Genomic DNA, 72,089 nt, shown 5'->3' on the forward strand with positions numbered 1-72,089 from the left:
ACCTTTATCCTCCAAGATCTATGGGGAAAGAGGGATGCTCTTCCTCTTAATGGGCTAGTTTTGAAAAAAAACATTTCTCTTAAAGATACCTATCCTTATGTAAATATGTAAATAATCACATGTATATATCGGTGTTTTCAATCCTACTAGTTATGTTGGTAATACACCTTTGTCTTCACATTTGAGGTCTCTCATCATCTACATGAAATTTAAATGATTAGAGAAGAGATATTAGAAAGACTCATTACAACTTTGAATTTTAGTTTTACATTTAACTCTGAAATCTTTATATCCTTTAAATTGTGAATGTTCCATAACTTGAAAACTTTATAAAGTTTGGTTATCCCATGATTGGCATTGAAAAGGTTTTCTTCAAAAATTAAAGGCTATTATGATGTTTTAGCATCTTTTGACTTCAATTGCCATCCCTTACTCTTAAGGAGTGAACATGCTTCCTCATCCACTAATTTAAAAAAAATTCAGAGTGTAATTCAAAAACATAAATATTCAAAGATAAGAGGTCTCATCATGAGCCGTTACCATGATCATGGGAAACTAATGATACTAACATTATCAACACTAGCCCCCAAACCAAGATATTGGCTTATGGTTATTTAACCATAAGACAAGAGGTCTCATCACCAGCCAACTTGTTCAAAATCATTTTAACATGTGAATGGCATTGTCATCATCTGGTTAGCAAGCCAGGACAATGGCTTTCAGAAAAACTTTAAAGTGGATGGTATACTGGTATATATTTGGTTAAATGGTAACCCTGTCGAGGCTACAGACACATGCTGGCAATAATGGCTCTACCAGTGATAAATAATTCTATCTCAAAAAGCTAAACTTCTTTAGTTCTTAACTTTATCTTCATAATTGATTAAATGACCAACATGGGTAATAAGGATTTTCATCATTAAAAAAGTTATGAGATAATTCACAAGATAAAGAGTTCTTTTATTCAAAGAAATTTTCATCAATTAAAACTTCAAGATTTCTACTTTTCTAAGTCTTATTGTTTAGTTGTTTAAAGCTTCATTTATTTTAAGAGAGATAATTGTTTCTCCCAGTGTGTCGAAAATTATTTTACTACTCAACAAACCCCCCATAAGGTTAATACTATAACTAACAAAATATGGGGGACCCTTTTTAATTTAGGATAAAATATTTTAAGCTTCAATAAAAAAGATAACATTAGTCTCATCCATCCAAAAGCTTGACTAAAATGATAAAATCCTCCTTATCAGAACCTTAAGTCTCCTTTATCGGAGCTTAAGTCCATAATACATATTCACAAACATCAAACTGTGTTTAAAATTCCACATTGGCATAACTTTATTGGAGTATTTTGAACATAGAAACATTTCCTTTTAAGAAATATTGTGATTAAAACATCCTTTGATTGAGTTTTCAAAGGGTTTAAGCCTATAAATGATAAACATGCTCCATTGCAAAATAATAAAAACCAACGCCATAGAATTTCCACAGACAAGGATTCAAAACCTCGATTACCGATCTCTAACATGCTATTCACTCCAATATCATAAGTCATGGGCCCATTTAACAATGGTTGTAGTTTATCGGGAGGTTTAATAAAACAAATGACGAAGTCTAAACCATATCAAAATTGAAATTATTAAATGGTTTGAAATTAGTAAAACCCAAAACCCGATCATAATATAATATAACTGATGGGAGGTCCCACTTCCATGTCATTACTTTTGCTCCCAGGTATCGACGATTAGAGGTTTTCAATGGTGACACATCTTTGAAACTCTGATATTCATATCCCACCAATATTCCGATATGAAACTTTGCTAATATGCCCATACATCATACCCGTCGTATTTCCGATCTCTGATAAGCTCCAGCCTTCGATTTATGGACCCGATATAATTATAGATTTGAATTAATACAAAATCACATCTACTTATCAGAACTTTTGTAATGGCACACACATAAAAATATATGATCGCTGATCTCTGCCTATGTCATTTCCTTCAGACCAACACAATTATAGAATTGAATTTAATATAAAATCACATCCCTTTATCGAAACATTCATTATGTTCCACCATTTGAAATCGCCGATAAATGGATGTGATATTGATATTAAATTGAGGTTATTATGGTTTTGCGCTCGTCATAACGCAAGTTTGCGTACGTCACGTTGCAACTATTTTAAATCACCGATTGTCAATTTGATTATGGATTTGATACACTATTTAAAATGAATTCATTAGGTTATCACATTCGCTCCATTGAAAATTTTCATTTGTGCCCATTGTTAAAACTATTGATATTCATTTCTCCGATACCATACGATTTTTGCCACTTGTCATGTCCAGGGGGCTGCTGTTGTAATAAATGAAAAGTATGTTTTCATTGGTTTTGTGGGGATTTTATCATCTTAAGTTTCAATTCATTTTGCGTATGTGTTTAATAAAAGCTCTATTTTACTGTAACAAGGATGAACTCAGGGTCGGTAAGGAGAAAGTAACAGTTTGATCCATGATTTTCGAAGACTTTCTATCGTGCGCCACAACGCAGTTCTAAATTGAAGGGATTGTTGTAATAGAGATTGAAAAACACCAACATGTTGGTAACAAATCAATCCTTCGGCTAAAGAAATCATCAGATTATTTCTAGATGTAAAAAATTGGTAATAGAAGTATGGCAAGAATCACTTGGAATGCCATTGGCAATTCCCAATTAAAATTCATAATCAATCGTTGATTATGAAACGTATCTCCAACATAATCACTCATTTACTTTCACACACTGAACAATGCATTATCCACTGCATAGAGGCGTGCACGACTCCATCATCCACCTAAATTAAAGCCAATGACAAATATATGCGAGAGTGGGGAAATTAGTCGAGAGTCAAGTTGTTGCAACTGCAAGTGACTATTGTATTTTAATTTAATTTTAGTATGGTTTGTTAAAACCACTTCAACATTCTATGGTACTTTTATAGATTTATGTTTAGATTACAAAATATACATCCCCTTCATTGTTATGGAGGAAGGGTTCGAAATTTTTGCGAGAAAGCTTTTAGTTTGCACTCTTGTATCTTGAATAAGTCTTAATAGAAAGAGGAACCATTGCTATTTCACTTATGAGAAGAGTTAACATTGTCGGGTACTATTATCTAAATTTCAACACTCTGTTTATCATTTGAATGGTTACTGTAGTTGTGTTGTCCACATACATTTATGCAAACGATTAAGCTTTATTACTGTCTATGTGCTTAATTTGAAAACTCTTAAGTATATGAATGAACAAAAATATATGATATATGTGATGTGTTTCAACAACTAATCAAGGTAACTATTTATTCAAATTAGCCATCTTTATCTGTTTTAACCTCACAAAATATTTGATAATCTATATTGTCATGTTTAATGTGAGATCTTTATAAGTCACATATCCAGAAAAAGCTTTCCCGAGATAGATATTTTTAATCTTTATATTTATGTTTCTTAGTTTTAATCACATAATCAGCCCCGCATTTATATATATCACATCCACTTTTATATCTTTTATTAAGGGAAACTAGTCCCATAATCCTAGTCGGAGCCACCATTCTAAACAGAAAAGGATCTACCCTAATTTCCCGACCGGGTAGTTTTCTCTGATGTTGAGGCAGAGATTTTCAAGCCTTCAATATGTATTTTGGTCAGTAGATGGATCCTACAATGATTTACTGTGAGAGTTGTATCAAACTCTTTGAGAATCCAGTTTTTCATGATCGGTCCAAGCATATTGACATCTGATATCACCATCTACGAGATTGTGTGCATAAGAGAATCATGTTGCTGGAGAACATTCGTACAAAGGAGAAGGATGCATATATTTTGAGAAAGGCATTGTCAAGATGCAAATTCTATTTTCACAGAAGCGGGATCAGGGTAGCAGATAATCCCTTTCTTGTTGCGAGGGAGTGTTAAAAATAGCAACAAGAAAATCCTAATTTAATTTGTCCTTGAATTAAATTAGGAATTAAATTATAATTATATTCTCATAGAAACTTGTAACAGTTAACTAAGTTAATTTTACTTAGTTAGCTTAGTAAATTTGAGTTGGAATTATATCTAGAGTCATGTAGAGTGATCCCTAAATTTTAGGGGCCCAGGTTGAGTTCTTTTGAGTTGTAATTATTTAATTCAATTTAACTGAGTTAAATTTAGTTAAAGTAGTTCTAACTGTGTGAGGAACTAGTGAGAGTTCAATTGAATTACATTTGATTTAATTCACATGCCGTGATCAATCAGATAACTAATAATTCACTCATAAATAACTCATGCACGTCATTTATGAGAAATACCCAGTTGAGATTAGAGTTCAGCGAATGTACTATTAGATGTAAAATTATCTAAATTAAACTGATGATGCATGAAATTAGAGGAAGGCCTATTGATGGATTCGTAGATATGAGCGAGGAATTTCCAAATTAAATATGGGATAATTCCGTAGAAAACTACGCAAGAAAGTAGGAGCTTGGGAGAAGGTAGATTTGGCTAAGTATTGGCTTGAGCTAGTTTGTGAAGTAGTGAGATAGATTGTACTTGTCAACAGATTATTTAGGTTGAATAAGCATTGTATTTTCTTCTCAGATCTTCTAGTTAATGCAATATACAAATAGTAGGGGTTTTTAGCTGTGAATTTCCCCATAAAATTATTGTGTTATGTGTGATTGAAATTCTTCCTTTTATGCTTCATGATTTTATCAGTCAATTTTTGTTTCCGCTGATGAGTAGAGTAGATTCAAGTCAATTTTTTTAACATATCACAATATATAGTTTGAATCTACAAGAAAGTTATACACCTCCCATCTATTGTTGCTACAACTGCAACCACTGCAACTAAGAAGCATCCAAAATAATGAATCAACTGTGTTCAGTATGATGCATCTATCTCCTGAGTGTCTGACTGCTACTAGATATTGCATTGTCTACTGAAGAATTTGAGTTACTGCTGACTCTGCCACTGTGACACTCAATGCTGCTGCCAACAATGCATTGCGCTCCTCTATACCTGACTTCTACTTGTCAGCAACTATCACTCTATAATTTGACTGCATCACTGACACTTATTCATCTTGCTACTAAATAATGTGGGTCCCTGTATCTAGGTAATGATCCATGAGGTGGGCTCCTCAATGGACCCTGCCCATATTTGCAAATCTCTGGGGCTACAACTCCATGTCACCCCACCTCTCTCCTGGAGGTATAGCTACAAACATAGAAAATATGATCTACTCATACTGTTGCTGCTACTTCTCTGCTAATGCTTCCACACTATTGTTACAACTCTTGCCATAATGAGTATGACCTCCCCAGATCTTGAAGCGCTAGATTCCATAAGGTTACTCCCTCTAAAGCTACACTCCCTCTGAGTCTCTATTTCGATATGGGAAATCTCTCTGCTCCCTCTAGGAAACTCACACTATCCTCCTACATTGGAAATTGGACTACGAAGGTTTGCGCTAGGAATCTTTTGGCTAGAACTACACCTGCATACTGAACTAGGAAATTCAGAATGCTTGTGTCACTGCAACTGTCTCTTAAGTACTGGATTGAACTAGTTATGAAATTGTCATTTGAATGACTAGTTGTGTCTACTGACACTAAATATGCTACTATGATTCTTTGAGCCCCTGTAGAAAAGGTGATGGTCCCACTGCAATAATCCAGAATTGATCTAACTGATCTCCTTGTTGCAACTGCACTGGACCTTGCCCATTTGACATGATGGAGTTTCATACTCCTCCTCCTCCTAGATCTTGTGCCTTACTATATCCTTTTGAGCCTAGTTCCTATTTGGGACCCTTCTTCAATTTTTCAAATCACACTAGAAAACTCATACTTCCTCCACACCTGCCTGTGGTAACTAGAAATCGATCTACTGCTTAGATCTACATTCTAGCTAGCTCACATGGCCTCTTTTGGAAACCTCGTATGACCATCTCTAGAAAGCTACAAAAAATTGTGAAACTCAAATAAAATGAGAACTAAACAAGAATATCCTCCCTTTCATACTCGACTACTAGCTTTGAAACTTGCACTCCCTCCTGGAATGCACATAATTGCTACTGTCTGCCTAGCTCTCCCTTCAACTGCTCTCTGAGAATACTCACTTAGCCTTTCAAAATGTCCTTCTTTATAATCTGACGCACGAACTACAATCATAAAAAATTGAACTAGCTTCTTTGGAAAACCTACACTACCTGTTGCAATTGGAAATATAGGACATCCTCCAGAAAACTAGATTTGGAAACCCTGTAAGAAATATGGAAATTCCTCTCCCTGTGTGTGCTTTTCTCTTCCACCTGTAGAAATTCCCACTATAGATCACTTGATAATGCAATATCCTAAAGCAAAATACTTGATCTACTTCTACAAATAGCTATGTGGAAGCTTAATCGAATATAAGAAAGATCAATAGAACACATATAATTGATAAGGAGAAATCAATCACACATAACACAGAAGAAATAACCCGGGGAAAGCCTCAGCCTAAAACCCCAACTCTTTATCATCGTACAAGCATAAATATGTTCAAGTTACAAAAAGAATTAGCTCTCAAGCTATCCTACTCTCTTTGTAATCAAACAATACAACTCACAAATTGAATAGACACAGTATATGTCCTCCTCAAGCCCTCCAAGCCTCCTATTTCCTTGCAATGTTTTTCTTAGCGTCCAGTGAAGCCACATGTGTGAATTGACCTCATCACACTCACTAAACAGGAAGAAGTAACTGTGAAATCCTCAAGGAAAGAATTCCTTTTGCATGCAAGGAATATTCACAATGGAATATTCTAGCAACTGATAGTACACTGTCCCTCCATCTGATCTCAACTAGGTCTCTGTCTGAACTGACATGCATGAGTTATTTATGAGAGAATATTCAGTTATCTGAAGTGCAGCAGTTATATGCAAGAATGCATTAACTGTTGGAAATAATACTGAGAGGGGGGGTGAATCAGTATTATCAAGTGAAATATTCCTTTTTCAAAATCAAATGATATACGCTACTTCAGTTAATTAAACCCGCGTATATACGCAACTATGCAGAAGGAAACCCGCGTATATAATGCAAACATTTTAATTTACTTTATCTTTCTGATGTTGATTGTTAATCTGTGTTTCAGAAGCAAATAAACAGTAACCAAAAATAGTAAAACAGAGCAGAAAGATAATCACTCACAAGAACACAAGATATAAGGTGGAAACCCAATGTGGGTGAAAACCACCTGCTGCAATTCGTCTCTATCTTCTCTTTAATTAGAAACTTCTTTTTACAATTGTACTGGTGCAGTCCTTTACCAGTACGCAGGCTGCAACCTGCAGAGAGCTACAACCCTCTCTCGTTTTCCAGCTTCTCCTGGAAGGGAGCTACAACCCCCTTAGCTCTTGCACTAGCCAAGATACTAGTACGTAGGTGCTGGCCTGCAGAAGGCTACAACCTTCTCTTTCTTTCAGGGACCACGTTTCATAAATTTTCACACTGGATCCACAAATAACATCAACCAAACATCAAGAATTTCTGTATCAACCAATCACCTTTTCACAAATCAAAACTGAATCAACATAAACACTTCCCTGACGACTGTACCCAGATCACAGTAACAGTAACCACACACCAAATCTGAACCCTGAAAATAGAGGCAGCTAGATCACAACTCAAAAGATATACGCTTCTTTAATAACCTGAAACCTGCGTGCATACGCTTCTGCGTATGGAACAAACTGTGTATACGCTTCTTCGCTTCACTGAACCAGCATGTATACGCGCCTTTGCTTCACTGAATCTGCGTAAAGATCTATAAAGGATAATTCGCTCTTTCAGATACTCAAACACTAATTAACCCAGATTATCAGACTTATAGATCAAGCAAGCGCCACATATAGCAAATCAAAATCATACAAAGATACTATCATTCAAGATTAAAGATTATGACCCATCAATAGAACTTATCCTTCTCTTTGTGCTAAGGTTCCTCCTTCATTCAGATCCAGATCTGCACCAGAACCCAATTACCAGTGTTCCAGATCTAGCACTTTATCAGATATTCAATAATAATTCAGATGATCTTTGCCACATGATCTCCTTCCTCTTTTATAGTTTTAGGCCTTCCACAATACCACGGTCCAAAACCATAATAAACCAATACCACAGACCCAATACTTGAGATCAACACTTCTGACGAGGTACCATGGTCCAAAACCATAGGTTCAAATACCAAGGACTAACTACCACGGACCAAGGGTAAGTTCTCCAACATATACGTGCTTTTCCTTGCATGAATGTGCGTGTATAGCATATGCGCCTTTGAAATGTCTAACCAGCGTGTATACGCGACTTCGTCTAGATGAAGCTGCGTATATGTATTTTCCTTCATTCTGAAAGCCTGAACTGAGATTTGTTACCAAAGAGAGTTGCCATCAAGGACAACACCTGTGCCATAGCTCCAAACCTGTGTCATAATGCCAACAATCTCCCCCTTTAGACTTGATGGCAACCCAAAATCCTCAAAGTCATTCTCCCCCTTTGTCATCAAGGGCAAAGGGTTGTGCTCCCCTGAGAGCATGCTGAAATTTCTGCCCTGCTGTGCTGACCATGCTCCCCCTGACTGTAGGCAAGATCTGCAAAAGATGTTCTTTAAGAAGAACCATGAATTATACATTATAAAGACCTTCCTATCACCAAAAGACTCAATACATACATCCATCACCCAACCAAGTGGGGATACATCAGAAATTTACATATGACAACCAAGTTCATTACATGTTCATCCCAGGCATAGTGGGGAAACCAAAATAGGCCGTTACATGACCTTGACACGATAAAAGAGATACCACTATAAGAGATACATGACATAGAGACGAATTATCTAGAACAAGACTTATGAAAGTCACAAATAACTGATAGCAGCAACATCTGTCCATCATTATTCAGCAACCAAGATTTTCTTCTGCTCTCCCTCTGCCTCTGTTCCACCTAAAACCAACAACAGCTGTGAACTAGAACCAAAAGCTTCTAAGATAATGCCAAAAATGCATTATTAGAAGATTATCTACTCCCCTGAACCTGTGCCAGATGGTCTCTGTCAGACCCATATTAGACTCTCTTCAACCAGAGTCTGTCCTTGTTGATTTTCTTCAGAACTCCATATACGCGACTACACCTACATAAATCGGCGTATGTACGCAGATCTTCCTCATTCAACTTGCGTACACCCATTTTTCTCTGAAAAAGACAAGTTTTAACAGCAAGATGATGCATCAACTACTCCCATCTTCTGCCTGAGGTATTCAAATGTCTCTCTGGGCAGTGGTTTGGTGAGAATATCAGCAACTTGTTCCTTAGAAGGAACATACTCCAATTTGACCTTTTGTTCCAACAATTGTTCCCGGAGAAAGTGATACTTGATCGGTATGTGCTTGGTCTTTGAATGCATGACTAGGTTCTTTGAAATGCTGATTGCACTTGTATTATCACATAAGATGGAGATAGGTGGTGTACAAGTGATTTGAAAGTCCTGCAAGGTTTGCATCATCCAAAAAAGTTGAGTGCAACAAGATGCAGCAGCCACATATTCCGCTTCAGCTGTAGATAAAGCAATCGAACTCTGTTTCTTGCTGAACCAAGATACTAATCTGGAACCCATAAAGAATGCACCACCACTTGTGCTCTTCCTGTCATCCACACTTCCAGCCTAATCTGCATCTGTATAAGCATAAAGAGTGAGATCTGTATCTCTAGGATACCATAAGCCATAGTTTTGAGTTCCTTGAAGATACTTGAAAATTCTCTTCACTGCCTAAAGATGAGTTTCCTTTGGATTTGCCTGAAATCTTCCAACTATTCCCACTGCATGCATGATGTTTGGTCGGGTACCTGTCAAATAAAGTAGACTTCCAATCATAGATCTATAGGTTGGTTGATGTACTGCTGCTGATTCATCATTTGCACTGAGACTGCATCCTGTAACCATAGGGGTACATACTGGTTTTGAATCTTCCATGCCATACTTCTTCAAATCTGCTTGAGGTACTTGGTTTGAGACAAGAAGATATCGCCTTCATTTTGTTGGATTTGCAATCCAAGAAAGTATGTCAATTCTCCAAGCAAGGACATTTCGAATTCTTTCTGCATCACCAAGGCAAAGATTTGACTCATAGCTTCTTCATTGCTTCCAAAGATAATATCATCTACATACACAACAAGTATTAGCAATTTGTCATTTTCAATTTTTATATAGAGATTGCTATCTGCTGATCCTTTTTAAAAACCTTGTTGATGAAGGTATTTGTCCAAACGGTAGTACCAAGCCCTTGGAGCCTGTTTAAGACCATAAAGAGCCTTTTTTAGTCTGCATACAAGATTTGGATCATTCCCAAGAATGAAACCATCTGGTTGCTCAATGTACACTTCTTCTTCTAAGTCTCCATTCAGAAAGGCTGATTTCACGTCCATTTGAAATACTTTGAACTTTTGAAAGCTTGAGAGAGCAAGGAACATTCAGATGACCTCAAGTCTAGCAACGAGAGCAAAAGTTTCTTCAAAGTCTATTCCTTCTTGTTGAGCATACCCTTTACACACAAGTCTGGCCTTGTTTCTGATTACTTCTCCATTTTCATTCAACTTATTTTTAAAGATCCATTTTGTCCCTATGACATTCTTATCTTTTGGTCTAGGAACCAACTCCCAAGTGTTGTTCTTTTCGATCTGCTCAAGTTCTTCATCCATTGCCTTGATCCAGCATTCATCTTTGCATGCCTCTTTTACATTTTGTGGCTCAGTGGAGGAGAGAAATGCCAAATAGCTTGAGGCTTCTGCAATTGTTCTTCTTGTTTCTACACCTGCCTCTTTCTGGCCCAAAATCTGAGATTCTGGATGATTCTTCTGAACGTACCTGGATGGAGTCTTCTCTTCTATCCGTATCTGTTCCTCTGATGCCTCTTGAGGTTCTTCTTCATCATCAGTCTGATTTGGAGAGTAGTCTTCATCCTCTTCGATGTTTTCATAATTAACTTGTCTAGGAATGTATCCTTTTTCATCAATCACTACATCAATGTTGTCAACAATTCTTCCAAGTCTTTTATTGTAACACTTATATGCCTTGTTGTGGGGAGAATAACCAAGGAGAATGCCTTCATCTGCTCTAGGTTCAAGTTTGCCAAGCTGTTCATCATTGTTCTTAATATAGCCTTTGCTTCCAAAAATTTTGAAATGCTTTACTGAAGGAGTCTCACCATACCAGAGCTCATGAGAAGTTTGAGTGATGTTCACTCGGACATTTGTTTTGTTGAGAATAACAACCGCAGCAAATGCAGCTTCACCCCAGAATGTTGCGGGAGTTCCAGATTCATCAAGCATAGCACGAGCCATTTGTTGGACCATTTTTTTCATCCTTTCCACCACTCCATTTTGCTGAGGAGTCCTAGCTGTAGAGAATTCCCTTCTTATTCCATGTTCTTCACAAAAATCGAAAAATTCATTTGAGGTAAACTCCCCACCTCTGTCGGACCTGAGGCACTTAATTTTGTGATCTGATTCGTTTTCAGCCAAGGCTTGGAAGGATTTGAATTTTTTGAATGCTTCATCTTTGTGCTTCATACGTCCTAACCAAACCATCCTGGAGAAGTCGTCAATGAATAATATAAAATATTCTTCTCCTCGAGGTGACCTTGTCCTAAATGGACCACATACATCTGTATGGACTAGCTCAAGAGGCCTGCTAGCTGATCCTTCCTTCTCAGGGAAGTTAGTTCTGGTTTACTTACCAAACTGACATGATTTGCATATTGTGTTGTTTGGAATTTTAATATCTGGAAGACCACGAACTGCTTGGTATTTGCATGCTTTCCTTATTTGTGAAAAGCTTAGATGTCCCAACCTTCGGTGCCATAACCAGTGTTCATCATCCTTGCTCAAATAGCATTGTTGTTGTCCTTCTTCAAATATGTATAAGTTATTTGGAGTTCTTCTACCTTTGATCATTGTTTTCCTGTATCAAGATCACGAACACTACATCCATTTGATCGAACTATTACCTGGGTTCCTTGATCGCACATCTGACTGACACTCAGTAGATTCTGCTTCAAGCCGTCAACATACAAAACATTTCCAGCTTTGACCTTTTCTTTCAACTGAGCAGTGCCTTTTCCTTTTATAGCCACAGGGGTATCATTTCCAAAAGAAACTTTCTTTCCCTTTTCTAAAGCAGTATATGATTCAAGTTTTTCTTTATCACCTGTCATATGCTTCGAACATCCACTGTCAATGTACCATAGATTTTCCTGTCATTCTGCATAAAAATCTATCCCACATCTTTCTGGTTGTGGTTCCTTTATTCTCCATGTTCTGGTGCTTGAGGCTTGTTTCTTTGTCTGCCGAAACCTGCTCCTGCATTCAGAATCTTCATGACCGAAGTTATTACAAATAGAACATTCAATTTAATTTTCAAGGGCCGAAAAGTTGTTATAGGTCCTTTTCATAATCCAGTCATACTTCTTTGTTTTTGAGCTTCTCTAGTCATGATTGTCTTATAGGCAACACATTGAGCTGCTTTGTGACCAAAGTTATGGCAAGAGAAACATTGGCCATTGAAGAAACTTCTGCGATTATCAAATCTACCAGCCAAATGATTGTAATTTCTATTGTCATCCATTCTTGAAGCAAATTGAGAAGTTTTTACCTGTGGCTGGTTGTAGCTTTTGTTCACCCTTAAGATGGATTGCCCCTAGTTTACCTGGTAGTCTTTGTTTTTTCTTGATGTAATTCGTCCCTGCTTTACCTGGTGATCTCTATTGGGCTTTTGCTCATTCCTCCTTGCTGCATCAAGATAACTCTTTGAGGTGGATGCTTGAGATGTTTCTCCATTATAACCCAAACCTGTCTTGATTAGTGGAGAATGCTGTACATTGATAATCTCATCTAGAGTTTCAGATCCTTTAACAAATTTAGGATTAAGACCCTTTTTTTCCTCAATTTCTTTTCTAAGGCCAACAATTTCACATTCTAACTTCTCAAGAAATTTTTCTTTTTCATCAAGTTGAAATTGCAGAGTATCAATGATCACATTCTTTTCTTCTAAACATGTCTTGAGTCTAGAAATCTCTTCATAAAAGATGTCCACATCTATAGCATCCATGTAATCATCATCTTCAAAAGCCATTAAAAGTTTATAGTCATTACCTCGTTCATCTTCATCACTATTTGATAGTCCATCACTGTCTCCATGAGTGTAATAGATTTTCTTATTTGCATTCTGTTTCTTGTTCCATCTAACAGGTTCCTTTCCCTTGTCAATCTTATCCTTATGAGGACATTTGGCAGAATAGTGACCTACTCTTCCGCAAGCAAAGCATTTGAAAGGTAACTTACCTCTGAATCTTCTAGTACCCCGTTGAAGATTTCTGACAAAATTTGATTCTTCTTCTTCTTCTGACATGTGTCCTGACTCATAGTACTCTCCTTTTCCTGAAGCCTTGAAGGCAGCTTCTCTCCTGTCTGATGGACCTCCTTTCCTCATTTCATAAGCAGTTAAAATTCCGTGTAGCTGTGACATTTTAAGGTTTTGTAGATTCTCTTTTTCTTCTATTGTAGAAACTTTAGATTCAAACCTAGGGGACAAAGATCTTAGAACTTTTTCAACCACAACAGCCTCTTTTATTTCTTCACCCAAATTTTTCATACAATTAACAATCTCATCTACACGAAGAAAATAGTTAGCCACACTTTCATCATTATACATCTTGAGATTTTCATACTGAATTCTGAGGGTTTGAAGTTTTGCTCGTTTTACCTGATCATCTCCTTCATAGCTCAGAACAATCTTGTCCCATATCTCTTTTGCGGATTTAAACTGCATTACCTTAACAAATTTTGATTGAGATATGCATCCTAATAGAGTATTGACCGCCTTTGCATTTGTTTCATATTTCTTCTTCTCAGTTGGATCTGTAGGAGTTTGTTGTGGGGAAAAATGCCTATGCAGGACGATCCTATCCACCTAAGGTGTGACAGTGCCTTAGCAACAAACAGAGACAGCTATTCTAATATTCTTCCTTTATGAATTAAGAATGAAGAGAGATGGATGGACTAACTGGTGTCTTCCGTTTGTCCCTCGATCTGGTTTCTCTTCTCTTTGAGAGTTCCCAGCTACTTGCTTTCTCGCTCGCCCAGCTTCAAGAGGTTTCTGCAAGATCACAAGAAGAGAACACTACAAAAGACATGGATTCATATTCATAACTAGTTCAGGATTAGAAATAAACTAAACATACTAATGCAATCATACATCAAAGATACACCAATATATAGGAGAAACCAAGATAGCTTTATTGATGAATAACAAGGTTCAGGAAGAGATACAACCCAGAGGGCTCCAATCCAACATCTCCTTCCGAGCAAATGGAATTCCTATCTTCACCCCCTTCAAAGCATTAAGCACCCAATGATTCCAATCTCAAACCAACAGCAATTCTTTGTAATAACAAAATTCCAGCCTCCTAGATCTCATGGAGGAGAGATCCATATATAGATGTTTGGAGAGAGGATGAGTCAGCTTGAGATCTGACTAGTGTCCTCTCCCTCTGTCAGTTCTTGATTCCACTTGGAGGTTCTTGCTTCCACTTAGAGATTAGGAACCTCTTACTCATCACCAGTCGAATTCACTTAGGCAAGTGTCATTGAGGAAGATTCTGGAAGCTTCCTGGGTCTTGACACCTCTTGGAATGAACTTGCCATTTGTCAACTCTCGCTCAGCGCACCCTGGTAGTGCTTCTACCTGCGTTGCAGTGCAGGTAGCCAGTGTTGGCTTTGACATTCAGCGCAGACAGCTAGTGGAGCCACTGAATTGATCCTGAATTGACTTGTTTTTGAGCAGTTTCTGGTGGAGAACTTCTGTGAATTGCTGTGGTTTGTTAGCCTTGTTCCTCTAGGGGTAGGAACAACATGTTTAGGGACTTTGGATCCCTTAGATTATGGACATTTCATGCTCAATGCTGTAAGGCACAAAAATGTCTATAACAGTTGCCCCCTAAAGTATGAGGCCGTTTATTGGGTGAAATGCTTTATCAGGAGGATCCGAAGTTCATCCAATGCTGGGAGGAGACCTGTAATAAGATACAATACAATACATTATTTTTCATACTGCTTTCATGATCTAGCTGAGGCGGGCATTCCCATGCTTAGCTTTATAAATTCATTTTCCGTACATAGAACAGACAATCGTCTGGTGGTAGACTGATAATTTTGGATGAAATTATCATCCTTTGGGTAGGATGATTATCTGCTGCAATGATGTACATGTCAATGTCTTTATCTTTCCTGAATATATATTGCAGCCCGGATGGATGAAACTAGATCCGGGGTCTTCAAACTCGTTCGATCTTCACTCTAAGTACAAGTCGATCCATGTGAGAAATGTTCTGAAGTCGAACATGGACGGACATCGCTTGATTACCGGTCAATGAGGTAAACCGTTAACAAGCGCGAGAGGAATCACCGATAATGATAATGACCCTCAAGGTACTGCAGTACAATTCATGTGGTGTGAATAAAGGACTTGGCATCGAACACCACGCAAGATCTTTCGGTCGAAGGTCATTGATGTATACCTGTCGCCGGAAGTGAGAAACTTGCCATTGAGGCATGCAAGCTTCAAAGTACTGAAGGGGTTGTTCCTAGATCAACTTCTTGGATAATGAGCTGATGTCGACAAGAAGTGATCCGTCAAAGGAGGGCCTTAATGAATCCCACATCAATGACACGGAACAGAGCTAATGATTTTGATGGAGGTGAAAACGTTCTGTGACATATGATTCAGGGTGGCGGTCATGAAAGGATGAAGGATAATGTATGGCAGTGGATGGGACACGGTTGACTTTTCTGAACGACTTCTCTTGAACATATGGCGACACTGATGCGATGGATCGGTAGCATTACCCCAAATATGGATGGTATGGTGAGACCATGGATGTGACCGGTGAATGAAACAACCCAACCCGATTGTGGTACAGAGGAAAAGTGTCATGTTCAAGAGCGACTTGCTACCATCAAAGTTTTATTTAGTTTCTCCCAATTTTTCCCCAGTCATTGCTGACCAGTACCTCTTTATTTTTGTCAAGCTTGAGGAGGATAACATATGCTTGTTCTATAACCTGCCCTTCGGGCAAGCCCATCGCTATGTTTTAACGAGCCTAGCGATAGTGAAACTCGTTCTCGTCTAAAGACAAGTTTGTCGCTATTTAATGATTTTAACGAGTCTAACGACAAAGATAACTCGGTCCTTTTCATTTTTAGAGAGTCTGAAAAGGTACATAAAGTTAACTCTAAAAGTCCTTTTTCGTCATTGAATCCCTTAGGTCTGAAAAAGTATAAAACAATACAGAAGGGATGAGTTTTCGATAGTTTTAACGAGCCGAATCAAACAAGCGCTCGATATTTTTGTGCAATAATCCCTTAGGTCCAAAAATATTAAAATCTAGAGGAGGGATAGCACTTCCTGTCCCTTTAACGAGCTGGAAGGCCAAGGACTCGGCTATCTTTTCATATTTTACGAGTCAGATGAAAAGAGCTTAAAGAAGACTCGTCTTTTAGGAACGAGTGATGAAACAGGTTAGCAGCTGATTCCAGGTACAGGTTGGAATTTTCCAATCACGGCAGTGTCACAAGGATGGCTAGTGAAATCACTCTTCGCAGCTGTTCCTCAAAATGGGTAAACAAACATATGGAGGTGAACGATCGGCCAATGGAAAAGTGGAGGTGACGGTGCAAACACGACCAAGGCTTTAATGGCTGATAATGTTACATTCACAATGGTTATTTACCAGAATAGTTCATTTTTTTAACGAGCTTAAACGCGGGTGGAAACATTTGCTCGATCTTATGTTTATTTTTTAACGAGCATGAACTATGCGCTAAAACTGCTCGGATCTTGCGTTTATTTTTTAACGAGCATGAACTATGTGCTAAAACTGCTTGATAACCCAGTCATATGATAAGAATGTCTCATTGAAGATGCTATTTTTTATGGAGCTTAGATCTTACAAAGCTTTGCTCCGGATCCTTTCGTTATGCAAGTTCGGAAACGACTAATCCTACGAGTTTAAAGGGTTAGACCTACAGGTTTAAAGGGAGGACCTAAAAATTTAAAAAATAAATAGCCGCCCCTTGCTTGCACTCCAAAAGGTTTGCATGCCCCCAGGCATAAAGTACGATTTCAAGGTTACCCCTTCTTAGTCCAATAAAACATTTGTTTTACCGGGAGAGGCCTACCTCTTTCAGGTTACCCAAAGATTGTTCTATTAATCTTTCAAACAAAACACTTCTTCGGCGATGTCTACCAAGATAGACAAAGGTGAGAGACTCCGTCTGTCAACTCACATAACTTTGACAAAAGAATCTTATTCTAGAATAACCCTCTTCCAGCATGGGCGGGGTACAGACTAGTCATATTCTCCCGCGGAAACCTACCCTATACCCAAAGTTTTCCTGCCGAAGCAGACCAGGATGCATGCCCCCTGGGTTCCAGTCATATCCTTCCGAATCACTCGCGCTCATCGGGAGGACGGACCGTGGGTTGAGACATTTCTTGCGTGAAGAGACCATTTAGGGATGGTATATGACTATTTGCAATGCGTGATCCGGGAAATGAAAGCTGGTCCACGAGCTTGACCACTCTTCCTTCGTGCGGAAAACACATTACTCTAAAGAGTGAGGAGACGATGGCTCCCATGCAATATATATAGTCTCGTCCAAGGAGTAGGTTATAATCCAAGGGTCCTTGAATGACCATCACGTTCATTTGAACGGTCTTCCCTTTCAATGTTATGGGCACATTGGGGAGGATCCCTAAAGGTCGACTGGTTCCTTTATCAAAGCCTGATAGATTTCTCATTTCAGGCAAAAGCGCTGGCGAACCAAGCGCTTTCCAAGCAATAGAGGAAAGGATACTCACAGATGCCCCCTCATCAATGATAGTGCCAGCCATTACCATTCTGTATATTTTAATGATAATTCTGAATGGTATGCTTGCTGGCAAACGGGGTCTGCCTAGTTGGTTCCAGTCGAACGAGACAACTAGGTTGCTTGGTGGTGGGACCGAGTAGACGGCCGGGTATGACTCTGACGAAGTTCCTTCCTGCGATAAAGGAATGGGCAAATTGCCCCCTTGTTCTTCGGAGCCTGTGTTGATGAAGAGAATTTGGACGGTGTTGTCTTTATTCTCCTCTGTGATGATATCATTCGAAGATAGAGCCTCTGAAGGCAAAACCGGGTCAACTGCCGCCTCAACCTTTTGACTTTCGTCAGGTATGGATCCATACGGTTCATCTTCAATGATAGGTGCTTCGGCTGACCATCTGAGCGGGCCAGCCGGGTTCTCAACTAGTGAAGGACTTGGCAGGAGTTTTTGATATCCAGGAGGAAGTTGCGCTCGTAAAATCGGGCGATCTTCCAAAACTCTTTTAGCCTCGTCTAAGAAGGGACAACGGTGGATGGCATGTTCGCCTTCACATAGTTTGCAGGGAAATCTAGCTTTCCCTCTCTGTCCTGTGACTTCACTTTCACTAGTTGACGGTGCGCTGTCAACATGGCTATCAGAGGTTGACGCCACCGAATTGTGCAAACGGGGAGACCAGTCCCTTAGTATCCGAGGGATGCAGGGACAATCTTTGTGGAAGTGGTCTCCCTTGCATATGACACATGGCGATTTAGGCCTAGTCAGTGCTGTGTGTGGATTTTTGTCAGATGACACTTGTTTGCCCCCAGTCGCTTTTGGCTCCTTCTTCTTCTTCTCTTTCTTCTTCTTTTCCTTCTTCTCCTTAGGAACTTGGTTTTTTGTTTTACCAGTTCCGTCAAGTGAAGAGGAAGGGGGAGAGGGAGAATTAGATGAAGTAGAAGGCTGGTGGGTAACTCTGGTCTGGTCTGACTGTTGATTCGACTGTTCAGGAATAGTGGTGTTCTGAACGACATTGGTTGAGAAGAGCCAGACCGGCAAGCCAATTGTCAGTCCTGGAAGCGACAATGTGGCCATATGAGGCGCACCAACATCTCCCCAAGAGGAGAAGGGACTAGGATTTCCACCAAGGGGAATTCCTTGGTTGGTGTGCTCCATTTTCTCAACCTAAAGATAAACGCAGGAATAGGGGTGATTGTTCCGTTTAAAATAAATTTTAACGACGCTTTAGACACAACTTGCTTTTTCACTTTTAAAGAGTCGAGAAAAAGCTAAAGATGACTCTAGTCTCCTTCAATGTTTTAACGAGCCCGAACTGACAAATGCTCGGATGGACTTTTTCTGTTATAGAGTCTGAAAAAGGCCAAAAGGAACTGCTCTGGAGTTCTAGGTAGAGGGTGTGCCAAACTTTTCGCAAAACCGCAGAATACTTTTTAGGGTACGGGCGGTCGATCTTCCTGAATACTGTGTTCAGTGCATTGCGATCAGTAGGGCGGCCGACACGGCTTCCTATGGATAAAGGTTTTATGCCTATAGGGGTCTCCCAATATATACGCGACGGTACGTGGGAGCACAATCCGTACTGGCGCTATCGTCCCTCAGGAGGAATCACCCACCATCAACGAGATCGACAGTCACCAGGCTTTACGACGCCGGAACACGTCTCTAGCCTAGACCTCTATGTTGTGCGTTATGTTGCAAAGCGTTGTTAAGTTCATTCAATTTATTTTAGGTTGATCTTTTTAGAAGTTTGCCTTTTGAGGTTCACCACGAGATGTATGATACAATTCCTAAATGCAGTCTAAAGATGATAAGTAAGCTTTATACCTTTTCAACTTATGAAAATCCTAGCTACTAAGGGAAAAGAAAGACACCATCTTTTCTCAAAGAGCAATCAGCACACTCTAATGCACTTTTCCTAAATCAAACATGCAAACTATCAAGATGCAAATGCACAATGCAGGTGTTTGTTTTCCGCTTTCTTAGTATTGATGCCTACAAAGAAAGCTTTTTGTACAACTTTGAATTTGCTTTTAAATGACAAATACAAACAAGTTTACTTTTTCGAAATCAGAGAGGGTAGAAGAGATTACAACACTTAACGATTTTCGAAATGAATACTTGTTTCGAAACTTAAAAGAGACAAACTCAAACCAAAAGCAAAAGTAAATGTATAATCAACTGTAAACAGCCAATGAACTCTCTCCTAAGATCACAATCAACAGAACTGAATCAAGGGCTACAGGATGACTATTTCACTCTTGCAAAGGAAAACTGTAAATGACGCCACAAACACATTAAAACACTCACAGTATTTTTGTACAAAAGGAGGCGGAATTTAAGCAAAGAAAAGGAGTTATCAGACTGGTACTTATGCTTATTACAGGCTGCAAAAATCAGAGATCAAAACAAGGCAAAACAGAGCAGAGAACCCCAGCTGCACAAGGCCTAACTGGATCAGCGCAACCTCAACACAGGGGTTTTGACATTCAGCGCAGGTAGCCTTCACGGGACCTGCGTTGAAATGCAGAACCCCTTCACAGGGTCTGCGCTGAAGGAGAAATGAGAGTTTCTCACTGGGTTCTGGGTCACAGATTGCTGATTAATCTACTGTTTCAGGCCAAATAAAAGCAACAATCAAGGTGCAATCAAAGGGATGCTTTGAGGGAGTACTAAGATCTATCACAAAGGATCATCAAATCATTTGTGAGTCCATTGTTCAGATCATAGACAAATCCAGTGATTGGATCAAAGCAGCAACTGTCTACTTTGCATCTGAGAATAGTAGATGCAGTTCGATTGTTGCTGTTGAGTCTATGAAACCAACAGTGATGGAAACACAAATAAAATGACTAAACAGATTTCCCCAGTGGAGTCACCAATTTGTTGTGGGGAAAAATGCCTATGCAGGACGATCCTATCCACCTAAGGTGTGACAGTGCCTTAGCAACAAACAGAGACAGCTATTCTAATATTCTTCCTTTATGAATTAAGAATGAAGAGAGATGGATGGACTAACCGGTGTCTTCCGTTTGTCCCTCGATCCGGTTTCTCTTCCCTTTAAGAGTTCCCAGCTACTTGCTTTCTCGCTCGCCCAGCTTCAAGAGGTTTCTGCAAGATCACAAGAAGAGAACACTACAAAAGACATGGATTCATATTCATAACTAGTTCAGGATTAGAAATAAACTAAACATACTAATGCAATCATACATCAAAGATACACCAATATATAGGAGAAACCAAGATAGCTTTATTGATGAATAACAAGGTTCAGGAAGAGATACAACCCAGAGGGCTCCAATCCAGCATCTCCTTCCCAGCAAATGGAACTCCTATCTTCACCCCCTTCAAAGCATTAAGCACCCAATGATTCCAATCTCAAACCAACAGCAATTCTTTGCAATAACAAAATTCTAGCCTCCTAGATCTCATGGAGGAGAGATCCATATATAGATGTTTGGAGAGAGGATGAGTCAGCTTGAGATCTGACTAGTGTCCTCTCCCTCTGTCAGTTCTTGATTCCACTTGGAGGTTCTTGCTTCCACTTGGAGATTAGGAACCTCTTACTCATCACCAGTCGAATTCACTGAGGCAAGTGTCATTAAGGAAGATTCTGGAAGCTTCCTGGGTCTTGACACCTCTTGGAATGAACTTGCCATTTGTCAACTCTCGCTCAGCGCACCCTGGTAGTGCTTCTACCTGCGTTGCAGTGCAGGTAGCCAGTGTTGTCTTTGACATTCAGTGCAGACAGCTAGTGGAGCCACTGAATTGATCCTGAATTGACTTGTTTTTGAGCAGTTTCTGGTGGAGAACTTCTGTGAATTGTTGTGGTTTGTTAGCCTTGTTCCTCTAGGGGTAGGAACAACATGTTTAGGGACTTTGGATCCCTTAGATTATGGACATTTCATGCTCAATGTTGTAAGGCACAAAAATGTCTATAACAGAGTTGCTGATGGAAAAGTATACCCTGTATTTATGATATCCCAGTTTCTGTACCAAGAGATTGAAGATAGGCAATAACTCTTACCTTCCAATAAACGAAGTTTGTCCCATCAAAAATCGGTGACCTGATTGATGCTTCCCTCTCGTAGTTGCTCATGATGAAAGATCTTTCTTCAAGCGATCAAGCTTCTTCTGAAGAACCTGCTTTGATACCAATTGTTGGAAATAATACTGAGAGGGGGGGTGAATCAGTATTATCAAGTGAAATATTCCTTTTTCAAAATCAAATGATATACGCTACTTCAGTTAATTAAACCCGCGTATATATGCAACTATGCAGAAGGAAACCCGCGTATATAATGCAAAATTTTTAATTTACTTTATCTTTCTGATGTTAATTGTTAATATGTGTTTCAGAAGAAAATAACCAGTAACCAGAAACAGTAAAATAGAGCAGAAATACAATCGCACACAAGAACACAAGATATAAGGTGGAAACCCAATGTGAGTGAAAACCACCTACTGCAATTCGTCTCTATCTTCTCTTTAATTAGAAACTTCTTTTTAAAATTGTACTGGTGCAATCCTTTACCAGTACGCAGGCTGCAACCTGCAGAGAGCTACAACCCTCTCTCGTTTTCCAGCTTCTCCTGGAAGGGAGCTACAACCCCCTTAGCTCTTGCACTAGCCAAGATACTAGTACGTAGGTGCTAGCCTACAGAAGGCTACAACCTTCTCTTTCTTTCAACGACCACGTTTCATAAATTTTCACACTGGATCCACAAATAACATCAATCAAACATCAAGAATTTCTGTATCAACCAATCACCTTTTCACAAATCAAAACTGAATCAACATAAACACTTCTCTGACGACTGTACCAAGATCACAGTAACAGTAACCACACACCATATCTGAACCCTGAAAATAGAGGCAGCTAGATCACAACTCAAAAGATATACGCTTCTCTAATAACCTGAAACCTGTGTGCATACGCTTCTGCGTATGGAAAAAACTGCGTATACGTTTCTTCGCTTCACTAAACCAGCGTGTATACGCGCCTTCGCTTCACTGAACCTGCATAAAGATCTATAAAGGATAATTCGCTCTTTCAGATACTCAAACACTAATTAACCCAGATTATCAGACTTATAGATCAAGCAAGCGCCACATATAGCAGATCAACATCATATAAATATACTATCATTCAAGCTTAAAGATTATGACCCATCAATAGAACTTATCCTTCTCTTTGCGCTAAGGTTCCTCCTTCATTCAGATCCAGATCTGCACCAGAACCCAATTACCAGTATTCCATATCTAGCACTTTATCAGATATTCAATAATAATTCAGATGATCTTTGCCACATGATCTCCTTCCTCTTTTATAGTTTTAGGCCTTCCACAATACCACAGTCCAAAACCATAATAAACCAATACCAGGGACCCAATACTTGAGATCAACACTTCTGACGGGGTACCATGGTCCAAAACCGTAGGTTCAAATACCAAGGACTAACTACCACGGACCAAGGGTAAGTTCTCCAACATATACGTGCTTTTCCTTGCATGAAAGTGCTTGTATACGTATACGTGCCTTTGAAACGTCTAACCAGCGTGTATACGCGACTTTGTCTAGATGAACCTGCATATATGTCTTTTCCTTCATTCTGAAAGCCTGAACTGAGATTTGTTACCAAAGAGAGTTGCCATCAAGGACAACACCTGTGCCATAGCTCCAAACCTGTGTCATAATGCCAACATTAACTAACTAAACTCACAATTAACTCAACAAACTGCTTGAATTAATCTAACTGGACTTGACTCAGTTAACTGAGCTAACTAATTACAACTCATCCTTATCTCTTTAACTGATGGATAAATTCCTCAATCAATGGAGAATCTATTGCATGTCCTCACATAGACTTCATGTTTGATTTTTCACAACTAACTAACTAATGGTGAATTAGTTAATTATTTTTCAAACAGTTGGTAAGATAAAATTCAAATTTTTACTTCTCTATTTTAGTTCAGGGACTAACTAAAATAGGAAGGTATCCCGAAATGCTATTTATAGAATGCTATTTTTAGGACTTCCATTTTTCATTCCTTGTTTCTATGTTCAACACTGGCTGAACTGCTATTTATAGTAGTGCTATTTTTAGCATTTCTTGTTGCTATTTTCAACACTCCCTCTCAACAAGAAAGGGATTATCAGTAACCCCAATCCTCTCTCTATGGAACTTGAACTTGCATTTTGAAAATGCCTTCATCAAAATATCTGCATCCTGTTCCTCGGTTGAAACATACATCAACAACATGATCCTCTTGACCACACAATCTCGAAGATGAATATACCGAATATCAATGTGTTTGGACATGTCATGAAAAACTAGATTCTCAGAGAGTTTGATGCAACTCTGATTATCACAATAGATCATTGTAGGATCCATCCTCTGACCAAACAATCCTGCTAGAATCTTCCGCATCCAAATGGCCTCCCATGCAGCCTGACTAGCAACCATGTATTCATCCTCTGCTGAGCTAAGTGCAACTGATCTTTGTTTCCTGCTGTACCAGGAAACTACAGCTAAACCAATGTTGAAGATTCCTCCAGAAGTGCTCCTGAAGCTTCACTCCCTTTGTCCATCTGTACCACAATCCAAACTGAGATGTGCCACGAAGGTATCTTAGCACATGCTTCGCTGCCTTCCAAAACGACTTGGTAGGCTGAACCATAACTTGACTCAACTGGTTCATGGAAAATCATAAGTCGGGTCATGTGTTCACCAGATACATAAGTGAACCCACCAGCTGCCGATAAACAATAGCAGCTACAGATACATAAGTGAACCCACCAGCTGCTGATAAGCAATAGCAGCTACTACCTCACCTGAAGTAGCATCCTCCTTCCTCCAGTTCCCAACTAGAGGAGTCTACATGGGTTTGCACTTCTCCATATGGAACCGCCCGAGGATCTCATTGGCATACTTTCCTTGAGACACAAAAACTTCTCCATCTCTCTACCACACCTCCATGCCTAGAAAGTAGTGCATAAGACCCATGTCTTTCATTTCGAACTCTCTTGCAAGGTCCTCCTTGCAAGACTGTATCAGCTGATCATCACCTATAAAAATCAAATAATTGACATAAAGAACAATGATCAATGGATTACCTTCTACCATGATGTGGTAAAGGTTCGCATCTGCTTCACTCTTGGTGAAGCCCAACCCGGTGAAATAGTTGTCGATCTTGGTGTACCAAGCACGGGGTGCTTGCTTCAGCCCATACAGAGCCCTCTTGAGTCTGCACACATGCAACTTGCGATTGAAGGTTTTGAAACCTTTTGGATACTCAATGTACACCTCCTCCTCAATCTTCCCATTGAAGAATGTTGTCTTCACATCCATCTGGTGGATCTTCCACCCCATCTGAGTTGATAGTGCCAACACCGATCTAATCGATGAGTACCTTGCTATGGGAGAAAAAGTCTCATCGTAGTCGATCCCCTCAACCTGTGAGAAACCTCGAGCAACAAACCTTGCCCTGTGTTTATCAATAGTTCCATCAGCTGCCTGCTTTACCTTGTAAAGCCATCTAGAGCTCACCATTGACTTGTCCTGAGGTCTTGAGACAACATCCCAAACATAGTTCCACATGATGGGCTCGTACTCCTCCACCATTGCATCAACCCAGACAGGTTGTGCACTGCCTCCTCAAACGAAGAAGGCTCGGAATCTACACACTCCCCAACCAGGGCCATGTAACCAGTGTACGGTCAGGTGACCTCCTCTATTTTTGTTGAGAAGATGACTGTCCCACATTCTCCCATGCATCCATCATCAACCTGTCAGCTTCCCTTGAGCGTTTCCGCCCATCTTTGGAAGTATCAACATGAGTGGATGTCTCCACTCTTGGATCCTCTGCATGTAGCTACTCCGCATCAATCTAAGGCTCCTCCTCCTTAGGAATTGAAAGTTCCTCCTCTGCATGCAACTTGAGCTTCCACTCAAGTGACACTTGCATGGTTTTCTGCTCGTCAAACTTCTAATCCCTGCGTACCACAGTGATCTGAGTGGAAGGCAGGTACACCCGATAGTTGTGGGGTGTATCCGTGCAACCCACAAGTATTCCCAACTCAGTTGTTGGGTCTAGCTTCTTCCTAGCATCTTTGGTCACATGACAATAAAATGATGATCCAAAGATTCAGAAGTGACTTACATCAGGTCGCTTTCCAGAATAGGCCTCCACAGGTGTCTTCATCCCCATTATATGGTGTGGGTTTCTATTCGGCAAGTATACTGCTATATTTCATGCCTCAGCACACAAATGCAGTGGTAGGCTTTAGTCATGCAACATCACTTGAGCTTCTCCCACAATCAATCTGTTCTTCCTTTCGGCCACCCCATTCTACTATGGGTTATGGGGTGTTGTCAACTCCCGCTTAATTCCTTCTACTGTGCAAAAGTCCCTAAACTGCTGGGAGACATACTCTCCACCATTGTCACTATGCAAGGCTTTTATTTTCTTTCCAGATTCTTTCTCTGCCAAGGCTTTAAACTCACAAAACCTCAAGAAGGTATGATCCTTCTTTTGCACAAAGTAGATCCAACATCTATGAGAAAAATCATCAATGAAAATAACATAGTACCTTTGTTTAGCGGTGGAGGCTGTAGAGAATGGTCCACAAACATCTGAGTGAACTCACTCTAGGATTGCTCCAGCTCTACTGTCTCGATCCGGAAAGGAAGATTTCGCATACTTACCCAAGATACAACCTTTGCATGTATTCGTCTGCTCAAGTTTTCCCTTGGGTAATCCGGTAGAAATCTACTACATGATCTTCAAGGCTCCATGGTGCAAGTGGCCCAATCTTCTATCCCATAGCTCCCAACATCTTGGCTCTGCACCATCTCAACTTTGGAACTCAAAGCAGCACAATCATCTACCTCCAGCTTGTAGAGATTCTTAACTCAAATCCCTATTCGCTTTGTCTGTCTAGTGCCGATATGCCTCAGGAATACCGTTCCTTTGCTAAAGACTACATCATATCCTTTATCTTCTAGCATAGCAATGGACATAAGATTCTTCTTAAGAACTAGTACATACTTTACATCAGTCAGGGTGAGGGGAGCTCCATGCTCCCTCTGAAACACAAGCGTACCTTCACCTGAGACATGGTACTTTCCATCATCGCCCATCTCGATCCGCATATGGAGATCCTTCTCCTCCAGGGTACGGAAAAGATTTTTGTCACCTGACATGTGGAATGAGGCTCCACTATCTAGGTACCAAACACATCCCACCATGGATGAAAGCATGCATGCGATAAGAGAGAAATCTAGCTCAGACTGTGAGGCGAGTGCCTCACCATTAGATCCCTTTGAGGAAACATTTTTGGATTTCTTCTATGGACAATTCGTAGCATAATGGGCCACTTCATACAATGAACACATCACACTTTCGATTTGTCAAACTTCTTCCCACCATGGGAAGAACTGGATTTGGATTGAGATGCCTCCCCTTCCCCCTTCCTCACCTTACTTGCTAAGGCTAGATTTTCCTCATCATCTTGCTTTGATGAGGATCCATCTTTGGTGCTTCTTCTTATCTCCTCCTGCATCAAATCCGACCAAAGTCATTCCAATTTGGCAGTTTTTCTCTTCCATTAACTGAGTCTTTGTAGTTATGCCAGCTCTTAGGAAGACTGAGGAGTGCAAGACTCACCATGTCATCATCGGTTGTCGTGATCCATATGCTTCCAAGATCATCCTTGAAGGTGGTGAGCTTGTTCAGATATGTAGAGATCGTGTCGCCCCAGCTTCCTCTGATTGCTGCTATTCTGATATAGATCTTTCAATGTTTTCCACATCGAAAATAGTGTCTCCTTCCCATGGAGACTCAAGACTATGTGGTCTCGAACTCCCTCCAGAAGGATTCTCCTTGCTCTAGCCACACATTTCTTCTATTCCGCCAATTTAGTAGCATCAATCAGCTTGGGGACTTCTTGATCAATGAATTCCTTTAGACCGTTATCCTCTAATAATGCTTCCATGCGGTCCTTCTAGGCTATATAATTCGAACTTCCATCAAGGGAATATTCGAGTCTTAAACCGTTGAACACCATAGGTGAAATAGAGATGTGATAAGAAATTGATTTCTATATTCAGGAATCACAAACTTCTTCCTTCTTCCTTCTTGTATACTGTTCTTCCCTGATCACCTTTGCTTTGATACCATGTAGAAATTCCCACTGTAGATCACCTGATAATGTAATATACTAAAGCAAAATACTTGATCTACTTCTACAAACAATTATGCGGAATATTAAGCGAATATGACCAAGATCAATATAACACATATCACTGATAAGGAGAAATCAATCACACATAACACAGAAGAAATAACCCAGGGAAAGCCTCAGCCTAAAATCCCAACTTTGTACTATCATACAAGTGGAAATATGTTCAAGTTACAAAAAGAATAAGCTCTCAAGCTATCCTACTCTCTCTACAATCAAATAATACAGCTCACAGACTGAATAGGCACAATATATGTCCTCCTCAAGCCCTCCAAGCCTCCTATTTCCTTGCGCAGTTTTTCTTAGGGTCTAGTGAAGCCACATGTGTGAATTGGCCTCATCACACTCACTAAACAGGAAGAAGTAACTGCGTAATCCTCAAGGAAAGAATTCCTTCTGCATGCAAGGAATATTCTAGCAATTGATAGTACACTGTCCCTCCATCTGATCTCAACTGGGTCTTTATCTCAACTAACAGGAATGAGTTATTTATGAGAGAATATTTAGTTATCTGAAGTGCAACAATTATATGCAAGCATGCATTAACTAACTGAACTCACAATTAATTCAACAAACTGTTTGAATTAATCTAACTGGACTTAACTCAGTTAACTGAGCCAACTAATTACAACTCAATATTACAACTCATCCTTATCTCTTTAACTGATGGATAAATTCCTCAATCAATGAAGAAACTGTTGCATGTCCTCACATAGACTTCATGTTTGATTTTTCACAACTAATTACCTCATGGTGAATTAATTCATTATTTTCAAATAGTTGGTAAGATCAAATTCGAATTTTTACTTCTTTATTTTAGTTCAGGGACTAACTAAAATAGGAAGGTATCCCAAAATGATATTTATAGAATTCTATTTTTAGCACTTCCATTTTTCATTCCTTCTTGCTATGTTCAACACTGGCTAAACTGCTATTTATAGAAGTGCTATTTATAGCCGTGCTATTTTTAGCATTTCTAGTTTTAGCATTTCTTGTTTCTATTTTCAACACCACCCGACGTTGATTTTTCCGTTGTAAAATCCTCGTGTCCAACCGGAAATCTTCTCAGCGAAAATATGAGCTACTACTGCTCCCTTTGATTGTTGGAATCACAATCCTGGGAAAATCAAAAAATTTTGCCAACCTGCACTGAAATATTGAACTCATGCCCCAACAATTCGAACTACCAATTTGGGTATCGCACAACCTCTAAGAATTTCAGCTTGCTGCTCCCTCTAAATAACAAAATTCTCTCCTCCACTCCTGAGCTTCACGATCGATCACTCACACTTTGATACCATCTGAAAATTTCATCTATCACAACAACGGGAAATTATTTTTCTAATTGTTAATTTATTTACCAATTTATCTGGTGTCTCTTATGGAAACACCAAATAATTCACATTGTGATTTTCACAAGTAAACTGCAGAAGAAAATAACGTTGGAAACTAAGAAAATATAGCACACACATACATAAATTTTACATAGTTATTTTTAGACAAATGTCCCCAGAAAAACCCAACTTGGGAAAACCGGTGGAATAGTGAGGGTTTATATTATTATGTAATAGTGAAATTCTGAGTACAATTTGGATGTTGAAAACTCACAATCCACAGCAAGAAAATCTGGCAAAGATATTCCTTAAGAAACCCCAACACTCATGTTGCCTACACTCATGCTGCACTCGCATTCCTGCACTCCCACATTCCTACACTCGTGTGTTCTTGCACTCACGTTCCCACGCTCATGTATTCCTGCACTTGCGTGTTCATGCACTCATGCATTCAAGCACTTGCGCGTTCTTGCACTCACATTCCTACACTCCCATTCCTGAACCTTGGGCATTCCTCCACTCACGTGTTCTTGCATTCACATTCGTACACTAGGAATAACTCAACATCTTGCTGCTGCCTCTCTAGATTTGGAGATTTTCCTCCGGGTCACTGTCCTTACCCCTCAATGACATTACATCCCTCTCTGACTCGAACTTTATTGCTGCTAGCTCGATCTGCATAAGTAAATTGTACTCCAATGTCACTTCTCCATCACCACACCAATCCCTTATTATATCTTCCCGTTGGGACTCCAACAACCAATTGTTAAATCTTAATCAATGGATTAGATCATTTTTGGATCGATCTGTGTGAGTTTCTATAGAATTCTCACCTTGAGTTAATTATTTATGATTAATTAATCTATTTTTTAAGTTTAGACTTAGGAAACATTAAAAAATAGGTTAATAATCTAACTAAGCCATCTCCAGGTGGAATTTCCATAAACGATTTATGGGTTATGGATATCTCATGTATTCTAGCCTCTCCACCAAGTTTCCTGACTAGAACACATCAGATGCTACAAAAACTAACACATCTCCTTGGCTGTGTTTTGCCATGATATATGTGAGACTATATGATCTCAGAATTCATCCAAGATAATTTTATTTGCCTTCGTTGTTTCTCTTCTATACTCCTTTGGCTGATCAAGATCTTGGGGTACTACTACTACAATATCTATATATGCTTTCAGGTCATGCTCGTCTAGAAGGAAGGACATATTGGCCTTCTAGATGACATAGTTGGAGGCTCCCTCCAACCCATTTTGATCTCTAAGCCCAATTGCATCCATGTCAACAAAATTGCCGAAAAATCCCTCTTTCCCTCTCCTTGGCTCCTGGAACTGTTATTTGCACCCCCTGTTGGAGTGAGAAAATATAGTCACAGTTATTGCCAATTTTCAACTGGAAAATCATACCTCTGAAATCAAAGTCCCCTGAGAGAAATTTTCCCTTTGTTGTGTGCGATATTCTCTTTACACCTAACACAGAGTCTGCTACTACAACTAATGCAAAACCCTCTGTGTCCAACTAAGGAATCTGCTAAGCAAAATACTGATTTTCCTCACCAAAACTACTTTCTCGTTTTTCTATTGCCTGTTGGAACTGCTTCTAGGCTTTGTGAATTATTCTTGCCACCTGCATTAGAAAAAATTGAACCCTCTACCAATCAGTTTGAAATGCAAGCTAGCTTCTGTGCATATCCCAGAAACTTGTCTTGCTGCTTCCTTTGAACAACGAAGTTCTACCTCCACTTATGAGCTTCTCGGTTGATCACTCATGCTTTGATACCATATGAGAATTCAAAAACTGAAATCCTTTTGTAGAAATTGGAAATTATTTTTCTAATTGTTAATTAATTTAACAATTTATCTGCTACAAAAAATACGAAATAATTCACACTGCAACCTTCACAAAAAAGATGTGGAAGAAAATAGTGTTCGAAATTGAGAAAATACTAGCACACACATAAAAATTAAGACAATTATTTTTGGACAAATGTCCTTGCAGAAACCCAATGCTGGAGAATCGGTGCAAAAAACTGAGGGTTTTTAATATTATGTAGCAGTGAGAAATTCTGAGTACAATTGGATGTCAAATCTAACTATCCACTTGTTATAGCGACTACAACCACCCTCTAAAATTTTTCCTTAGCTTCGTTTTGGAGCCCCCCTTCCAAAATTCACAGCAGCCTGTCTTGCTTCGTCAAGTAAACAACTTTCAATGTTTTTCTTGCACAAAGGCAGCCTATCGATCACAGCTCGATGCATTCCCCTCATAGGCTGATCACCCGAACTTGGTCCAGCTACAGGCTGAGTAGTTCCCCTAAGAAATTGCACAATTCTGGAGGGAAACCAGCCTTCCCTCCAGAAATTGCACAATCCTGACTGGCAGCCTGCTGGGCTCTAGAATTGCACAATTCTGGCAGTCAACACTCACAGTGAAAATTGCGCAATTTTCCCCAGCAGGGCTGCTAAGCCAAAAATTTGTGCAAATCTGGGGATCAGTCAGGTGCTCTGCCCAAAAATTGCACAAATCTCTTGGGAAGCTAGCCCATCTTCTAACCAGAAATGCACATTTTTCTCCCAGTACTTGAGCAGTCTCCTGTATGTGCAACTAAGTTGACTGATTCCCTTTCGGAGTGAGAACAAATGACTTGCATGCATGGGATGCTTCTCCCAAGGCAACATGCAAAGGCATCCCTTGTTTCAGGGATCTATTTTAGCAGTTGGGAGTTATATGCAAGGATCATTTCAGAAGCCTCCCACCAAGTGTCTATTTCCCTAGATTTGTGGCATGCACGTCACAACCTAGATATTATCATAAATAATCAACCGGATGTCGCAGAGCTCATTCCTCATATCAACCTTATAGCTATGACATCCCACATCACATCTAGGAGTTGTCGACGCATTCAACTTAGCTATTTTGGGGTAAGCCTACTTTCCATGCCTTGTGTTGCATTTCTAGCGTTTTTTGTGTTTCACTTCATATGAATGTTGTCTGCTTTATTGCAGTGAACACTTGCTATGGTTTACATGTATACTAGCTTGTCCTAGCACTGTTTCAGTTTTCGTTGCTATCTTACTGCTCTCACATGCATGAAACTGTTTTTCATGAGCACTCACCGATTCAACGACTCGTTTCACCCACATGCATGTTGTTTAATTTTATGAATTTGTCATTTGTTGTTTGCATGCATGATCATTCACTTATGCTTACACTCAGTATCACCATGCATTCGCACTCACATTCGTGTTTAGCTACCGTCGGCAAGTTTGGGTAGCCTTGGCCCGTAATTTGCCTCACCAAGACAACATTGCGCAATCCTGAGAGGGAAGGCTTTGTCTTCCTCTCTGGAAATGCACTTTTTTTCCAGTGACTATCCTCCAGGATTGTTTTGCACATTTCTGAAGGACAGTGACTGCTGACCCAGAAAATTGCGCAATGCAGTCACTAAGCCTGCAGCCATTGCTAGCTGAGATTTCACATTGCGCAATTATAGCAGTCAACAACCAGACAAGACTGTGCATTGTGTAGTTCCAGTAGTCAGTCAGTCTCCCAGCTACCCAGACTGTGCCTTGCGTAGTCTTGGCAGTCAATCTCCCGACCTCCTGGCCGAAATTGTGCAACCTTCATGATCAATCACACAGGTATGTTACAAGTCAATTCTCAAGTTCATTTTGGTTTTCGACTGATAGATTACTTTCCATGAGTGTTTCCATGTCTCTAGGTATTGCATGCATTCATCTGCCTCTTAGCAATGTAGGTACAATGGTTTCCAAGAGAGTAGAGTCGAAGACACCATTCAGAGCACACCTGGAGATGTAGTCGATCAAATGTCTATGAGTTTGCCTTCTCACGAAGATATCAAGTTGTTCGTAGACAAGGACATCAGATATGACAGCATCAGCATCACAAGAAGCAACATCATGAACAATAGCTGAAGGTAGCATACCATATCCAACGAACGCAACGAATGCAACAAATGCAACAAATGTAATGTATGCAAGAGGAAGGTTTTTGACAACACAGAGGTGGAACAAAGTTGCAAGCTCAAGCAGATCCACTGATGATGAAAGAAAGTTTGGAGACTCAGGCTATGAGGTGATGGTGCGACATGAATATTTCGTGAAGACAGAGAATGGAACAAAGACTAAGTTTCATGTGCTTAAGCAGCAACTCAAGGAAGAACATGAAGCTGCACAGACGAACAAATGACTTGCAGCAGGAACAGGAACAACAGTGGGAAAAAAATGCACTCACGGATGAAACTGCACTCGTACAAGTTATAGATCTATCCTAGCAGCTGGCATGGAGCAAACATGGTGATCATTGTTGTTTATTTCATGCAAGGGATTCATTTAATTGTGATCATGCATGTGATCCAACCCATTCAACACACTCATCAAGGCGAAGACAAGAAGCAAGTCCCACTGGAGCTAAACATGTACTTCGACAAGTTGATGCACATGACCACTAGCACACACTTGAAGATCAGCACGGACACTATGCATCAATGTGTTTCTAATTCATCTGAAACCAAGAAGACCATGCGCATGTTAGCAGACGAGTTAGATGAAGGAGCCGAACCAATGCACCGGTTGCAACGGAGGTAAGAGTTTGCTTCAGCAAGATGTCACCATGGGGTGCATGCACACCATCACGGACGACCAAGCTTGGCATCATCTCACCACCTTCACCATCACAAGCATGTCAAAGAGATGGTCTCACCATAACAGACTGAGTGTTAGTGATGTCTTGAATGGCTTGCTCAAGCCATTGAGCACATATGCATTGTAATGTAACGTCGTGTCAAGTGGAAGTTCAAGTGTCAATAGTTGGATGTAGCAGTCGTAGAGTAGAAGAAGAGTCATGAGGGTAGATGAACTGTCACAAAGTGGAATGTCAAGGGTCACCCCACCCTTTTCTATAAATAGAACCTCATAACTCATTGTATGGGCTTTTGTTCAGCCAAGCTTCTGATAATACTATCTTGGTGAGAGCTTTGACAGTATTGTAACACGCCTTGGCTTCTCCACTGCACGAAGCTAGTTCATCTCTTTGGAGGAGCAGGCAAATGTGGTTGTAAAGTTCCACTGTTGGGGCTAGCGGGTTTACATGGATGTATTGTATGACTGGAACTTACACTTCTTTATATAATAAGAGCCAACATGTTTCATGCATATGTTGTATTGTATTCCATTTGTCTTGTTTACTCTAAATGGCATATGTATTTGCTTTCTTATGCACACATGTATGGACTGTTCTGTATAAGAATGTATGAATCTTTCTAAAATGTGTTGATTGGTTTAACCATCAATTTGGATTGCCATCTGACCTGCTTTCTAGCTTGTGATGCATCTTCCCTCATGTGTTCCCTTTCATCCAAGTACTGTTACAGGTTGCCAAGGGGTGCACTCATCTCAACCCATTGGTGTTAGAACCTCTCATGCACTTTCCTTGAATCACTACAGTAGTCACGCCCTTGCCACTAACAAAGTTATCTTACTTGCCTATGTGCGAAATTGCGGTCAAGGCATTGCTATACAACCCAGTGCTGGGACCATTACACCAAACGGTCTGAGGTATAATTTGGACTTCTTACCGGGGAGACCCCCTTACATGTTGGTGGGTCCAGCACCATGTTGTGGCCACAACCAGCACCCTATTAAAACATGCCCTGGTAGAAAATTTGAATGGGTCCCCTAGAAGTTTGATCTTTCACTTCTCCGAATGATCTATTTTTATCTCAGGGATTTCAACTCAGTGACAAGTCAAATATTCAATTCTTAATGGTCAAGACCCCCTTGAATAAATCTTTACAACATGATTCATTTATAACCCAGTCTAACCCTTCATTCATATCCTTCATTGAGACTCTTTCAATCCTCATAAACCTTCATGGCGCCCTTTGCCCACACATATAACTAGCCCCCACTTTTTACTATGGGTGCATATGGATTCAACCCTCAAAACCTCCCATAACATCCTTATTTCTATATCAGTGCTTTGATAATAGAAATACTATATAAACATGCATAACTTACCCTTTTCGCGCTTCCTCAATCTTTACACATCTGTCGTTGCATTCCTTCATCACTTATCGCAATCGGCACTTTCAACACTGATACACAATGCGCACCACAATACACTGGACCTGCCGGCATTATTAACCATAACACATATATATTTTGGGTTCGGCCTATCGTAAATCACAATCGACAGAGTCCATGGCATATACATAAAGCACGATGTGATATGGCAGACTCGTCGGCATTATTAACCGCTGCGCATATATATTTCAAGTCCGGCCTTTCGCATATTGTAATCGGCAGAACCCAAGGTTTGTACATAAGATGCTCTATGATATGGCGGACCCGCCAGGACCATTAAGCACAACATATATATTATTCGGGTCTGCTTCCCCCAATCGCAAATCATAATCGGCAGTCAGTGATGGTAAAGTGACATGTGATATGCGAAGGGGCGATGGGTGGGCCCGATGATAACTATAGATCCGGGTACATAATATTTGAAGTCCAGCCTTATGGTCCGGCCATGGGTTTTCCCGTGTTTTCCCATGTATTTTGATAAAATGCTATGGTCCAGGTTTTTAAAGGAAAATCCCATAGGGCAGACCCGCCGGAACTATTAACCGCAACACATATATTTTCGGGTCTGCTTTCCCAATCGAAAATTGCAGTCGGCAGAGTCTAGCGCTTATTCATAAGGTGTGATGCCATATGGCGGACCTAATGATAACTATATATTTGGGTGCATAATATTTGAAGTCCGGCTGCGGGTTTTCTCGTGTTTTCCTGTGTATTCCGATAAAATGTTGGGGTCCAGGTTTTCAAAGGAAAATCCGATAGGGGTGATGTTGCATGTGATTTCCCATGCGATGTGCGATTACGACTCGATTGCATCACAACCTTGGCTGAACCGGGGGCCAATTCTTTCGCACTCGCTCCTTTTGATTTCAATACGCCTTATCATTTTATAAAGTTTTAATGATGGCAAGATTTGTTCTTAGGCATTTCTACCATATGTTTCATAATCATAAAGCTAATATTAATTATCTCTATAGGCGAGGAGTAAAATACACATGAGCGGATCCGAAGAGTTCATATATGCGGGTGTGTTCTGTTTAAAGATCCGGCCTTAGGCATTCTCGGTCAGGTTTCCACGCGTTGCCTGTGTATTCCGAAAGTGAAGTTGTCCCAGGTTTCATCATGAAGGGATGACACGCATTCATTCTCCTTTCCATAGACATTCATTCATTTCCCCCCAGGAAGTAGAACACTCCAACAAATGTAACCTCGATGTGTCAGCGGTTACACTGACTGTTCTACGTCTATATATTTTGATTGGTATATTAAAAAGAGAAGGGAGGTGAAAAGTTAGGGGAAGACCGAGGGTCAGTTCCTTCTGCATAAGTATTACCTCCGGAGATGAGGGGAGGACTTTTTTTGGGGCAGAACAACTTTTGATTTATTGTGCTAATAAAGAAGACTGTTTGGGTCAAGAAGGAGCCTTTTGTTTCAGATTTATTTTCCTCTTCTTTCATGTGTTTAGAATCAGGGTGTTGTTGCTGGCATAAATATAAATATGTTTTGTTTTGTGCATATTGATAACAAACAGTTCATGATTAGTCTTGGTTATTCAAATATAATTTGTTACCATGGTTAATTCATGAAAGGTTGCTGATTCAAAACCTTGTTAAACATCAGTTGCAAGTGTTATTTGTATGGAAAGGAATGTGTATTCCTGTATGAGTAATTGGATTGCAATTAAGATTTAATACAACCTTGTTCATCTATGAACCAGTAATTGATTCATTTGGACTTGGAATCTATATATATGATGTTTAATCTCTTTCATTATGCTCCTGCAGGATAGATTAGAATAGTTAATATTAGTATAGATAGGACTTAATATATATAGGTTAGTTGTTTATCTTGTTGATTTAACTGAAGTCTTCCTCTGGGGAGCAATATTTCAACACCTATAATAGTTCACGAGATCCTTTAAAACTCGTTGGAAGTAGGCACTCCAAACGAAAGCAGATCTAATTGGGGCCTGCGATCGGGTTAGTTCCCCTTGTTGGCATAGCGAAAATTCGTCGCGTCAACAAATTGGCGCTAGAAGGAGGGCCTGAACCGCCATACATAGCTTTTCAGGATTTCATCTATAAATGTTGCGCATGGATTCAAAAGATTAATGTAGGGATCGTAAAGGTTAAAAAGATCATTCTGCCCATTTGGAAGAGCCTCATTTCGAAGAAACAAAGATCCCTCTAAGTCCCGTGTTTGGGTCACCCAAAGAAGAGAGACTGTGGGAGTATCCTATCACTCAAGAACAACCAATCAGAGTACTTACTTGTGCCTACGCTTGCTCCCTATCTCAACTCCCCATATTTCATTCTTTACCTCTGACAGCTAAAAGAAAGCCAAGGATACTTCCCATAAGCGTAGAGACATCCGCAGCCCCTTCTCTTTAAGATATTGTGCTAGACTCTTTGCAAAGTATCGACGCTCCTTGGGAAGAAATTCTTGAGGATTCCCCCTCTAAAGGTAATCCCTGGCTTGATTTGGAAAATCCTAACAAAGAATGCCTCGAAGAAACCTTCAACCAGAACCTCCCTATCCATAATATGGCTAATGTTCCCCCTCTAGGTGGGAATCTGCCTCTACCGCCCCCTCCAGGTGAGAATCAACCTCCACCTCCTGCTCCAGGTGGGAATCAACCTCCACCTCCTTCGGGAGCACTCCCTCCATGGCTTGCACAGGATGTCGTAACAATACCTGGGCAACAACATGCCTTACCCAAGAATGCAGAAAGAGTATTGCCTAAATTCAACCCTAAGCGGGGAGACACTGCTGATAACCATATTCACTCTTTCTTCCTAGCCGTGCGCATGTTGGGGGTAGCTGATGAAGACGTAGTATGTCACTTATTCCCTTTTACTCTGATTGGTGCGGCTCCACATGGTACTTTAGCTTGAGAATAGGATCGATCACCTCATGGTGTGCCTTTCAACGAGACTTTTTAGACAAGTTTGGTGATTAAAAAACACCTGTGGCCTTAGTTTTAGAATTGTCACGTTTAAAAATGGAAGCCAAAGAAAAGGTCAAGGATTTTAACATCCAGTTCAACACTTTGTTCAACAGAATCCCGGCTAACGCTAGACCTACTGATGAAGTGCTCATGGAATTCTACATCACTACTCTCCCTATCGCTACTGCGACGTGGGTCAAGGGAAGTAATGCACAAACCTTACAAGGTTGTATCGATGAAGCAATAAAAGTCAAGAATGAAATGATCAGTCTCACAACATGTCATCATGCAACTGAAGAAAAGAAAGCCTCTCAGTCATCCAAGAAGAATAATGGGAGTGATAACAAAGTGACTGAGGGAAAAGAAAGGGACACCACAGATGTGGAAGGTTTGCATCGGATCATTAAGAAATTGACAAACGCAGTCATCGATATGAAAAGGAATTCTAGAGAGAGCACTAATGGGAATGGAGGAGGTTATAACAATAGAAAATATTTCAAACCTTTCTATCGTAAGAAGACAGAAGGTGGTCATGGTCAACTTGTGTTGCCTGCTCCACCCAATGAAGGGAATTTAAGTATGAAAGGGCTGGCTCTTATTGGATCACTCCTTAACAAAGAAGAACCTATAGTGGAGCTAGAGCCAGAACAAGGAAATGAGGAAGAATACCAAGTAGAAGAGCCCTTGGACATAGAATCTCAAATCAATGTACTGTGGGATTTCTATATAGATGAGAATGATGATGACGAAGGAGATAGTATGGTAGAAATCCACACTAATGAAATCCAGACACGAAGTAAAGGGCCACTCCAAAAGTTCTCCCTTTGAAGGCATCCACTCCAAAAGTTCCTATTGAGAAGGGTAGACCTAGTGGTGATTCCAAGAGTACTCCAGTTGCAAACAATCCACAGAAAGATAATACATCTTCGACTGCAACAAAGGCAACTCAAAATCGTAAATTCCCACCTAAGAATGAAAAAATTGGATGTTTACTCTGCCCTACCCTGTTTATAACATTGACTACAACATTGTGGATGATCTTAAGAAATCTCGGGCTAATATCACATACTTCGATTGCTAAAATTAACGCAACAAAGAGAACTTTTCTTGAAAGCTATGAATGAATGGAATTGCAAAAATCCCACCATCCCGAGCAGCCAAACCAAGAAGTCAGCATCCAGACTTGTTAGTACCCCCAGTACAACCCAAACACCATCAACTATGGAAGCCACTCTGTAAAAAATGAATCGAACCATCCTAGATGTTAGTGCGGCCATGATAGGAAGGAAATCAAAATCCATGACTCCACCTTTCCTCATCACATTTGAAATCTTCAACATGAACGTACACAATTGCTTGGTAGACTCAAGTGCCTTGTCCACTGTTATACCTTACGTTGTTGCTAAAAGACTTAGTGCGATACCCGAGAAAAATGGAACTTGAATTATGAAATTGGACAGGACAAATGTGAAAGTAATTGGGGAATTGAAAGAAGTGTTGATTTAGATGGCTACTCAACCACAATACACACAAGTCATTGACATAGTGGTAGTCGATATACCCGAGGCTTATCGAATGGTGCTTAGTAGGGACTGGTCAGCAAAACTGAATGGATATTTCTCAACTGATTGGTCCCATCTCTTGCTACCTCAGAAGGGGAATGGTGATATGCTGAGAGTTGATCGAGAAAGATACATGAAGTATGTGGTGACGGAATTAAACGACCCCAATGAACCTGTAATGTTTACCAACTCTATCCTTGGGAATTATAGTTTCAATGTTTGTGCCACAAAAACCTATTTTGGAGAATTCCATGTAGAGACAATTAAAGAAACTACAATAAACACACAGTTGGAAGCTCTCCCCTATAGTCCAACTGATGAGCCACCCTGCAATATAGTAGATGATAGAATTAATTTTGTAGAAAGCAGTTCAATTGATGTAACATTAGAATCTATATTTTGGACACTCTATTTTGATGGCTCTAACTGCCTTGAAGGTGTAGGTGCTGGGAGCATTGTCATTGACCCGCAAGGGAACCAACATCTGATGGCCAGCCGGTTGGAGTTAGCGTGCACCAACAACACAGCATAATATGAAGGCTTGCTGGAAGGCGTGAAAAAAGCCATTGATATGAAGGTAAAAAATCTTAAAGTTTTTGGTGACTCACAGATAATTGTGGACCAGGTAAGGAAAAGGATACACTACAATTTGCCACACCTGGTAAGATACCAACATGAGGTATGGAGCTTAATTGACAGTTTTGATTCTTTTAATATCACATACATACCTCGAGGGCAAAACCGAGACACCGATCTGATGGCTGGTATGGCTGCGAAACTTTTGCCTGATCTTAGATTAAACAACAATAAATATTATGTTGAATTTATTTTCAGACCATCTATGCCTGATAACATCTCAAATTGGTAGGTGTTCGAAGGTGATGAGAAAATCCTTGAGTTCCTACATTGCGAAAAGACATTAAAAAATGTACTCATTGATGAAAAGGAGCATGACAAGCTTATGAACGGGAGTGAAAATGAGGAAAAGGAGCAGCCCAATATCATTCCCAAGTCAGTTGTCAAGATGGAGCACTTTGTATGACTTGCATGATAAATTTAAGAAGCTGACTAACTGCAAAATGTATAGCTCATCCATGAAGTATGAGTCGGTCAACCTTGGAACCAAAGAAGACCCAAAAACTATTAATTTGGGCTTGGGGTGATCTCCACAAGAAAAGGCTGCATTTGTTAAGTTGTTTAAAGAGTACAAGGACATCTTTGCATGGAAATATGGCGACTTAAAAACCTTTGATACCAGCGTTATGCAACATGTAATTCCTTTGGAAAAGGAAGCTAAGCCCTACCAACAAAAGCTTCGTAAGATGCATCCGAGCCTAGAACCGTTGGTGAAGAAAGAATTAAACAAAATGTTGGATGCTAAAATCATTTTTCTGGTCAGACACACCCGCTGGGTAGCCAATATCGTGCCAGTAAGAAAGAAAAATGGAGACTTCAGGCTATGTATCAATTTCAAAAACCTAAAAAAAGCATCGCATAAAGATAACTATCATGTCCCTTCTATGGAACACATCCTTTAGTGCGTTTCTGGGTCTGAAATGTTGTCCCTATTAGATGGCTTTTCAAGATAATCAAGTGTTGGTATCTAATGGGGATCAGCTTAAGACAACCTTCAACACTAAATGGGGCACTTACGCATATCGTAAAATGCCTTTTGGACTTATTAATGCGGGCGCCACATTCCACAGAGCTATGGACATAGCTTTCCAAGGATTGATTAACAGATCAGTAGTAATGTACATGGATGAAATTACTGTGTATTCGTATCACGAAAGGGATCATATCTATCATCTGAAACAGATTTTTGAAAGATGCCGAAGGTATGGAATATCGTTGAATTCCAAGAAGAGCGTTTTCGCGGTTACAGAAGGGAAACTATTGGGTCACATCCTTTCTAAAGAAGGGATTGTTATTGATCCCGAAGAATAGAGACCATCATGAGAATACAACCCCCTGCAAATAAAAGGGCAATGCAATCTTTCTTTGGGAAGATTAATTTCGTTAGGAAATTTGTCTTAGGTTTCATAGAAATAGTGTGTCCCATGCAGCTAATGATGAAGAAAGACATTGTGTATAAGTGGAGCGATGAAGCTAAGAAATCATTTCAGCGAATTAAGGAGGCCATCGTAGAAGCTCCTGCGTTGGTCAACCCCAATTTTGACAAGGAATTCTTCGGGTACACTTTTTATTTTGATGTTTGATATGCCGCAATCCTCACTCAAAAAAATGATGATGGTAATGAAGTCCCTATTTCTTATATGAGCTCTAACATTCAAGGAGAAGAACTAAACTACCCATCTGTGGAGAAACAAGGCTTTGCAGTTTTTAAAGCCGTAAAACACTTCTGCCTTTATTTATTAAAGGCCCGGACTAAAATAATCGTTCCCCATCCTGTTGTAAGATCCCTCTTCATGCAGAAAGAAATGGGTGAACAGAGAGGGAATTGGATAACTACACTTCAAGAATTTGACCTCAATATTAAACTGGTGAAGATAGTTCGAGGGCAGGGATTGTGTAGGCTAGCAGCAAAAGCCTTGGTGGATAAAGAAGGGGAGTCCGAAGAACTAGAAGTGCAAAGCATGCAAAATGCACAAGTAGAATTCAAGGAGGAGCCCCTATGGATTAATGAGACGCTAATTTGTGAGCGTGAAACGTCAGAAGCCCTTTTGGATCCTGAGTCGTGGTATTATGAAATACGCTTTTATCTAACACGGGGATCATGTCCTGAACACATGGATGCATCACGAAGGAGAGCACTCAGATTGAAATCTAATCAGTATCACTTGGCCAATGACACATTATACAGAAAAAATTATGATGGAATCTGGCTGAGATGTTTGGAAAAGGATGATGCCGATCATGTCTTGAAAGAAATGCACGATGGCCCAGCAGGTGGTCACTATGGCGGAGAGACCACTGCTCACAAAATATTAAGAGCTAGATATTATTGGTCCACAGTGTTCAGAGAGTCGCATGCCTACGCTAAGAAATGCAAGGTATGTCAAACTACCACAAGACGAGAAAGAAATCCAGCCGTTCCCCTCAGGCCCGTTATGATTTATCGCATGTTCCAACAATGGGGAATTGATGTCATAGGTGAGATCACTCCGAACTCTTCATAGTAGCATAAGTATATACTCACGGTGACCGACTACTTCACCAGATGGACCAAAGCTATCCTGCTTCAGAAGGTAAACAAAGATGAGGTAATATCATTTATTGATAAATTTATTATCAACAGGTTTGGCATCCCTGACACTCTCATATTTGAAAATGCTTCTTACTTTTCATCACTGAAATTGACTGAATCTGCTATTGATAAATCAATTCACATAAGGTATTCATCAAACTATTACCCCTAGGGAAATGGAGTTGCAGAGTCCTCAAATAAAAGCCTCATCCACATAATCCGTAAATCTGTCGCTGACAACGAGAGGAATTGGCACAATGCTCTAACAAACACCCTTTAGGCCGATAGGGTCACCCTAAAAGTAACATTAGGAAACTCCCCATACTTCCTAATCTATGGATTGGAAGCCATCCTGCCTCCCAACGTTACCCTTCCCTCTTTACAGCTCTCCCAAGCTTCAAGAGGGACCCCTTCAGCCTTACTTTAAGAAAGGATCAACCAACTGGTGAGGTTGGAGGAATTGAGAGATAAAGTTAGAAATAAATTTAAAAATCACCAAATGATTGTGAAGAGATGGTTTGATCGCCATCTGGCAGGGGATAAATATTACCAAGTAGGAGAGCTAGTCCTAAAATTGGACAAGTTGAATGAGCCAAAAGGTAAACACACAAAATTCCAACACTTATGGCTAGGCCTGTTCCTGGTTGAGGAAAAAATTGGTCAGGGAACTTACATATTGAAAACTTTACAGGGAGAAACTGAAAAACTCCCTATTAATGGCAAACATCTTAAGAGATACTTCCAGTAGCCACCACATGGTGGTTACCTCCTGAGTAGGTTAGAATTCATTTTATTTTGCTGTTAGTTTAGTTATATTTTCGTCCCTTCTGTTCTTGTTGTTTCCACAAAGTTTATTTTCCTTCTGTTTTGAATTTTAGTCCTTTTCAGCCAAAGGATTTCAGTCCTCCAGTCTCGTTTTCACCTTTGATAACTCTCTTCAGATTGCCCTCATTCACCACCTTCAACTTTTTCCTCCCTCATTAACCTATTGATGAGTCTGCCGATCCTAAATTCATCGTTACCTTGCAAATCAAACAAACTTTCATGAGCCTATGAGAACTGGAAAATCAAATGTGGAATTCAATTGAAGCCGCTTATTAGCATATGTTGGGAACTAGGTAGGATCTGTTGATAACCTGGATACTTGGAGCATGTAGGGGCATCTTTATAAAATGAAAAAATGTGTAACCACAACGGACTGGCATGGCGGAATACTGCATTTTTTAAATCCCGCTCAGACCTTGCCTATACTTTCCTGTAAGTTTTGTAGTTATTCTCCATTGGTCCCATCGACCACACTAAGTTTTCCAATACCTGTCATCTACAAGTAAACCTCCTTTCATGGGCTAAGCTCACTGTCATACACCCTGTGGAAAATCCAATTGTGCTCTAGTCCTTGTGCCTGAAACTGGAACGACTTATTTAAAATAAAATGAAATCTCGAGTCCTTGTGCCAATATGGAAGGACAGGTTGTTTGGGAAGCCAGTTGGAGTAGGGACTGTTGCTGGGCTTAGAGTATCGGTTGACACAACAAGCCCAACCTTGCTTAAGCAGTTTAAAAATATGGCATGATCCATGACTGCACCCCATTCAATCATACGAAATATAGCACTGAAATTCTTACATAAAGTGCAGATAAACATATCTACATCAAGTTTGATGAGTGATAAAGAGCTGAGGTACACACCTAGATAGGTATTGACAAACCAGTGATGGCCTCGGAAGGATTTTTGAAAGTAGAAAACAGGTAAAGGAGGGTCAATAAATCCCATAATAATACCATTGGAGAATGCCTGTCAAAACCCTATCAGTAAGTAGAAGCTATTTGTCTTTATCCCGCCTGAAACAATTAATGTTGAAGTGGAACCCATGCATGTCCATCCATACAGTTTGCATTTCAGGTTTATCTTAACACCCTGATGTTCTATTGATCCAAGGTTTATTTGGAAACAGAGATAACTGGTTCGCCCAATGGTTCGCCATTTGTTGTGGCCACAACCACCACCCTATTAAAACATGCTTTGGTAGCAAATTTGAATGGGTCCCCTAGAATTTTGATCTTTCACTTCTCCAAATGATCTATTTTTATCTTAGGGATTTTAACTCAGTGTCGAGTCAAATCTTCAATTCTTAATGGTCAAGACCCCCCTTGAATAAATCTTTGCAGCATGATTCATTTATAACCCAATCTAGCCCTTCATTCATATCTTTCATCGGGACTCTTTCAATCCTCATAAACCTTCATGGTGCCCTATGCCCACACATATAACCACCCCCCACTCTTTACTATGGGTGCATATGGATTCAACCCTCAAAACCTCCCATCGGGTCCTTATTTCTATATCAGTGCTTTGATAATAGAAATACTATACAAACATGCATAACTTACCCTTTTCGCGCTTCCTTGGTCTTTACACATCTCTCGATGCATGCCTTCATCACTTATCGCAATCAACACTGATACACAATGTGCACCATAATACACCAGACCCGCTAGCATTATTAACCATAACACATATATATTTTGGGTCTGGCCTATTGCAAATCACAATCAGCGGAGTCCATGGCATATACATAAAGCACGATGCAATATGGTGGACCTGTCGGCATTATTAACCGCAACGCATATATATTTTGGGTCCAGCCTATCGCATATCGCAATAGGTGGAACCCAAGGCTTGTACATAAGACGCTCTGTGATAGGGCAGACCCGCTGGGACCATTAAGCACAACATATATATTTTTCGGGTTTGCTTCCCCTAATTGCAAATCGCAATCGGTAGTCGGCAACGGTAAAGCGACATGCGATATGAAAAGGGGCGATGGGTGGACCTGACGATAACTATAGATTTGGGTGCATAATATTTGAAGTCTAGACTTATGGTCCAACCGCGGGTTTTCTTGTGTATTCCGATAAAATGCTATGGTCTGGATTTTTAAAGGAAAATCCCATATGGCAGACTCGCCAGAACTATTAACCGCAACGCATATATTTTTGAGTCCGCTTCCCCAATTGCATCGCAGTCAGCAGAGTCCAATGCTTATACATAAGGTGCGATGCAATATGGTGGACCTAACGATAACTATAGATCCGAGTGCATAATATTTGAACTTTGGTCTTATGGTCTGACCGCGAGTTTTCCCGTGTTTTCCTGTGTATTCCAATAAAATGTTGGGGTCCAGGTTTTCAAAGGAAAATTCGATAGGGGTGATGTTGCATTTGATTTCCCGTGCGATGTACGATTGCGACTCGATCGCATCACAACCTTGGTTGAACCATGGGTCGATTCTTTCATGCTTGCTCCTTTTGATTTCAATACGCCTCATCATTTTATAAAGTTTTAATGATGGCAAGGTTTGTTCTTAGGCATTTCTACCATATGTTTCATAATCATAAAGCTAATGTTAATTATCTCTACAGGCAAGGAGTAAAAGACACATGTGCGGATCCGAAGAGTTCATATATGAGGGTGCATTTTGTTTAAAGATCTAGCGTTAGGTGTTCTCGGTTGGGTTTCCACGCGTTGCCTATGTATTCCGAAAGTGAAGTTGTCCCGAGTTTCATCATGAAGCGATGAAACGCATTCATTATCCTTTCCATCGGCATCCATTCATTTCCCCCCAGGAAATAGAACACTCCAGTAAATGTAACCTCGACGTGTCTGTGGTTACAGTGATTGTTCTATGTCTGTATATTTTGATTGGAATATTGAAAAGAGAAGGGAGGTGAAAAGCTAGGGGAAGATTGAGGGTCAGTTTCTTCTACATAAGTATAACCTTCAGAGATGAGGGGAGGATTTTTTTGGGGGCAAAACAACTTTTGACTTATTGTGCTAATAAAGAAGACTATTTGGGTCAAGAAGGATCCTTTTGTTTCAGATTTATTTTCCTCTTCTTTCATGTGTTTAGAATTAGGGTGTTGTTGCTAGCATGAATATAAATATGTTTTGTTTTGTGCATATTGATAATGGATAGTTCGTGATTAGTCTTGGTTATTCAAATATAATTTGTTACCATGTTTAATTCTTGAATGGTTTCTGATTCGAAACCTTGTTAAACATCAATTGCAAGTGTTATTTGTATGGAAAGGAGTGTGTATTCCTGTATGAGTAATTGGATTGTAATTAAGATTTAATACAACCTTGTTCATCTGTGAACCAATAATGGATTCATTTGGACTTGGAACCTATATATATGATGTTTAATCTCTTCCATTATGGTCCTGCAGGATAGATTAGAATAGTTAAGATTAGTATAGATAAGACTTAAGATATATAGGTCAGCTGTTTCTCTTGTTGATTTAATTGAAATCTTCCTCTGGGGAGCAATATTTCAACACCTATAACAGTTCACGGGATCCTTTAAAACCCGTTGGAACTAGCCACTCCAAATGAAAGCAGATCTAATTGGGGCCTATGATCGGGTTAGTTCCCCTTGTTGGCATAGCAAAGATTCATCATGTCAACACACCATCAAAATTTTGGCGCTAGAAGGAGGGCTAGATGACAAGCTGAGTCCTCACATATGTTTTGAATCTCTACACATATATCATGACTAACTATCGAGTTTCTCTTCTAGAATGTATGTCTTATGGAAACAATTTCATTATATCGGATGAGCTTTCGGATGACTTGTCTCATGAAACAAATGATGGTGGAGTCTACATAAATTACTTGCAGTCAATGTTATAGGCTCATGCGAAAGACATGGATTCTTTGAGGAATACATGAGTTGCGCACTATTCATCTACACACTTCAAAGGCACCTAATGCACTGGTGTGCCACACTTCCTGAAAATATATATTCATTCAATCACTTTGACCATGAGGCACTCAATCAAGAAATTCTGAAATTACGAAAAGCACCCGAAGAATCCGTTGATCAGTTTTACACACACTTTTGTAATCTTGCATACTGATTCCTTGAGGATGAAATTTATTGGGAATTTATTTATGGAAGATTTGTGTATCTTCTTCACATATCTAAACCCCGCTCAACACACTTTGGTGATGAAGCTGCGCAATCACAGGCAGGCACATTTGATGTCACAAGTGATTATTCGCCTTCACCTCATCAAACAGCTCCACCACTGTGGAGTGATGTGGGAGATCATGCACACACCTCAATTGAACTGTCACATCATCCCACCCCACACGATCTTGATATTTGCGCAGATTTGGCTTGCAAGCTTATTGGTTGTCACATGGAATCATTCCCTTGACCTCTTTCCTCATGTTTTGTTGATCCTCTGGATTGTACTCTCTTGTGTTCTTCCATTCTAGACTCCTCACTTGCTGTGAATAAGGATCAAGTTGTCGACAGAGTTGGTGTTATGCAGTCAACCTGCACCATTATTAATGATGAGTGTGTGTGAGAATCTAAAGAAGAGCCCATGGTGAAGGATGACTCCCTTCCAGCTGCGCCTCATTCACTTCATCCTGACATCCCTTGTGCTTCTGCCACTGTTGATTTCTCTTGTGAAAAATCATTTCTGGATGCTTCTACTTCCGATTATTCACATGATACCTCAGATGTTAGTCTGTCATTAAAGTGCAAAGAGGACATTTCTTCCTAATAAAATCCATCCAATATATCATCTATTTTTCTTGAAAACACAGAGGGTGAACATCTTTTTTTCTCATCTACCCCTCTGCCTGATTCATCAAATCATGAGGATGCCAATGAACATCTTGAATTTTCTGATCTTGTTTGTCATGATCTATTCACTTCCTCATCTGATCACGATGTTGATTCAATCATTTTTAGTCTATCCAAGACACTTGTCTATGATGATCTATCTGTGAATGAAGTGAAAACCCCCAAGACTGTCGAGGCACTTCAGCTCGAGCTGATGGTTATGTCAGGTCCTTGCTGTCCTGAGGTTGGTTTCACTTCTGGTCAGGAAATTGTTGAAACATTCAAGGCTCATCATCACTCTCTGCTTTGCACTAAAGATCAACCAAACACCTAGATTTCACTTCCTCCACTTGAACTACACGATCCCATTGCTCATGCATTGGAGGAATCTTACATAGCAAGCACACATGCACAACACAAGTGGTCTACCTTTCTCACGTTTTCTTGCATGTCACAGTCAAGATAGTTAATACACAACATCTGCACGCAATGTAGCACAACATCATGGCAACAACACAGAATGCATGTCATGCACTTTCACTCATATTTGTTATGTGGTCATAGGTAAGCTCAGACTGTGTTTGTCTTCTTACATCTTTCTTTTTTGTTGGTTCACACAACTATCTTGTTCGCAAACCATGCCTTCACCAACATGGGTTAACCAATGCGCTGATGGCTGCATTGGAAGTATCACTTCACGTGAGATGACCCATGCATTGTTAGCATAGGAGTAGGAGTAGTGTTTGGTTTTGAGTTGTTTGCTTGCATGCTTGTTTGCTTACTTGCTTTGTTTGCTTGTTTGTCTGCTTTCTTGATTGCTTACTTTCTTTGCTTTCTCTTTTGCTTCTACTCTTTCTTTGCTTTGTTTTTTGTTGGTTCACTTATTTTGTTTTGTAGGATAGTTTCGCATGAAACCATGTATGACTCTTGAAACAAGCTGAGTAATGTAGAAGAGGCCTTGTGCAACTATCACTAGTTGGTTATCTATCATCCTGCCTCTATACGAAGGAATTGTTACTTTCATTCCATGATACTTCAATGGAAAATATGTATTGTTCGAAGTGAACCTTAGTGAAAAAACAATGCTTGCGCGTTAACTAGTGTCACCTACTCTAGTCGGTTGTTTTGGGGTTAATCCTTGTCAGCTCGATCAAGTAGAGTAAGGTGAGGGGGAAAACCTTAATAGGCACGTCAAAGGTATAATAAACTACTTCTATGCAGGAAAAACCTCTTCTACTCTTAATAAGTCGGGATCCCTCTTCCGCCTCTGAAATGAATAAGTGCTATGCACAGTTACGAAGATGAAAAATGCAAAAAATGAAAAAGTGATTTAAAAAAAATGAAAAATGAATAAGGCAAAAGAAGAGAAAGGCTTCCTGTGTAGAGAAGTGATGCAAGTAACTCTACTGGGGCACTGGCCAGGCTCATTGGCAATGGAGCCATGCTTGTGTTCCTATGTGACTCCGCCGGGGTATTGTCCAGGCCTGCTATCAACGAAGAAACACCTGGAGATGAAACTAAGACTCTGACGACTATACTGCTTGTGCACCAATATACCCCTCAACCCCAATCGAAACAACTGTGTTGCCTTGGATTGGAATGTGTGTCAATCAACCAAGAGCTTGGCAGATGCTACATCGTATAATCAGGCTAGTGTGGAAACCAAGAGGAGCTAAGAACTAAACAATACTTCAGGAGGCATTAGACTTTCTTTTCAGGAACAAGGTCCATTCAGAAAGCTGGAGTTCCACCAGTGTGTTGCAAAGTGTTATAGTGGTTACAACCACCCTCCAAAATTTTGCCTTAGCTTCATTTTGGAGCCTCCCTTCCAAAATTCATAGTAGCATGTATTGCTTCGTCAAGTACACAAGATTAAGTGTTTTTCTTGCACAAAGGCAGCATGTTGATCATAGCTCGATGTATTCCCCTCATAGGCTGATCATCCGAACATGGTCCAGTTGCAGGCTGAGTAGCTCCCGCAAGAAATTGCGCAACTCTAGAGGGAAACTAGCCTTCCCTCCAGAAAGTGTGCAATCCTGATTGGTAGCCTACTGGGCTCCAGAATTGTGCAATTCTGGAAGTCAACACTCCCAATGAAAATTGCGCAATTTTCCATAGCAGGGCTGCTCAGCCTAAAATTTATGCAAATTTGGGCAGCAGTCAACTGCTCTGCCCAAAAATTGTGCAAATATCCTAGGAAGCCAACCCAGCTCCCAGCCAAAAATGTGAATTTTTCTCCCAGTAGTTGAGAAGTCTCTTACATGTCCAGCTGAGTTGACGGGTTCCCTCTAGGACCGAAAAAAATTGACTTGCATGGATGGGTTGCTTCTCCCAAGGCAGCATGAAAAGGCATCCCTTGTTTCAAGGATCTATTGTAGCAGCTGAGAGTTACATGCAAGGATCATTTCAGAAACCTCCCACCAAGTGTCACTTTCCCTAGATTTGTGGCATGTACGTCACAACTTCGATGTTATCAAAAATCGTCAACAAGATGCTGCAGAGCTCATTCCTCACATCAACCTTGTAGATATGACATCCCACATCACATCTAGGAGCTGTCGGCACATTCAACTCAACTATTTTGGGGTAAGCCCGCTTTCCATGCCTTGTGTTGCATTTCTGGCGCTTTTTGTGTTTCATTTTGTATGAATGTTGTCTGCTTGATTTGAGTGAATGCTTGATGTCGTTTACATGTATACTATCTTTTCCTAGCAGTGTTTCAGTTTTCATTGCTATCTCATTGCTATCACATGCATGAAACTATTTTTCACGAGCGGTCGCTGATTCAGCGAATCATTTCACCCACATGCATGTTTTTCCATTTTATGAATCTGTCATTCACCATTTTCATGCATGATCATTCACTTATGCTTACATTCAGTATCACCATGCATTTGCACTCACATTTGTGTTCAGTTTCCCGTTGGCGAGTTTGGGTAGCCTTGGCCCGGACTCTGCCTCACCAAGAGCCTCACCAAGATAGCATTACACAATCTTGAGAGGGAAGGCTCTGTCTTCCTCTCAGGAAATGTGAATTTCTACCCAGTGACTATCCTCTAGGACTGTTTTGCACATTTCTGAAGAACATTGCTTATTGGTCCAGAAAATTGCGCAATGCAGTCACTAACCCAACAGCCATTGCCAGCTGAGATTACGCATTACGCAATTCTATCAGTTAATAGATAGACTGGACTGTGCATTGCACAGTTCCAGTATTCAGTCAGTCTCCCAGCAGCCTAGACTGTGCCTTGTGCAGTCTTGGTAGTCAGTCTCCCGACCTCTCGACTGAAATTGTGCAACCTTCATGATCAGTCACATACGTATGTTGCAAGTCAGTTCCCAAGTTAATTTTTGTTTTCGATTGAAAAATTTCTTGCCATAAGTGTTGCCATATCTCTAGGTATCATAGGTGTTCATCTACCTCTCAGCAGTGCAGGTACAATGGTTTCCAAGAGACGAGAGTCGAAGACACCGTTTAGAGCACACTTGTAGATGCAGTCGATTAAATGTCTAGATCTTGCCTTCTAACGAAGATATCAAGTTGTTCGTAGACAAGGAAATCAGATATGAGAGTAGCAACATCATGAAAAACAACTGAAGGCAGCATACTGAATGTAACGAACGCAACGAATGCAATGAATGCAAGAGTAAGGTTGTTGACAACACAGAGGCAGAAAAAAGTTGCAAGATCAAGAAGACCCACTGATGATGAAAGAAATTTCGAAGACTCAGGCTATGAGGTGACAATGCGACATGAAGACCGCACGAAGACAAAGAATGGAACAAAGAAGGAGTTGCATGTGCTGAAGCAACAACTCAAGGAAGAACATGAAGCTGCACAGATAGAAGAATGAGTTGTAGCAGGAACATGAACAACAGTCGGTGCAACATGCACTCATGGATGAAATTGTTCTCGTACACGTTATAGATATATCCTAGCAGCTAGCACAGAGCAGACATGGTGAGCAGTGTTTTTGATCGCATGTAAGGGATTCACGTCATTGTGCACACGCATGTGATCCAACCCATTCAACACACTCACCAAGGCGAAGACAAGAAGCAAGTCCAACTGGAGCTAAACATGTACTTTGGCAAGTTGAAGCGCATGACCACCAACACATACTTGAAGATCAGCATAGACACTATGTAGTAGTGTGTTTCTAGTTCAGCCACACCAAAGAAGACCCTACCCATGTTAGTAGACGAGTTAGATGAAGGAGCCAAACCAATGCACTGGTTGCAACAGAGGCAAGAGTTTGGTTCAGCAAGATGTCACAATGGGGTGCATGCACACCATCACGGACAACCAAGCTTGGCATCATCTCACCACCTTCACCATCACAAGCATGTCAAAGAGTTGGTCTCACCATAATGGACTGAGTGTCAGTGATGCCTTGCATGGCTTGCTCAAGCCATTGAGCACATGTGCATAGTAATGTAATGTCGTGTCAAGTGGAAGTTCAAGTGTCAATAGTTGGCTGTAACAGTCATAGAGTACATGAGTCATGAGGGTAGATGAACTGTCACAAAGGGGAATTTCAATGGTCACCCCACCCTTTGCTATAAATAGAACCTCATAACTCATTGTATGGGCTTTTGGTCAGCCAAGCTTTCGATAAGACTATCTTGGAGAGAGCTTGGACAATATTGTAATACACCTTAGCTTCTCCACTTCACGAAGCTAGTTCATCTCTTTGGAGGAGTAGGCGAATGTGGTTGTAACATTACACTGTTGGGGCTAGTGGGTTTACATGGATGTATTGTATGACTGGAACTTACACTTATTTATATAATAAGCGCTAGCACATTTCATGCATATGTTGTATCATATTCCAATTGTCTTGTTTACTCTAAATGGCATATGTATTTGCTTTCTTATGCATGCATGTATGGCATGTTTTGTATGAGCATGTATTAATATTTTTGAAATGTGTTGATTGGTTTAACCATCACTTTGGATTACCAGCTGACTTTCTTTCCAGCTTGTGATGCATCTTCGCTCATGTGTTCCCTTTCCATCCGAGTACTGTTACAGGTTGCCAAGAGGCACACTCATCTCAACCCACTGGTGTTAGAACCTCTCATGTACCTTCTTTGACTCACTACAATGGTCACACCCTTGATACTAATAGAGCTATCTTACCTGCCTTTGTGCGAAATTGCAGTCAAGGAATTGCTAGATGACCCACTGCTAGGACTCCTACACCAAATAGTTTGAGGTCTAATTGGGACTTCTTATCGGATATATCCCCTTACATGTTGGTAGGTCCAACACTGTCAACACAACTACAGGGAAAACTGGGCACAAAATTTAATGAGACAAATTTTGTCTCAGCCAACACTGATCCAACTTCGAAACCGCCTCTGAACGGGCTCCACCAAACCCTTGTGCCAAACCTGTGTAGGTACTAAAAATATGTGCCTGGAATTTCAACTGATCAAGCTATTTTCCCAATCCAACCTCTGAGAATGGCACACTAGCACCTTCCAGAAATCTTCTTGGCCTCAAACAACTGAATCAACCCGAACTCTACCTTTGAAGCTTTTGTGCTTCCTCTGCATAAACTCACTGAGGAAACTCCTCAAGTGTGCTCTCCATCTACCCATCAACTTCTTTTAATCCTCTGTTAGACCTCCAAGAACCAAGATTAAATTTTAATCAAGGGCCCAAATTAATTCCCTGTCGATCCGTGTGAGTTTTAAGATGATTCAAACCATATTCCCTAAATTTAGACTTAGGAAATATTTAAAAAGAGGTTAATAATTTAATTGAGACACTTGTAGGTGGAATTTCCAGAAACGATTTTTGGGTTATGGACAGCGCATGCATTTTAACATCTCCACAAAGTTTTGAGACTAGAACACCTCTGATGCTACAGAAACTAACACAACAAGAGGAATGCATTAGAGAAATTTTGAGGTCTAAAATGGGCATGCTAAAGATTATTATAAAATAATAGTGGAAATAATAAAATAAGGTTAGATTATATCATCAAATTTTAGAGGAAAAAAAAAAGAAAAAAGAAAAAAAGAAAAAACTATTTTTTCAACTTATCTCCTTACAATTTTACTAAAATGTCAAGTGGGAGCATCTGTTGGATGCAAAATTTAATTCCTCATCCAAGGAGTACCCATGTTGCATACTTTTGATGGACCCTGCTATATGAAAAATTAGAAATACGTGAAAAAACATGATTGCAATCACACTTTTCATGTATTTCTCATTTTTTATGTAGTAGGGCGCATTGAAAGTATGCAACATGGGTACTCCTTGGGTGAGGAATTGAATTATGCATCCAATGAGTGATCCCACTCAAAATTTGAGTAAAAATGTATGGAGATAAGTTGAAAATACGAGTTGATTTTTTTTTGTTTGTTTGTAATTTTTAATTTTTTAATATTTTTACTGTTTTACTCCAAAAATGGTGAATCATCCCCCATGGTTGACATCATCATCTTGAATCCTATTGGTTCTTATAAAGTTGATTTTTGTGGTACTTTTTTGTTTAAAGGCCCATTTTAGACCTCAAAATTTATCAAATGATCAATCTCTTGAGGATACATTAGACCCTTGTAATTTGGAACTCTCCCCTTTTGCAAATTTTCATTTTGGTTCATGCTCTGATTCTTTGCATATTGGGATATTTTTTAGCTTGGATGTGAGTGTTGGGAAGCCATCTTTGTCATCTATGTTTCCTCCCCCAATGAATGCCCCTTGCTCTGTTCACTATGTGTCTACGAATTACCCTTCCCGATGACTTCTATTTTGTTGGATAGTTCGGTGATGTGGGTGATGAAGAAATTCTTCATAATTTTAGGAATCAAGTAAAGTATTTCAGTAGAAATCACATAAGAGAAATTTTTGGCCGACGCGTTTTGAACCAACAAGTGTGGTTCATCATTAGGACCAAATGAAGAGGCATACCATGGAAAAGGCTAAACAAAGAGAAATGTAGAGACCAAAATTTCAAGTAATGACTATATTTGAACACCAATATTTCTGCCTCTTCATCTGGTCCTGATGATGAACCACACTTGTTGGATCGAAGCGCATCGGCCAAAAATTTCTCTTATGTGATTTCTACTGAAAGACTTTGCTTATTTCATTATGGATCACATAATCCTGAATACATAAATTTTAGGAATCGTTTTGTGATTTTGGTTTTTGGGGGTCCTTCTGGAGGGTTGGGACTCCTTCCATTATCTGATACCCCTAGTAAAGGTAGGAATGAAAATCCACAATTTCAATAGCACAAGACAAGGCCCATGAGGAATTGGCTACGGGTTGATAATCGTCGATAGACAATGAACTTAGAGCAATGAAAGCCCTATAGGAGGTGTTTTTATGAATACTTTATTCTTAAATTTTCTAGGGTTGTCTACTAAACCCAAAAACTGGCTTTAAAGAGATTAGTGCTAGTGGAATGACTATATGTTATTTTTTTGCAAGAAACCCTTGCAGAGGGAGCTTGTATCACAATTTCTTTTAGAATCTTCCTTCCTTTCTTTTTGATTTATTGCTAATGATTTCCATGGACATTCTGAGGGTATGACCCTTGGTTGGGATGTTCGTAAGAATCAAGCACATATCTTCTAGATTTTCTCCTTTGACCTAGGTTTGGTGGGTTTCTTGTGAGATTTGGACCAAATCATTACATTCATAAACATTTATGAGATAAATGCGGACATAGTTCCTTTCCGGAATTAATTTTTTTAAAAATCATTTATGAGGTACGAGAATTTGTTAGTTGGTGGCAACCTAAATTTTTCTATGGGTGCCACAGATTAATGGGTATCTCGTGCTACAATTGACCCTCTTACAAATTTATTTATGCATAAAATATAGATAAGTTAGTTGATTTAGATTGCCCCAATGCATTTTAAACCTATTTGGAGTGACCAAAGGGTGGGGGATGATCATGCGACAAAGCGACGTGATCATTTTCTTGTGTCCATCTCTATAATGATTAATTTCCTTGTTCTTTGACACTGGTGAGATCTAAGATCATTCTCCTATTATTATGGAGATAAAATGGAACTTTTATAAGCTTGCATGTCCCTTTAAATGAATTCTAGTTGGATTGAAGAAGATGAATTTAATGTTTTTGTTAAGGATAATTTCTGTCATTTAATGGTAGTCTCGGGATTTTTGCTGCCAATCAATTTTAACAAAATCTAAAACATATCAAATCCATGGCTAAATATTAGGCTAGTGGAATTTTCAGAAGGGAGGAGGAGGAGTTAGTGGAAGTGGAACATAAGATTGAAGGTTTCACAAATTTTGGTACCAATGGGTTTTAGTCCCTGGAGTCTTCTAAGGAAATTCATAGACTTGTTGCCTCAAGGTAAGGGATCATTGCAAAAAGTGAATAGTATTATCATTTAAAAATTAGGGATCTTTGGCTAGATAGTGGGGCTAAGAAAATAATATTCTTCCATGCCTATGAAAAAGGTGGAAAATTTCTTAGTATTATCTGGAGCCTGGTAGATGAGGAGGGTAGTAAGGTAACAAGTTTCTATGGTCTTGATTCTATTGGTTCAACTCATTTCTACAATATCTTCAAGGAGCCTCCAAGGGTTGATATTGCTAAGATTATCTGTGCAGCGCACTTCTTTCCATGTTTTGTGGAGGATGCAAAAAATCATGAGATGATGGAGGATGTAACTGAAGTGAAGTTAAAAGTGGACCTCCCTAGTTTTTAAAAAGACAAGGGCACACAACCTAATGGTTGGGTTGTTGAATTATTTGTTTCTTTTTTTGACCCTATTAGCATCGATCTATTCATTAGAGAAATTTTAAGGTCTAAAATGGGTTTGTTAAGGAATATTATAAAATAATATTGGAAATAATAACATAAGGTTAGATTACCTAATCAAGTTTTGGAGGGAGAAAAGAAAAAACTACTTTTTCAACTTATCTCCCTACGATTTTACTCAAATTTCAAGCGGAGCATTCGTTGGATCCAAAATTTAGTTTTTCATCCAAGGAGTACCCATGTTGCATACTTCCGATGGACTCCACTATAACATGAAAAATGTGAAACACATGAAAAAATGTGATTGCAATCACGTTTTTTTTCCTCATTTATTTCACAGTTTTCATGTAGTAGGGTCCATCAAAAGTATGCAACATGGGTACTCCTTGGATGCAAAATTAAATTCTGCATCTAACGATTGCTCCTGCTCGAAATTTGAGTAAAATCGTAGGGAGATAAGTTGAAAAGGTAGTTTTTTTTTTACCTTTTTACTCCAAAAAGAGTGAATTACCCCCCATGGTTGACATCATCATATTGAATCCTATTGGTCCTTATAAAGTTTATTTTTTTGTACATTTTTGTTTTGAGGCCAATTTTTTACCTCAATCTAATTACGGTTTGTGAATGATTCTCGCAGAGAAAGGTGGGTTCTTCCCGCTTTCAACTCAACTTTCATTTCCCTCACTCCTAACACTGATAATCCTACCTCTTTTAAGGACTTTCATCCTATTTCCCTTTGAAAATGTGCTTATAAGGTCATATCTAATGTGATTTCTTGTAGAATCAAATCTATCTTGTCGAAGATTATATATTAGGAACAATTTGGGTTCCTTGCTAGGAGGCAAACGCATGAGGCAATCAGGGTTGTTTAAGAGGGCTTACATAACAACAAACTTTTGAAGCTTAAGGCTGTTGTGTTTAAGATTAATCTCTCAAAGGTTTATGATTGTGTTAACTGGTCTTTCTTCAAAATTCTTCTCATTCATGTTGGTTTCAATATTCATTTCATTAATTGGATCATGAATTGTCTGAATTTTGTACCTTTTGTTTTTCTCATTAATGGTCCAACTTCACGTTTCTTTCATTCCTAGTGAGGATTATGATAAGGATTCCCCTATATTGGTATGGTTATAGTTAGTGGAACTATTGGTGCTAAGGAAGCAACCAATGTAGAAGGAACTGTTGTAGAGACCGTGGGAATGACAGTTTGAGGAGTGTTTGCCAACTCACTCTGCTTAGACTGAATTAAGTTGTCTAGCTCTTTCTTTGTTTCCTTTAATTGATCATTTAGCTTAAGGACTAAGTCCATAAGCTCCTCCTGTTCCTTATGAGTCTCTAAGACTTCAGTTGTTTGTGGATGATGCAAATGAGGGATTTTGAGCTACTTCTTCAAGGCATCTATGTCATCATTTTTCTTTTTGAGAAGCCTTTCTGCAGCCTTTACATCCTTGGGATCATGCCCCAACTCTATGATTAAGTCCTCTAAGGACTTTATCCTAGCATCCTTGGCCTGTGAAGAGGCCTTTTCTAGTTGGAATTGTGCTGACATATTATTCTACGAATTTTGTAGTTGATGTGTTGTAATGGCCTTGCTGGTCAATGTGGAATAGACCATTTCTTTGGTCTGTTTGTGTAATTCTATTTGGTCGATGGGATGTATATCCTTTGCTAGTACCTCAAAATCTATCTTTAAGTAATCTGCTATATACCTGGGCTGCTATGTGGTAGGCTTCATAAAGTTCATTTGCATCTTACCTTCTTTTACATCAAAGGTTGACATTAGCCTTGTTTGATTTGTGGGAGCCATTTTGAGGTATTATGCATAGCTCTAAGCCTTCAATCTTTCATTTCTAGCCTTTATTTCTTTGTGCTTTTACCTAATGTCCCGCTCTTGGCCAGTGGGAGCCCTGAAAGAGGATACTTCCACACTCTGTTGTCTTTCTAGCATTAGAATATGTGTGGTGGAAGGTTCTTGTGTTCCTCCAGAGGGAGTGGCCTGCCTGCTTTCTACCCTTTCTGAACATGTTGTCCCAGTTGTTTCCTTTGTGAACTCTTGTTCTGAAAGTGGGTTTATCCTTTGCCTCTTGACATAAGTCTGTGCAGTAGGTCTGCTAGAAGTAGTGGCCTCCTCTCTATCTCTTTTGGGATTTTTCTCCTCATTTAGAGGAGTCTGTACAATAGGAGGAGTACTCATAATTGGTTCTGGTTGTCTTGTTTGAGTCATCTCTTCTGATATGTCTGGCTGCTCTGACTCTTCTTGCTCTTGAAGTCCTTCCTCTGCTTTTTGCTCGTTGTATTCTTGTGTTTCCCTCTGGGATAGGGATTCTCCTGGTACCTGTACAAAGGAACCTTCATCAAGTCTCCTTTCTAGATCAATCAACACATTATCGACAGCAACTTCTGTGCTATCTCTGTCTACTAAAGTGTTCTCCACCCATTCTAGTTGATTTGCATATTGTTCTATCTCAGGAATTCTGTGGTGGATGTAGGGAGACAATCTGTTTTTCATTCTTCTATTGCAGATGAAGTCAAAGGGATCATATTTCCATATGAAGCTTTGTTTCAGTCGGAGCCTTTGAAGGATTTCATCTGCTTCCTTTCCAGCTTCTCTACTGTTGCATACAAAGGGGCCTAGCTAGTCTTTTATTCTAAGTTGAGCTTTCTTCTTGGCCTTTACAAAATGTACCTCATTTGAATTAATTATTTGCCTGTAGTACTCTAGAGCAAACAATCTCATGGGGAGGTGATCCGGATTTAAACAAGAACGCAACAAATTACAGAGATAACCATATACACAAAGATGCAGTGGAAATAATACTTCATTTCATTAATGGAAAATACTGAAATATGCTTACAACCAGAAATGGAAATAAACCAGCTAGGGCGATGGTAGCTTATCTCTGAGAAGAGATGTGATGGCTACATGCCTCTGAACTCTGTTAAAATGAGGCTCGAAGGCCTATTTATTGTTGAGAAACAATGAAAAACCCTTAACATTCCAAAACCTAACCCTAGGAGATGAAACGCCAAACTGTGGGCCCTGTTTCGGGTAAATTGGTACATCAACTTCCCGGGGTCGTAACTTTGGCATATGATCTCCGTTTGACGCATACAATAGCTCGTTAGAAAGATCTATCCGAGTACTACCATTGTTGGAACGGGCAACATTGTCCCATTCCATGACCCATGTTGCCCCCGGATTCCCCAAGAAACGTCGTTTAGGGCCTCAAAACGGCTCCGGAAGTTCAGGACCCGAAAAACTGCTAAAAATAGTAAGTTGTGCTGCAATTAAGGAAACTGAAAATGCTGAGAAAGACAATGGTGGGGGTCTAGGTGGACTTGGCAGGTGGCCACCAATATCCACCTGGATCATTCCTCCCCCCTTAGGAAGCAATGGTCCCCATTGCGTTGAGCTCCTCCATGAGATGAGGAAACTTTTGCTGAACCTGTTCCCTGGTGAGCCACTTGCCCTGCTGAAGGAGTTGGCCGGCTTTGACAACTCGATACAGTTGGATATTCTGTTGGCGAGTGTTCTTGATCTGTGTGTCCATGATCCGATCAGTTGCAGCTTGTTCCATGCAATCTGGATTTAATTCTGTGGGTTTGAGTTGTTCTGCAATGTCGGATGTGTCTAGCAATGGTGGAAAGTATGGCCGAAGGCGGTCCACATTGAACACTGGGTGCAGGCCAAGGAATGGGGGAATGCTGAGCTCAAATGCATTGTCTCCCATAGCCTTAGTAATGTTGTAAGGACCATATCGGAGTGGTCTCAATTTCCGATAGGCTCCAGTAAGGCGTTCCTTTTGCAAATGTAACCAGACTTTGTCGCCCACCTGAAACTTGTGTGGCACCCGATGTTGATCATGTCGCTGCTTGTACTTGGCATTTGATTTCTCAAGAATGTCATGGACCTGCTGGTGAATATGTTGGATGCGCTCAATGAAGCTGGTGGCCTTATCTATTTCGGACTGGACATGAGCTGAATTCATGTGAGTAGCTGCAAGTGGCATGGCCACATCAATGGGGCATAGTGGCTGGAATCCCAAACCCACCTGAAAAGGGCTATGGCCAGTGGAGCTGTGAAGAGCTCAGTTGTAACTGTGCTGAACATAGGGGAGGCTCTCGTCCCATGTGCGTGGATGCTTTGAGTTATACATGCGCAGAATGTGCACAATCATCCTATTGACAACCTCTGTCTGGCCATCAGTTTGAGGATCGAAGGCTGTGGACTTCGTGAGTTTGGTGTCCAGCATTGACCAGAGACTGGACCAAAATGCGTTGAGAAACCGACTGTCCCGATCTGAGATGATAGACTGTGGGATCCCAAAGTGCACCCACACTCGTTCAAAGAAGAGTTTAGCAGTGGCTTCTGCTGTGATATTCTTCTTGCAGGCCACCATAATGGCCATCTTCGAGAACCTGTCGACGACCACAAAAACACAGTCATTTCCATGCTTAGTGGAAGGAAGGCCTGACATGTAATCCATGGAGATGGATTCCCAAGGTCGACTAGGGGTAGGCAACGGGGTATAGAGGCCGTGCTTCTTAATGGTAGGTTTGGCAATGGCACAGGCAGTACATGATCTGATGTACTTCCCAACATCCTGTCGAAGATTCGGCCAATAGAAATAATTTTGCAGTACTGCCACTGTCTTCTCGACCCCGAAATGCCCAGCAGCCCGACTGTAGTGTGCTTCCCAAATCATCTTGGCACGCTCGCTTGAAGGAACACAAAGGTGACCGAGGTGGCATAATAGGGCATCCTGGAGGTGAAAATCTGCAACACGCCGACCCTCCAAGAGTGTCTGGTATGTGTGGCCGAATTCTGGGTCGCTTTTGTAGAGAAGTGGCCAATCAGAAGTCTCGTGCCCACAAGAGTTGAGCACGGTGGTTAACGCCATGATCGGTGGTCGACTGAGGCAATCTGCAACATTATTGGTGCTGCCCTTCTTATACTTGATATTCAAGTGGAACTGTTGCAGGTATGTAGACCACTTCTGATGGCGATCATTCTGCAATTTCCCTTGGGTCTGTATGAACTGCAGGGGTCGGTGGTCTGTGTGGATGACCGTTTCTTTCCCCAAAATGTAATGCTTCTATTATCGGCAGGCCTGTACAATGGAATACATCTCTTTATCATAAGTGGGGTACTTCCGGACTGTGTTTGAAAGTGTTTCACTGTGATATGCCACTGGATGTCCATGTTGAGTAAGGACTGCCCCAATAGTATAGTCAGAGGCATCTGTCTCGACCTCAAATGGTTGTTGTAAATCTGGTAACGCGAGCACTGGTGCCGTGCAGAGGCGATCCTTCAACTCCATGAATGCCTTCTGTTGAGATTCAGACCAAAAGAATTTTGCTTTCGCCCCTCCCTTGGTGACCTGACTCAAGGGCCAAGAAATATGAGAAAACCCCAACACAAACCTGCGGTAGAAGTTGGCAAGACCTAGAAAGCTGCGGAGCTCTGTTAGATTGGTTGGAGAGGGCCAATCCCGAATGACTTGGACCTTGGCTGGATCGACATGCACCCCCTGTTCATCAATGATTTATCCCAGATACTGAACCTGGGTCATGCCAAAAGTGCATTTCTACAAATTGGCACATAGCTTGTGTTGTCGTAGTGTTTGGAGAACCTATTGAATGTGGTGGAGGTGCTCTTCCCAACTCTAGCTGAAGATCAGAATGTCATCCAAGTATACTACTACAAAGGAGTTGGTGAATGGCCGCAAGATGTCATCCATTAGCCTCATAAAGGTTGCAGGAGCATTCGTCAATCCGAAAGGCATGACCAACCATTCGAAGAGGCCCTCCTTGGATTTGAAGGCAGTCTTCCACACATCAGAGGGTTCGATTGGTACCTGGTGATATCCTGACTTCAGATCGATCTTGCTGAAATATTTCGTCCCCTTCAGTTGGTCTAGGAGGTCATCAATCCGCGGGATCGGGTACCTATTACGGACAATGATCTTGTTCAGCGCCCGATAGTCAATACAGAGTCTCCACGTCCCATCCTTCTTCTGTACCAACACGATCGGGCTCCCACAGGGCGATGAACTCGTACGGATGTGACCTTTCTGCAGGAGCTCCTGAATCTGCCTCTTGATTTCATTGTTCTCCAGAACGGAGCGCCGATAAATTGGTCCATTGGATAGCGGCGCACCTGGGGTCTGATCGATGGAGTGCTTGACTTGACAGTGCAGAGGAACCCCTGCCGGGGAGGTGAAGATGTCCTCGTACTCCTCCACAATCTTGTCCATCTGTAGTTGTCGTGCAGAGGGACCCCGTCTGGAGGCCGCGGCCACTGTCTTCTTCTTTCCTTGAGGGCGTATCATCAGGAAAACAAATTTCTTGGTTTTGGAAATGATCTTACTGCATTGTTTTGCAGTAATCAAAGAGATGGCGGCAGGTGGTGCTACCTCTGGTATCCTGAACAACTTATTTCCCAATGTAATAATAACAGCACGGGGCCTTGATTCATACACAGCATGTCGCTTCCACAAGTATGGTTGTCCTAGTAATACATCACAAACTTCAATGGGAGCAATGTCACATAATACCTCATCCGTGAAGGGCTTGATGTTTTATGGAAGGCGACACTGCTGGCTCACGCGAAGATCTCGTCCTTGGTGAAGCCACCCAATGGTGTATGGTTGTGGATGTGCTGTGGTCGGTAAGCCCAACCGCTTCACGACCTCTGCTGAAATGAGGTTCTTTTGACTCCCACAATCAACAATGAACTGTATCGGGGAGCCCTTTACCCACATCTGAGAGTGGAAGAGACGCTCCTCCTCCTCTGGATCTTCAGGTTCATTTTTCTGGATCTTTGTGGTAGCAACAGTGGCGCTGGGATCTGCATCAATGATCTGCTTCCCTTTTTCATACCCCTTATCGGGTTCTGACTCAGAGTCGGAACATGCATCTGATTCTGAAACCTTTATCTCAGCCACCAGTGACTGCTTGGCCCGACACTCACTTGTGTTGTGAGTGGAGCTCTTATGGAACTCGCACCATTTTCCAGTGTCCTTTCTCGGCTTCGCGGCGCTGTTCTTTGCTTGCATCTTCGGCTGGTTGTCTTGGGTTGTCCCGCCTTGGCTTTGTCCTTTGTTCTGTGGTTTCGGGGCACCTTTCCCCTGCTTTGGATTCGCAGATCCAAAGTCTCGCTTCTTTTGTTTAAACTTCTGCTCGACCTTGACGGCATATCGATATGCTGCGCCGAGCGAGGGGATGTTTAGGAATTGTATTTCTTCCTGGATGTACTTGTGCAGGCAACCACGATATTTGAGTATCAAATGTTGCTCCGAATCCTTGATACCCAACTTTGTGCGAAGGGTATGGAAAAGATTGGTGAACTCCGGCACGTCTTGGTCCCTTCCCTGTCGCAGCGTGGTCGACTTTATGTATTCATCCTCATAGCTTCCAACAGGGTAGTACTGCTCCTTGACGGCATCCCGGAATGAATTCCCAGGTGGGTGCGGCTGAAAATAGTGAGCCAGTACTTTCATCCTTCTGCTCGCAGTAGGTTTCCCACCAGTCCTTGACGTGGGGGGCTTCTTTGAGGAGAGCAAAAACAATCTTTTCCCGACTCGAAAGTTCATGAACAGAAAAATAACCCTCTAGCAGATTTAACCATTTATCTACGGCATCTACGTCTATCTGACCCTCAAATATGGGGATTTCAAAATTAACTTGTACCTTAAAGGGTGTGGCGTTTCCAGAGTAGCTGCTAGAAGCCGATGCGTTGCTTCTGGGTAGCCGCTGAAGGATCTGGGCAAAGCTGTCCATCATCGCGTTCTGTTGTCGCTCGAGGGCTTCTTCGAGCAAGATTTTGATGGGATCTCCTGCCCCCTCGTCTTTCTTCTCGTCTGCCATGGGAGGCCGTCGGGATTTGCGAGGCTGGTCTTGCAAAGGTTCAATCAGTTCAAGCCCTAACTCCTTATATCCCGACCTTGTTGGGGACATGCAAAGAAAAACAGAGAAAAAGCAGACCGCTCTAATACCACTGATCCGGATTTAAATAGGAACGCAACAAATTACAGAGATAACCATATACACAAAGATGCAGCGGAAATAATACTTCATTTCATTAATGGAAAATACTGAAATATGCTTACAACCAGAAATGGAAATAAACCAGCTAGGGCGATGGTAGCTTATCTCTGAGAAGAGATGTGATGGCTACATGCCTTTGAACTCTGTTACAATGAGGCTCGAAGGCCTATTTATTGTTGAGAAACAATGAAAAACCCTTAACATTCCAAAACCTAACCCTAGGAGATGAAACGCCAAACTGTGGGCCCCGTTTCGGGTAAATTGGTACATCAACTTCCCGGGGTCGTAACTTTGGCATATGATCTCCGTTTGACGCATACAATAGCTCGTTAGAAAGATCTATCCGAGTTCCAAAAAACGTCGTTTAGGGCCTCAAAACGGCTCCGGAAGTTCAAGACCCGAAAAACTGCTAAAAATAGTAAGTTGTGTTGCAATTAAGGAAACTGAAAATGCTGAGAAAGACAATGGTGGGGGTCCAGGTGGACTTGGCAGGTGGCCACCAATATCCACCTGGATCAGGAGGTATCTTGGTAGTTTTTAGGGTGCCAATTGTTGGACCTCCAAAATGTCTTCAAAGTGACATCTACTTTCACCTTTATCGCCACCATTTCACTCACATGTCACATTTCCATAACCATATAACATTTCATTAGCCACCATTTTCATAAATATATGGGTTAGGATCCTTGTTTACCAAAGTTATTTATTTTATGTGTTTAAAGTGATTTTATGATTAAAAACTAGGAGATTAACATGGTTTCATGTATCTATATATGTGGCTTGAGTTTCATGACATGTGTAGGTTATTTGGAAGCCTCCAATGCACCCTTATGTGGCCTCCAATGCTCAAATTCGAATTCCCTTCAAAGGGGATTTGGATAAAGGTCAAAGCAGGATATGTGTCCTATTTGGATTGTAACTCTATGAGGTGTCTCATCATTTCTTATTTGGATTAGAACTCTATGAGACACTCAGGGGATATGTGTCTCATTATGAGCTATTTGGTTGTAACTATATGAAATTTTAGTGGATCCTCATTAAATAGGGTAGCTTCTTATGTTTTTGTATAAATAGGAGAGCCTTTTCTTTCGAAGGCATGTGTAAAGTTGAGGAAATGCTCATGTTTTTAATAGAGAATTTGGAGCTTCTTCTTTGAGATTTGAAGATTTAGTTTTGCTTGCATATGAAGCTTCTTCACTTGCCATCCTCATACACCATTGGAATGACCATCTAATGATTGTGAGATTTAATTGCTTTTATAGGTTAAAGTTCATTTGTTTTCTTAGTATTAGTTTTAGAATGACTGTGTAATCTTTGCTTTTCTAAAAACATTTCAATAGGGAAGATTTATGTATTTTCTAATTGGATTAAGTTTGAGGCAAGGGCTCATAGTTATTTAGTTTCCTTTCATGTTCTGTTATTTACTTTCTTAGATAAAACCATCAATTCATTGTATAATTGAATCAAGGATCAGACCAAGAAGGTGACTTCAAATTAGGTGATTGAATGTTCAACCAATGGAATCATTGAGCTTTACTTTTTCATGCTTTTACATTTGCTTTTAAGATCCTCATTTAATTGCATTAACTGATATTCCTAAAGATCATTTCAAGAAATTGATTTAATCATATTTCAAGATTGAATGGTTGAATATTTGATACATGCAATTACTGAGTTATTTTCTGCACACTTTACTTGTTTTTCTAGGACATTAGAAGTTAAAGTATAAATAGTTGCTTACATCTCATCTCAAGAAGGTAACACTTCATAATTGGATGCTGAAGTAACTAAGTATACATTAGTTGTTTTTTATTTCATAGGTTAGTTGAATTTTATTTTTATTATTTGATTTCATAAATTAAATGAATTGGTTTTCGTTATTTTATAGTTAAATTGTTCTAAACTGAAAGACAAGTTCTAGCACATATAGTTCACGCATGCTTCACAAGTTTATGAAACCCCTGAGTTGACAAATGAAATGATAGGAAAACACTTTGCCCCAACATTTTGGCACTGCTACCGAGGAAGTGTGCATAGGAACTAGCTTTCAGTCTAGAGTTCATATTTTTTTCAGTTTTTTCCTAGATGCATGATTAAAGCATGTATATGCATAAATCATTTAGTTGCATATCATTTTTATAATATATATATATATATATATATATATATATATATATATATATATATATATATATATATATATATATATATATATATATATATATATATATATAGATATATATATATATATATGCGATATTAACCATTTATGGACATAGGATCTAGAATGCAGCCCAAAGACTATATTGAGGAATTGTATCAAGAAACAATTACGCCACAATATTCATCAATTCTTCAAGAGATCCTTGCGGGAAATCGAAAGGTCAAGTCGATTTCGCATATCCTTACAAACAATCAGGTATATTTTTCAAGTTGGGATATGAGCATTTCAAAAATTATAATCCGTAAATGGCTTCATTGGAAGCATGAATATACTTAAAAAATAAATAAATTAGTTTTTAGATAGATAGGAAAAATAAAAATAAAATTTTATAGTTTTTAGGATAAATTTGATGTTTTTTTTGGTGCAGTAAGAACCACCCATCTACTAACCCTTTGTAGGAAAATTTACAATAAAACAAATGGTTGAGAACAAGGAGCGCAAGTGAAGATCACAAACGATAATTTAAGGTATGAGATCAAGCCTTTTCATTTTATTTTTGCAAAATTTACAGAAGAATCGATTGATAAAATCTTGACTATGCTAACAAATAAATCTCTCAAGTATGTTCTCCTTCTGCACTTCGTGTGACCTGAAGGATTAGAAAAAGAAATTGTTTTGTTAGTATATCATAAAAATTATTTAGCTACTGTAAGACTTGCAAATCCATGTGCAAAAATCCTTACCTCTGTAATGCAAGAGTTAGATCTTCTCTTTTCCTTTGCTAGAAGACATCCATGCAGCCACAAACCCAACCTTCAAAACCTGCAAATCAAAAATCATGGGAACATTTCTAGAAAATGTAGCAGTATAGACACCCTGTTTTAAAACGAATTTTCTGAATAAACCATGGCAAATTAGCGAAATCTAAGACACGGGTTTTCTCTGGAACGAGGCAATTAGGTAACCTATGAATGATTTCCTAGATTCTGCAACCGTTTAGGAGAAATCCGAAATTGATTTTTACAGAAAACGTAATTGTCAGAAAACGTAAACTGTCTTGACACCCGATTTTAAAATGAAGTTTCTGAGCAAACCAAGGCGAATCTAGAAAAACTGTGACATGGATTTTTTCAGGAACGAGATGAATTTAATAACTTAGAAACTATTTCCTCAGATTCCTAACAATTTGGGAGAAATTCAGGGTTCTTCAGAGCTCTATTTTGCAGATCGCGTGAGGAAAAAATGATTTGTTTTGAACTGTTTTAACATGGCAAGTTGAAAGCAAAAAAAAAAAACAAGTGAATAACAAACTCTACTCCACATGACATGTGGTCTAATAGTCCAATTATATTTAATAAATTTGATTTTAAAAGAATCCAAGTCAATAACAAACTCTGTTCCACATGGCATGAGGTCTAAGAGTCCAATCTCATTTAATAAAGTTGATTTTAGACACATGTGTCTCATTCCCTATGTGTCTCATGATTTAAAAAAAAAAAAAAAAAACAAAAACAAAAATCATTTTCTTTATTATAGTTTTTTTTATAAAGAAAATTACAAAAAAAAAATTGCTAATTTTTCTGAAAGAGGCATTGCAATTATCACTGGATTTTGGCTCCAGTAAACCACAACATTGTTTCTTGCTCTTTGAATTCATTTTTGGTTATTTACTAACTTGGGTTGTTTGTTCAGGATTTTAGCTACAGAAACTGTGCACATTCTGCATTTAACTCAATGATTTATTTGTCAAACAATGCATTCTAACCAGAAATTCATGATCAACATGCCATTTCATCTGCTTACATTATCTTTCATTGTAGCATCATGTTCCCATGCCACGTTTTACATGACAATTTTTATTGTTTCATAAAAATTTGAAAACAGTCTAACTTTCTCATACGACATCAGAATTCGATGATTCAAGCATTGATAGAAAGATCTCGACGAGATCTACAAAATGAGGAAGCTATTATCAAATTTTGAAACAGAAAATAATGAAAAAAAATGTTGAAAAGAAACAACAGGTAACTTGAAACACTACTTTCAACACAGGTATAAACTCTCTTGATTTTCTTTCATGAACTTGTTTAATAGTACCGATTCTTATTTTTTATGTAAATGTCATTAGCAGATAAATTGATCACCTCTCTATTTTGATAACCTTACAATCCATTAGAGAAGAAGTACTAGTTTTTTGTAGGTTCCAGGAGGAAGAACAGATGACCATAAATAAATAGTGCCTCTCAAAGACCATATTTATTTCACAAGAAAATGATAAGAGCAGAAAAAGAGATGAAACATTAATGCATGAGAACATGCTAATGCATATCAAATCCAGCAGTTGCAAGCCTTTCAGATTCCAGTGTTTCCATTGCATCCATACTCTTTCAATCAATAAAACCTGCATCTCATTTCCTTTACAGTCACATTGCTTTTCACTTAGTTAGTCAATGAAATTCACATCTCATTTTCCTTGCTTTCACTAACTCATAACCCATTTTCATAAAGACATTCAGCTCGCTTACATGCTGATTTGTCCTTTTACTTTCCATTCACTTGTCATTTTCCTTTCTGTTAAATAAACCTTAATCCACTGCAAAAATTTTCATTCATAGTCCTTCAAAATCATTGTTTCATGCTCGCGTTAGATGATGGAGGATTCCTTAAGGCCTTCCGTCTAGCAATCCTTGGTCTATCGACATCGACACATTATCTAGGTTCCGGGCTAGAGTCTTCATTAGTACCTTGAGGCTTGTATGCCTTAATGACAGGCTCTCTCGCCAACAATCATGGGAATAAATCAATGTCCCTTGATCGTTGGGTCTTGCAAGTGGCTCGACATTGACTCATTTATTCACCCTTCGCAAGATGTACTTAGGTACCTTGGCACTCGTTGACATTAATGGCGAGTTTGCCTCGCATTGGTTAACGACATTCATCAACGGTCGGTAACCCAATGACCTCTCTTCATGCTCGACACCAACGCATTTATTCGCATGACTAGAGTTGTACCATCGGTTTTATAGCGATTGAAGACTATATCATTTCAACATTTTGCAGTAGAGACAACAGAATCCACTTCACAACCTCATCCACCATTTATGCAACCAAGAAGTACATGAATTCTACATTTCATTCCATGATCCAGAAGAAGCCACACTCTTCAATTTCCATAACTCATGCACATTGAAGGTATGTGGTTTTCTGTTTTTTAGTCATGCAATTCCTTAAAATACTAAAATTGTAACTTTGGAAAATTCCTCTCTTCCTCTTTCACATTGTCATATCTTTAGTTGGGGGGAAGGAACATCATTTCATATTCATATATCATACACCATCACACATTTTCATTTCATCCTAACATATTTGTCCTAATCAATTATGATTTCATTATGGTTCAAAAAGTTATATGATTTGCATATAATGCCTAAATTATGAGCACACTATATGGTTGATTTTAAAGATGCATTCTTCCAAACATGTTGCAATTCAATGTATGACAAAGAATACTTTGCAAAAATAAATAAAATTGTCAAATGCAAAGTTTAAGGACATATGATATAATCCAAGCTCATCAAAGAAATTAATGCAATATTTGCATGAGGACATGCAATTACTCTAGTTGGGGGGTAGGTTGGACCTCCAAAATGTCTTCAAAATGACATCTACTTTCACCTTTATCACCACCATTTCACTCACATGTCACATCTCCATAACCATATAACATTTCATTAGCCACCATTTTCATAAATATATGGGTTAGGATCCTTATTTACCAAAGTTATTTATTTTATGTGTTTAAAGTGAATTTATGATTAAAAACTAGGAAATTAACATGGTTTCATGTATCTATATATGTGGCTTGAGTTTCCTGACATGTGTAGGTTATTTGGAAGCTTCCAAGGCACCCTTATGTGGCCTCCAATGCTCAAATTCGAATTCCCTTCAAAGGAGATTTGGATAAAGGTCAAAGAAGGATATGTGTCCTATTTGGATTGTAACTCTATGAGGTGTCTCATCATTTCTTATTTGGATTATAACTCTATGAGACACTTAGGGAATATGTGTCTCATTATGAGATATTTGGTTGTAACTA

The sequence above is a fragment of the Pinus tabuliformis genome, chromosome X (genome assembly GCF_031772625.1).
Source record: "Pinus tabuliformis cultivar Carrire ecotype Pingquan chromosome X, CPIR1, whole genome shotgun sequence".
NCBI classification, from domain to species: domain Eukaryota; kingdom Viridiplantae; phylum Streptophyta; class Pinopsida; order Pinales; family Pinaceae; genus Pinus; species Pinus tabuliformis.